At 36.7% G+C, this 72,089-nt stretch overlaps 3 protein-coding genes and 1 non-coding gene across 4 annotated transcripts; 2 read left to right on the top strand and 2 right to left on the bottom strand.

Annotated features, from left to right (window-relative positions):
- Window positions 1-17,069: 17,069 nt before the first annotated feature.
- LOC147786249 (uncharacterized) lies at window positions 17,070-17,786 on the bottom strand. Its single transcript, XM_087120891.1, has one exon. It carries the CDS (start codon window positions 17,784-17,786, stop codon window positions 17,070-17,072), a length of 717 nt encoding a protein of 238 aa, XP_086977017.1.
- An 8,113-nt stretch (window positions 17,787-25,899) lies between these two features.
- TRNAV-UAC (transfer RNA valine (anticodon UAC)) lies at window positions 25,900-25,972 on the bottom strand. Its single transcript has one exon. It is a non-coding gene; the product is annotated as a tRNA-Val (tRNA).
- An 18,822-nt stretch (window positions 25,973-44,794) lies between these two features.
- LOC147786247 (S-protein homolog 1-like) lies at window positions 44,795-45,244 on the top strand. Its single transcript, XM_087120890.1, has one exon. It carries the CDS (start codon window positions 44,795-44,797, stop codon window positions 45,242-45,244), a length of 450 nt encoding a protein of 149 aa, XP_086977016.1.
- Window positions 45,245-49,008: 3,764 nt separating this feature from the next.
- On the top strand, window positions 49,009-49,458 carry LOC147786246 (S-protein homolog 1-like). The gene has a single exon (XM_087120888.1). It carries the CDS (start codon window positions 49,009-49,011, stop codon window positions 49,456-49,458), a length of 450 nt encoding a protein of 149 aa, XP_086977014.1.
- Window positions 49,459-72,089: the final 22,631 nt, after the last annotated feature.

Genomic DNA, 72,089 nt, shown 5'->3' with positions numbered 1-72,089 from the left:
TGCAGTAATTTTTAAAAGTTTATGCTTATACTTTAATATAAATATATATTTTTATACTTCTACGTTTGAATTTCCACCTATCATACTATGATAGAAAGTATGGAGACTTGATCAATAACTGTGTTCACGTGCATCGAGATACTTCTTCATTATGGTGAGTACGGACACGTAGACCATGATACTGATTATGACCATCATGTTCGTCATAATGCTACGACGACTGCTATTCTCTCTAGGTGTCAAGCAATAGCGCATTAGCGAGTGCTAGCCCGACCAGCAGGCCTAGGAGGCGTACGAGCCCATCTTGTGGATTCACGTTCGCACGTGTGGGCCATGTGTACAGAAGTATTATACATGATGTTTTTAATGATAGGTCCCACCATGTTGTATGTGACTCCATTTCATAACCCCGATTTCAGAACCATGGAACTTGTGTTACGATAAGTTGTATTTTATTTATTTTGTAGTCCTTAAGTTTGATTAGGGCATCATTTTAATGCTTTTTTGTTTTATACAAATTTCATGTTGTTTATTTTTAGTTGTTTTGTTTTAAGGTTTTATTATGTATGTTTAAGTCTATGACATCGTGTGTTATGAATTATTTAAATGAATGTTTTCGCAAAAAAATGTCAGGTCAGGTCATTCACATCGTAGCGACTCTATTTTAGTAGAAAAATAGGGTCATTACAATTGGTATCAAAGCCCTACGTTACAGATTCTGTTGTCTAGCATACGAGGTAGTGTTAGTACGTTCCATGGTCCCACTGCAGATAGTCCGTCGCCGTCAAGTACGTCATACGTAAATTAATAAAAAAAGATATTGAATGTTATTGTCAAGTGTGATATTGTTGAATCAGTCGTGTGTTTTTAATGATATAGTGTATGACATATTTTTTGTACCGAGAGATCCTCACTTAAGAATAATTACGGGTTGATTATAGATCATGTCACCTAGAGGACGTGGAAGGGGGTGTAGGGGAAGTAGATGACCCCCTCTTAGAGGATGGGGTAGAGGTAGAGGGAGTCCACCTCGTGAAGGATCAGTAACTCAAACCGACACAACAATGCCACCCCTAGTGGCACCGACGTCTAGAATGGACCCTAAGACTACCATGATTTGGGAATCATTCTAGGTTGGGATGCAAATGGTGGTGACCATCCAGTAGATCAACAGTACGCAGTCATTGTGAGAAGCGCTGTATGCAGGATTTCAAGGGATAGATCCTCGTACCTTTAATGGTGCCTCACGAGACCCAACAAAAACACAATTGTGGCAATCATCAATTAAGACAATCTTCTTATTAATGAACTGTCTGGATGATCAAAAGGTGACATGTGCATCATTTATGTTGAAAAATGATGCGGAGTTATGGTCGGGGTATAATCGGGAGATTCTCAGCCAAGAATGGAAGTGTGATACAATAAATATATTTTTTACTTTTATGTTTAATATAGTTAATATGTTAAATATTAATGTGAACACACGAGATTATTATTATTATTTTGTCTATTTATATTTAATATATCTAATATATTCAATAAACACTTTAAACTAAATATATTTTTTTCTATTTGTATTTAATATATTAAATATTTATTTGAACACTTTAAATTAGATCTATTTTCTTCTTTATATTTGATATATCTAATATACTAAATTCTAAATTTTAATTTTTCTTTTAACTAAAGTGAACCTTTTAGTGTTATGAGGAGTTATCAAAAAGATTCAAGGACCAAAAATTAAATAATTAAACTCTTTAATTAAATTTTTTTTATTGTTAACTATAGGTCACTCAACTATATATTTAGAGTTGCACTTTTATGCACGGTAGGAGAAGTTGTGTCAATTGATATAATCATTACAAACAAGTCAATCATTGCACTTCATACATTCCAAGCGGCATAGTCTCAATACCTACAGTCGAGGGTTCATACGTTGAAAGCTACGAAGTCTAAGTTAGGAACATGCTATACCTATAGAGCTTGTATAGTATTTTTCTTGGTTCTCAGTTTTCAACATTATGTAAATTCTAAAGTTTGTAATTTCTAGAAACATAAGTCGTATCATGCATTCGTAGGCTCTAACTTTGTTTAGGTTTCAAAAATTGTTCTAATTAAACTTGTATTAAGAAATTTGATTTAGGATATAAGATTAGTTATGAAATATATTTTATAGAGTGGTCATTATTTAGGATTTTTCCTCCCTTTTAGAAATTGGTTGTCAGTCCCCGGTGGAATGTACTAATTTTTATTTATAGTATATCCTATAGAACACATTAGTTCATTTAGTCTTGTGGATCAATGTCACTAGCCTTCTCAGCATCATTTAGCCTGTCCGATGGATTTCTTTAGTGTTCGTGTTTATTTATGACATGAAACTACTCGAAGCATGGGTCTACTTATTGATACGTTCTGAAAAGCCCCCTTAAATCCATTTGATTTCTTTTTTACCGACAAAAACTCGTGCTTGAAAATAAATATAGTTATTGTGAATAAAAAATGAAACAATGAGATTATGGATTTCTTTTATTTCTACGATTTAGTTGGTTACTTGTATCCTATTTAAACATGAACATTAATGAAAATTGGACTTTCGATCTCAGTTATGTTTCTCATTCTTTGCATGGTATCAAAGCATCTAATTTTCAACAACTTGAAATCTTGAAAATATCTTTATGCCCTTATGAATAGGCATTGTAAGAAGTAGTAAGTCATTTACCTCTGAAAATGCTCCAATACCTTTTAGACTTAGTATGTCATCAATCATAATAACTAAAAAAATAAAAAAATAAAAGGGCCTACTACAAAGTTTCATAGCTTTTAGAGGTCATTTACATCATGAACCGAAGGTAAGTTGCCTTAAGGGCATTATGGTCATTTTATTCCGTTATTTGGTTTAACTACTCAACTTTGTGCAATGACTATCAAATTGCATATATAATCTTAACATACCATAGTATGATTAGAATTAAAACTTTGGCCGAAATTCATTTCGTGGGTTATTTTGATGTTACTTAAATCTCAAGAAATTTGATCGGTTTAGGGTCTTAACTCATGGTTCTTGATATTTTTCCTTCATATATATTTAATTCATACTTGATTTAATGTTTATATAAAAATTCAAGCAATTCCTACAAGTATTTCTTAAGAAAAGTCTAAGATGGTTACTTACCTCGTAGTTGACCTCTGGAACCTCCGTTCTCGAGAAATTGGTATCCTAATTGCTTCAAATTTTCTTTGACACAATCCTTGGGGTGTCTAGTTTCTATAACCATAAAGTTTTCATGACAACTGGTCTAGAAGAGGATTAAAATTAAGAAAAATATAGGGAGGGTCACGGTTCGATTTGACATGGCGGGTTCAACTTAATTCGCCATGTCATCATCCTCTTCCTCTTTTAAGAAGAAGACGCGCATGTCCAATAGCGCCGCCGTTTTAAAACGCCTCTCACCTGCTCCAATCATGACATTGCTCCGCTTGATTTCTTCATGAAACTTAAAGATTGTGTTACAAGGAAGAGCTTGGGATTGACTTCATACCTTCTCGTGGATTGTAGCCTAAGTTATTTGCCTCTAAAGTTCATCGGAAAACTAATACTTACCTCTAGTTAAATGAGTTGGTTTGAACGAACATCTTTGAGTGTGTGCATCAATCTCGCCAGCTCTAATCATGGTATTGCTCCCCTTGATTTCTTCATGAAACTTAAAAATGGTGTTACAAGGAAGAGCTTGAGATTGACTTCATACCTTCTCGTGAATTGTAGCCTAAGTTATTGTGTTTTCCAGATAAGAAGTTGTTTTAAGCGTTTTTCAAAGTTTACACTATAAATGATGTTCATATAAGAGTTATATTTCCACATTATAGATGAACATGAGACGTTAGTAGCGATACTAAGTATGTGGAAATTTAGGGTCGTTACAGTTAATATCAAAGCTCTAGGTTTTAGATTCTGTAGACTAGCCTACGATGTAGGCTTGGCACATTCCATGGTCCCATCAGGTACGTCTTGCATAAGATAAGAAAAGAGAAACATTTTCGAACTCGCATGCATTTTTCTAGTGATATTACTGAAATTGTTGTGATATTTCATGTATTTATTATAGAGTATGATGTGATTTGTTGTATGTTGAGTGATTTTGTTTGCAATATAATGTGACTTTAGTATATGTATTTTTAATAATATATATGCATAGTGATGAACCTTAGACTTAAGAAATGCTATCTTGGTTTCTTGAACCATGCTGCCTAGACCACGCAAAAGAGTAAGACAAGGAAGGGGACGATGTCCTATTAGAGGTAGAGGAGGAGGTGAGGCTGAAGAGAGTTAACCTCAAGAAGGATCACATATGGGGTTTGAATTAGAACCCTTATTGCATGAAATGTCTGTAAGCACCCCTTTGGGGGTAAACTTAGTAGCTAGGGATAGAGTAAAGAATGACCAAGTAATCATAGGGAACCAAACTCTAAGTGTTGACCTGATGGTAGTAAACATGATGGACTTCGACGTCATACTAGGCATGGATTAGCTAGCCGAAAACCATGCTAGTCCTAAGAACTCAAGACGTCATCGAACACGAGCTAGGAACTGAGCCTATTTCCAAAGCACCCTATCACATGGTGGTAACAGAGTTGAAGGAACTCAAGACGTATTTACAAGACTTACTGAATAAAGGGTTCATTCGACCTAGCGTATCCCCTTACAGTGCATCAGTGTTGTTTGTTAAGAAGAAAGATGGATCGATGCGTCGATGCATCGATTACAGAGAGCTAAATAAGAGAACCATAAAGAACAAATACCCTCTGCCTAGAATGGAAGACTTATTCGATCAACTCAGAGAGGCAACAATATTTTCTAAGATAAATCTGCGGTCAGGTTACCATTAAATAAAGATTAAAGAAAAAGACATACCAAAGATAGCATTTAGGACAAGGTACGATCACTATGAGTTCGTAGTGATGTCATTTGGCCTCATCAATGCTCCAACTGTGTTAATAATGTTAATGAACCTAGGGTTCAAGGACTGTCTGGACACTTTTGTGATCGTGCTCATTGATGACATCCTAGTGTACTCAAAAACAGACTTGGAACACATCTGAAAAGTCCTAGCCATCCTAAGAGAGAACAAGTTATACGCAAAGTTCTCAAAGTGTGAATATTGGTTACGACAAGTCTTTTTCCTAGGACAAGTGGTGACAAAGGATAGAGTATCCATAGATCCCACTCAAGTCGAAGCAGTCACAAAGTGGGAACGCCCAACTATGATAACATCAGTACGGAGTTTCTTAGGACTAGCAGGATACTATCGATGGTTTGTGCAGGACTTCGCTAGGATAGTCTCACCTTTGACACAGTTAACGAGAAAAGGGGTATCATTTATATAAAATGATGCTTGTGAGGCAAGCTTCCAGAACCTAAAAGAGAGATTGGTAACAGCCCAGATACTCACAGTACCTGAAAGCACAAAAGGGTACGTAATCTATAGTGACGCGTCCAAGAAGGGACTAGGATGTGTGTTAATGCAACATGTAAGGTTGTTGCATACTCGTCCCGTCAACTAAAAGAATACGAAAAGAATTACCCTACCCACGACCTAGAATTGGCCGCTGTAGTGTTCGTACTAAGGATTTGGTGACACTTCTTGTATGGAGAGAAAACCAAAGTTTTACCAACCAGAAGAGTTTAAAATATTTCTTCACATAGAAAGAGTTAAATATGAGGCAGAGAAGGTGACTAGAATTGGTGAAGGACTACGATGTAGATATCTAGTACCACCCTGGAAAAGCAAACGTGGTCGCAGACGCTTTGAGTAGAAAGATGGTCTACTCGTCCGCCCTCATTACAAGGGAAGTAAGGGTACAAAGAGAATTTGAGCAAGCCAGCATAGCTATAGCGACAGAGGGAATCATAGCATAGTTGGCAACACTCACAGTGCAACCTACAGTTAGTCAGAGAATTATTATCTCCCAATGAGAGGATCCTAACGTACAGAAAGTCCTAGGCCAGCTAGACAAAAGTCCAATACACGGATTCTCAAAGTCCTCAGATGAAGGACTATTGTATCAGGGACGCTTATTTGTCCTGGCAATAGAGGAGTTAAGGAAAGAGATACTGACAGAAGCTCACAACTTGCCATTTGCCATGCACCCAGGAAGTACTAAGATGTACCAAGATTTAAACAACATTTTTTGTGGAAGAGCATGAAGAGGGACGTGACGAAGTTTATGAGCAAGTGCTTAGTTTTTCAACAAGTAAAAACTCCTAGACAAAAGACAGCGAGGATGTTATAGCCCTTAAGTATACCAGAGTGGAAGTGGGAAAACATAGAAATGGACTTCATAGTAGGATTACCCAAAACTCTTAAAGGCTATACAACGATCTGGGTAATTATCGATAGGTTGACCAAGTGGGCACACTTCTTACCTGGGAAAGGCAAATATATAGTTGATAACTAGGCACAACTGTATGTGAAGAAATAGTAAGACCTCATGGAGTTCTGGAGTCTATAGTGTCGAATCGAGATCCACACTTTACCTCAGCATTTTGGCTCGGACTTCAAAAAGCATTGGGTACTCAACTCGACTTTGGCACCTCCTTCCACCCCCAAACAGATGTTCAAACTGAGCACCAAAACTTAGAGGACATTCTATGTTCTTGCATATTAGACGTTAAGGGAAGTTGCGCTTTCAAGCCACTATTTGAATGACACCGTTCGAGACCCTTTATGAAAAACGGTGCAGGTCCCCGCTATGTTGGGATGAGGTATGTGAGAGAAAGCTAGTAGGACCTGAGCTAGTCCTTGTCGCCAATGAGACTATCCAAAAAATTTGAGCAAGAATGCGTACCGCTCAACGTAGAAAAATAAAAGTTATGTCAATGTAAGACGTAGAAACTTAGAGTTTGAGGTAGGGGACCCAGTATTCCTAAAGGTAGCACCCATGAGAGGCTTCTTAAGGTTTAGCCGTAAGGGCAAATAAGTCCTAGATGCATTGGACCTGTCAAAATTGTCGAGCAAATTGGTATGTAGAGTATAAGTTAGCCCTACCTCCCTACCTCTCAGAAGTACACGAGGTAATTCACGTGTAGATGTAGAGTAAATACATGACGGGCCCTATACACATAATAGACTACGAGCCCCTCCAACTCAATGAAGATTTGAGGTACAAGAAAAACCAATAGAATTTTAACCCAAGAAGTGAAAGTGCTACCCAACCAGGGACATTACGTTCGTTTTGGTGTTGTGTCGGAGCCACCATACCTAGTGGACACGGTGGGTGTAGGAGGATGAAATAAGAGAATAATACCCCGAGTTAGTACAAGAGTTTGAAAATTTTTAGGACGAAAGTTCTTTTTAAGGGTAGATAATGTAACAAATCGAAATTATAAAAAATAAAACTTAGTCTCCGGTAATTCCACGACCCGCGTGGAATCGTGTTCCCCAACCACTAAAAATGCCTCCCTCAACCTTCAACCATCGCCACACGAACGTCAACAACCTCCCCGAACCGCTCAGAAGAACTACAACCAAAGAAGAGACGAAAAGAAATTCGAGAGAAGGAGAAAATTAAAGAAAAGCTCTAGCTGGGAAACCCGTGACGTCGAAACCCTTAGCCTCGCATTTTAACCAAACAGATCAACCATGAAAGATCTCACCGACCTTAGTATATTACCCAAAGAGGATTCACAATGTGCATCGTCGAACTCGGAGAGGGAATTTGAAAAATCGAACTTTTGGAAGAATTTTTGATCTACCTCCACAAACGTCAAACAACCATGAAACTTTGTGAGAAAGAGAAGAAGAAGATGATGATAGAGAGATGAAGAAGATGGCATCAGAAACCGTCGCAGAGAGGAGAGAGAATGGGACATCGGAGAATCGCGCTGAGTTGGGTAAGGAAGACAAATCGTATTGATTCAGGTCAGACGCGAATCGAATACCCGAGACCCAAACCCATTGTAGCCTAATCGTTTAGCCTGTGACCCGTCTCTAGCCTACTTGTAGAACCCAAAGCTCAAATTCCTCCTCGGACCAGTAGCCAAATGTCAATCTAGCCCGCAACGCATGACCCGTGCTTGCCTCTACAAACCCGAGGCCCAAGTTCCCTCGACCCAACCAAACCAGCCGGCAGCCTAACTCACTCGCAGCCCAATCTGTGAACAGAAACCCAGTCAGCAGCCTAGCTGTAAACGCGACTTTGAGCCAACCCAAACCGAACCTCAACCCGAGACGCCTGCATCGACATGGGCTACTCTAGAGCTACCACGTGTCCAGTTGCTATGAAAGCAACCCTTCGGCTTTAGCGGTTTGGACGCTCCGACGACGCTTCGGTGGCTCCACTGCTGTTTTAGCCTAGTTTCCACTGTTTCAATCGTCCTAGATCCATTTTCGGCCCCAGTTAAGGTAATCGAGGTCGTTTTAGAGTCGTATTTCAAATTCATTGAATTATTAGTAATTTAATTGTGAAATACTAATGGAAGGTGGTGAACGGTGTGATAGGAAACAAACTCTGGCACCGTAGGAAGCAGCTATCAAGGAACGAGAGCTTATGTTTAGCTAATTAGAGAGTACTTGAGCCAAGGCCAACCAAGTAAGTGGCCTTACTATAGGATACGCTAAAAATTGTATGAGTTATGATGATGTATGAACTGTGTTGTACGATGTCGTATGTTAGTATATGATGATGTATGAGTTGTATCGTATGATGTCATATAACAGTATATAATGATGTATGAGTTGTATCATATGATGTCATATATTAGTGTATGATGATGTATGAGTTATGATGATGTACGGGATATGATGATGTATGAGTTATGATGCTTTATGATGTGCGTAGTATATATATATTTCGATGAATGACGTACTTGATAATGCTTGATGCACTTTATGACAATATGATGAGCATGATAATTGTGTGACGTTTACCGTAATATGATGATATTTTCCATATTGAGCATGCTATATAATGATGAATGCCATGTTTCATCATGTCGTTAGATCGACATACGACACAACCTTAAGAGCATGAAAATGATATTAATATAAATATCCACGAGTATGTGTTACCTAGAGTAACAAAGAGAGGCAATGATATTTTCTAAGATAAATCTGCGGTCAGGTTACCGTTAAATAAAAATTAAGGAAAAAAACGTACCAAAGACACCATTTAGGACAAGGTACAATCACTATGAGTTCGTAGTGATGTCATTTGGCCTCACCAATGCTCCAACTGTGTTAATAATGTTAATGAACTGAGGGTTCAAGGACTGTCTTGACACTTTCGTGATCGTGCTCATTGATGACATCCTAGTGTACTCGAAAACAGACCAGGAACACTTCTGAAAAGTCCTAGCGGCCCTAAGAGAGAACAAGTTATACGCGATGTTCTCAAAGTGTGAATATTGGTTACGACAAGTCTTTTTCCTAGGACACGTGGTGAAAAAGGACGGAGTATCTGTAGATCCCACTAAGGTCGAAGCGGTCACAAAGTGGGAACGCCCAACTACGATAACATCCATACGGAGTTTCTTTGGACTTGCGAATACTATCGATGGTTTGTGCAAAACTCCACTAGGATAGCCTCGCCTTTGAAACAGTTAACGAGAAAAGGGGTTTCATTCATATGGAATGATGCTTCTGAGGCAAGCTTCCAGAACCAAAAAGAGAGATTGGTAACAGTCCTGGTACTCACAGTACCTGAAAGCTCTGAATGGTACGTAATCTATAGTGATGCATCCATGAAGGGACTAGGATGTGTGTTAATGCAACATGTAAGGTTGTTGCATACCGTCCCGTCAACTAAAAGAATACAAAAAAAGTTACCCTACCCACGACCTAGAGTTGGCCGTTGTAGTGTTCGCACTAAAAATTTGGCGACACTTCTTGTATGGAGAGAAAACTCAATGTTTTACCAACCACAAGAGTTTAAAATATTTCTTCAGCTATTAAGAGTTAAATATGAGGCAGAGAAGGTGACTAGAATTGGTGGGACTACGATGTAGATATCCAGTACCACCCTGGAAAAACAAACGTGGTCACAGACAATAGAGTAGAAAGACGGCCTACTCTTCGGCCTTCATTACAAGGAAAGTAAGGGTACAAATAGAATTTGAGCAAGCCAGCACAGCTGTAGCGAGCGAGGGAATCATAGCACAGCTGGCCAGACTCATAGTGCAACCTACTCTTAAGCAGAGAATTATTACCTCCCAACGAGAGGATCCTAACGTACAGAAAGTCCTAGGCTAGCTAGACGAAAGTCCAGTGGACGAATTCTCAAAGTCCTTAGATGAAGTACTATTGTATTAGGGACGCCTATGTATCCTAGCAATAGAGGAGTTAAGGAAAGAGATACTGACGGAAGCTCACACCTTGCCATTTTCCATGCACCCAGGAGGTACTAAGATGTACCAAGATTTAAAACAACATTTCTTGTGGAAGAGCATGAAGAGGGACGTGACCAAGTTTGTGAGCAAATGCTTAGTTTTTCAACAAGTGAAAGCTCTTAGACGAAAGACAGTGGGGATGTTACAACCCTTAAGTATACCAAAATTGAAGTGGGAAAACATAGCAATGGACTTCATAGTAGGATTACCCGAAACCCTTAAAGGCTATACAACGATCTGGGTAATTGTCGAAAGGTTGACCAAGTGGGCACACTTCTTACCTGACAAAGGCACATATATAGTTGATAATTAGGCACAACTGTATGTGAAGAAATAGTAAGACTTCATGGAGTTCTACTGCCTATAGTGTCGAATCGAGATCCACGTTTTACGTCAGCGTTTTGGAGCAGACTTCAAAAAGCATTGGGTACTCGGCTCGACTTTGGCACCTCCTTCCACCCCCAAACAGATGGAAAAACTGAGCACCAAATCTTAGGGGACATTCTACGTTCTTGCGTATTAGACTTTAAGGGAAGTTGCGCTTTCAAGCCACTATTTGAATGTCACCGTTCGAGACCCTTGATGGGAAATGGTGCAGGTCTCCGCAATGTTGGGATGAGGTAGGTGAGAGAAAGCTAGTAGGACCCAAGCTAGACCTAGTCGCCAATGCGACTATCCAAAAAATTTGATCGAGAATGTGTACCGCTCAAAGTAGACAAAAAAAAAAGTTATGCCGATGTAAGACGTAGAGACTTAGAGTTTGAGGTAGAGGACCAAGTATTCCTAAAGGTAGCACCCATGAGAGGCTTCTTGAGGTTCAGACGTAAGGGCAAGTAAGTCCTAGATGCATTGGACCTGTCAAAATTGTCGAGTGAATTGGTATTTCGTGTATAAGTTAGCCCTACCTCCCTACCTCTCAGAAGTACACGAGGTAATTCACGTGTAGTTGTAGAGTAAATACATGACGGGCCCTATACACATAATAGACTACGAGCCCCTCCCACTCAATGAAAATTTGAGTTACGAGGAAAACCAATAGAATTTTAACCCAAGAAGTGAATGTGCTACCAAACCAGAGACATTACGTTCATTTTGGTGTTGTGTCAGAGCAACCATATAAAGGGGGACACAGTGGGTGGAGGAGGATGAAATAAGAGAATAATACCCCGAGTTAGTACAAGAGTTTGAAAATTTCGAGGACGAAAGTTCTTTTTAGGGGTAAATAATGTAACGAATCTAAAATATAAAAAAAAAAAAACTTAGTCGCTGGTAATTCCGTGACCCGTACGAAATTGTGTTCCCCGACCCCTCACAACGCCTCCTTCAACCTTCAACCATCACCACGTGAACGTCAACAACCTCCCCAATGTTGAAATTGAAATTGGTCTGATACCAATTTGTTGAAATTGAAATCGCTCTAATACCAATTTGTAGAAAAATAAAGCCGCTCCGATACCAACTTGAGAAAAAATGCTCGCTTTGAATTTAACTCATTTAGATAACTCTCACGAAACTTTAAAAGGGGTATCAAAAGGGGAGAGAGAGAAGGAGACAAAGAAGTTCTCGAAATGTTATTACACAATAACTCAGACAATAAATTGCTTTCTGCTTTTTTCTCTATCTTGTTCTTTTATTCTCTACACATTTTACACTATACATAAGACCCCTTTTATAGTTTTTCTAAGGCTAAGTTAGCAGTATGTTCCTCACTTTTCTGTCTCCCATAACCCTTTTCCCTCTCAAATTTAGTGTCATCACTCTTCTCTCTCCCATAAGCCTTTCCCCTCTCAAATTTCAAATTTCGTAATAGTATTTTTCACAAAATAACAAACAAAAAATCATAATTTTTTCTTCTTCTCTCTCCTGCATTTAAGTTTATTTTTCAACACCTAAACCACTTAGAACAACTACAACCAAAGAAGAGACGAAAAAAATTCGAGAGAAGGAGAAAACTGAAGAAAAGCTCCAGCAGGAAAACTCGTGATGTCGAAACCCTCAGCCCCGCATTTTAACCAAACAGATCAACCATGATAGACCTCTCCGACCTTAGTATATTCCCCAAAGAGGATTCACAATGTGTATCGTCGTCCTCGAAGATGGAATTCGAAAAATCAAACTTTTGGAAGAATTTCTTATCTACCTCCACAAGCGTCCAACAACCACGAAACTTTTTGAGAGAGAGAAGATGAAGATGATGAAAGAGAGATGAAGAAGGTGGCACGAAACCGTCACAACAAGGAGAGAGAAAAGGACACTGGAGAATCGCTCTGAGTTGGGTAAGGAAGACGAATCTAATGGATTCGGGTCAAACGCGAATCGAATACCCGAGACCTAAACCCATTGTAGCCTAATAATTTTGCCTGTGACCTGTCGCCAGCCTACTTGTAGAACCCGAAGCCCAAATCCCTCCTCGGACCAGTAGCCAACTATCAATCCAGCCCGCAACCCGCGACCCGTGCCTGCCTCTACAAACTTGAGGCCCAAGTTCCCTCGACCCAACCAAACTAGCCCGCAGCCTAACTCACTCGCGGCCCAGTCTATAAACAGAAACCCAGTCAGCAGCCCAGTCCATAAACAGAAACACAATTAGCAGCCTAACCGTAAACGCGACCGTGAACCAACCCAAACCGAACCTCGACCCAGACGCCTGCATCGACGTGAAAAATGACTATATTTATAGCCAGTACAATGCTTAACAAAAGAGAAAAATAAAATCCTAACGGAAAGCAGAATATCAGAATATCATGCCAAAACGATGCGGCAGAAGACCATATTAGTGACCTCATGTTTAGGATTACTAAAACATAAAAATAGCAACTAACACTTTTACAACAAACTCACTCGAAGTTCGCTTGTACTTTTAACTCTCTAGTGATGAGGACCGACGAGTGTGCCGTTTTATGATTTAGGGCATCTTCGACTATGTTTGCCTTTTCAGGGTGGTACTGGATATTTATATCGTAGTCCTTTACTTATTCCAACTACCTTCGTTGTCTCACGTTCAATTCTTTTTGGGTGTAAGAAGTATTTCAGGCTATTGTGGTCGGTGTAAATTTGGGTCTCTTCTCCATACAGGTAGTGTCACCATATCTATATTGCGAATACTACTGCGGCCGATTCTAGGTTGTACGTATCCCTCTGAGCTTTCTAGAACCATGAGCATTGGAGCTGACACTAGTCTTTATTTTAGGTCTTGGCACTAGCCTCACGTGCATCATTGCATATAAAAGGTATGCCCTTCCTTGTAAAATGTGTAAGAGGCGAGGCTATTCTAGCGAAGTCTTGGACAAATCTTCGATAGTAGCTTGCTAACCCTAGGAAGCTTCATACCTCTGTAACTGTAGTTGGGTGTTCCCATTTAGTGATGACTTCTATCGTAGTGGATGAAAGAAAAAAAGTAACAGAATGGGAGAAGAAGCGAAGACACAAATTAATTTTCTTCTTTTTGTGGTGTGTTTAGAACTTGCACCATTTTCCTTATATAATAAAAATTTTACCCATTTCTACTATAAATGAGCAAGCACTTCACCATTCCATCCACTACTCCCAATATCTCCAGCCTTTTTTCATGGAGAAATAAGCAACAGAAATAAAATAAATACTAACCACTATTTTTGTTTTTGTTTTTTTTTTTTAACCAAAAAAAACTTATAAAGCAAAAAAAAAAAAAAAAAAAAAAAAAAAAAAAAAACAAGTTTGTAACCAACAACCACTCCTCTAAACTTGTTTAACTATGTTGAAACGACTTTCTTCAAGCCAATCTTCTCTCTTTTCTCCAGGAATCGTTGTCTTGCTAACGGCTTTGTCAGAATATTTGCCAACTGTTCATCTGTGTTCACATATTCCAGTTCAATAGCTTCAGTTTGTACACATTGGCGAATAAAGTGAAACCTGGTATCAATGTGCTTACTTCGATCATGGTAAACAGAATTTTTCGCCAACGCTATAGCTGACTTGTTGTCAACATTAAGCTTGGGTTTTACTTGCAGTTGACTGATGTTACTCAAAATCCTGCCCAACCATACTCCTTGACATGTTCCAGCAGTTGCGGCTATATACTCAGCCTCGCATGATGACAAAGCCACCACCTTCTGCCTCTGTAATACCCGGATTTACTCCCAAATAGTACAACACTCCAGTTGTACTCTTCCTATCATCAATATCCCCAGCCATATCACTGTCGCTAAATCCTACCAGCTCTACATTCGATAGCTTCTTATAAACACAGCCAAAACTTAGAGTACCTTTCACATACCTCAATATTTGTTTTACTGTTGTGAGATGTGAAGTTGTTGGTGCCTCCATGTATCTACTCATCACACAAACTGAGTAGGCTATGTCGGGTCGGGTATTAACCAGATAGCGTAAGCTTCCAATAACACTTTTGTAAAGTGTTTTATCAACCGCAGGTTCTCCATTCCCATTTTTGCTCATCTTCATTCTTGGTTCCATGGGAATCAAACAAGGATTGCACTCCCCCATTCCTAGCTTCTCTAGGATTTTTCTTGCATATATGGCCTGACATAAAGTGATTGATTCACTACTTTGTCGTATCTCAATACCCAAGTAATAGTTCAAAAGTCTAAGATCGCTCATCTCAAATTTCTGGTGCATCTCTTCCTTGAACTGAGCTATAACTTGTTTGTTTGAGCCGACTATGATTAAGTCATCCACATATGTGCCGATTATCATTGCTTCAACTCCATTAATATTCTTGTAGAGAGCATATTCCTGTGGACATCTAACAAAACCAAGTGACTGCAAACATTGATCAAGTTTAAAATTTCAGGCCCTCGGAGCCTGTTTTAATCCATACAAAGCTTTACGTAGTTTTAACACCATGTTTGGATTTTCCTTGTCAACGAACCCTTCTGGTTGAGCAACATACACCTCCTCTTCGAACTCGCCATTCAGAAAAGCTGTCTTTACATCCATATGATGTACTTCCCAGTTCTTAAAGGCTGCATAGGCAAGAATTAATCTCACTGTTTCTAACCTGGCCACGAGTGCGAATACTTCACTGTAATCTACACCAAACTGCTGTCCATATCTCTTTCCCACGAGTCTCTCCTTATGTTTCATGATTTCTTCATCTGGATTTTTCTTTAATTTGAAAATCCATTTGATGCCGATTTCTTTATGATTCTTCGGAAAATCTGTGAGTTCCCACGTTCTGTTCTTTTCAGTGGAGAGAATTTGAGACATCATGGCATTCCTCTAGTTTTTATTCTTAGCAGCTTTCTTATATGAAGTTGGTTCCTCTATAGAAAGAAAACAAAGGTCCATTGCTTCCTCCTCTGCTTCGTTCAGTTCTCTATAAATATCTTCTAGAGACCTAAATTTTTTCGGCGTCGATGAGCTTGACAATGATGCATTTGAGGTATTGTCTGGCGTTGATAAATTTGAGGATGAATTTTTCCTTTGTCTTTCATCTTGATCAACTTCGATATGTTCAATATTCCTTTCCTATGTTCTACTCTATTTTTCTGAAATTTGAACGATGAAAGTTCCTCTTTATTCATCATCACCGTTTGTGATTTCTTCCCAACACCACTTTTTCTCCTCTTCGAACACCACATTCCTACTCACCATAATTCTATTCTTTTGTGGATCCAATAGTCTGTAAGCTTTGGTTCCATCTTCATATCCCAACATAATTGTCTTCGCACTCCTATCAGCAAGTTTAGGAAGGTGTGAATATGTATTCTTGGCATGAGCAAGACACCCGAAGATTTTAAAGCGATGAACCTGTGGTATCTTGTCAAACCAAGCTTGATACGGTGTACCATCTGCAACTCCTTTTGTTGGTGATCTGTTCAGAATATACACGGCAGTTTTGATAGCTTCTCCCCAAAATTTTGCAGGCATCTCTTTGCTCTTTAAGATACATCTGGCCATCTCTACCACCGTTCGATTACGCCTTTATACTACGCCATTTTGCTATGGTGAAAATGGTGCAGTAAGAAGTCTTTTCATGCTTTCATTCTCGCAATAGTCTTTAAAAGCAGTAGATACGAACTCTCCTCCACGGTTCGTTCTAAAGCTCTTAATCTTCTTGCCTTTCTCTACCTCCACAATGATCTTGAACTTTTTAAATACCACCACTGTTTCATTCTTATTTTTCAACATAAACACCCTCATAAATCGTGAAAAATCATCCACTAGTAACATAAAATATTTGTTACCTCCATAAGTCATTGGCGAAATAGATCCACATAGATCTCCATGGACAAGATCCAATGACTCCTTCGCATGATATGTTGTTGTTCAGGGAAAAGGAGTCCTATGCTGCTTTCCAATTAAACACCCATCACAAAATTGATTGACCTGGGTGATTTTCGGCAACCCTTCAACCATTCTTTTGTCATTTATTTCTTTAAAGAGTGAAAATTCAGGTGTCCATACCTCGCGTGCCAGAGCCAACAACTGTTACTGATATTTGTCATTAAACACACCTGATCCGCAAGCTTCAGCTTTGCTACATACAATCTGTTGGATTGTCGGGTCACCATAATAATCAGGCTCCTAGCCCTGTCATATATCTTCATCACATTGTCCTCTATAACAATTTTATTTCCACTCTCATCCAGGTACCCAAACTTATAATATTGCTTTTCAGTTTAGGTATGTAATAGACTTGCGATAAGATCAAGTGCTCATCGGTTTTGCATTTGAAGAGCACTATTCCTCAACCACAAATGTCTATTACAGAGTTATCACCGAAGCGTACCTTTCCAACAACAGATGTGTCGAGCTCATGAAACACCCTTCTTTCTCCTGACATGTGGTTGCTTGCTCTAGTATCTAGGAACCAGGAATTTTCAGCTCCAATATTGGCTGATGGCGGCACTATAGTTTCATTCAACATCACAAAATCAGGGTCTTTGTCATGTGTGGTTTTAATTTCACACGCCTCTATCATCAGTAATGAAGACTCCTCATCATTTTGCATCTCTATCAAGTTGAGTTGTTCGTCTTTTGTGGAACACTCTGATGCGAAGTATCCCATTTGCTGACACCTGTAACGTTTAATTTTACTTTTGTCAAATTTCTTCTTTTGAGTTTGCGACTCTCCTTCATCTTCTCGATGCCAGTCACTTCTCCCACGACCTCTCCATCTTCCATGACCCCGTCCCCTGCCTCCTTTGGAACTACCTTGATCCTTCCATTCTTTCTTTGAGGATTTTGCATTCTCTCGTTCCTTCCATTCTGCATGAGTGAGGAGAACGGTTTCATCCTTTTCTCCAAACCCTTGCAACCTTTCTTCATGTACCTTGAGTGATCCAATAATCTCATCAACGGATTTCGTTTTGAGATCACTGAACTCCTCAATCGTTGAAGTGATTTGAAGAAACATTGCAGAGGCGGATCGTAGAAGTTTCTTAACTACTTGGATATCATCCATAGTATTGCCGAGGCCTCTCAATTTGTTGACAATAATGGTGAGTTTTCCTGAATACTCATCAATACTTTTTTAATCACCCATCCTCAACGCTTCAAACTCTCGTCAAAGAGTCTGCATTCTAACTTCTTTCACTCTTTCCGCACCTAGATTCATATTTTTCAACATGATCTAGGCTTCCTTGGTAGTTTTCTTGGCACCCAACTGTAGCAACGTATCTTCTCCAATACTTTGATAAATAGCTGCTAAAGCCATCTTATCTTTGCGGTTATCTACTGTTTCAGGTGACTCAATTGCCTCCCAAACACCTTGTGCCCTCATAAATACCTTCATCTTAATTGCTCAAGCTGCATAATTGCATTTTGTCAACATCGGGTATTTGAGTGTGACAGATCCCTCCTTTTCTTGAATTCGTACACTCACTTCATATGCATCACCTTCTATCGCACCGGTGTTTTGGCTCCTGTCACTGGATTCCTGTCTCATTTTTTGATCTCTCTCCCTTCTTGACCGCTCAATCTCTTGGTGAGATAGGATTGAAAATAGGCCTTGATCTTGGCCTTGATCTTGTAGCTCTGATACCAATTGAAAAAAAAAAAGTAACAGAAGGGGAGAAGAAGCGAAGACACACAAATTAATTTTCTTCTATTTGTGGTGTCTTTAGAACTTGCACCATTTTCCTTATATAATAAAATTTTTACCCATTTCTACTGCAAATCAGCAAGCACTCCACCATTCCTTCCACTCCTATTATTCCACTCCCTAAAAACTAGTTCCTTCCACTACTTCCAATATCTCCAGTCTTTTTTCATGGAGAAATAAGCAACAGAAATAAAATAAATACTAACCACTATTTTTTTTTTTAAACCAAAAAAAACTTGTAAAGTAAAATAAAAAAACATTTTATAACCAACAATGGATTCCACTTAAATCCAATCTTTAGACACTACGTGTTCTAAGAATGAGATTTTTTATAGCCAAAATTCACATTTGAAAAACTTGGCGTACAACTTGTTCTACCTTAAGATAGTTAAGACTTTTCGGAGGTGTTCTTAGTGTTCTTGATCCATTTTCAAGTATATTAGAATGTTGTCTATGAACACGAGAACAAACATGTTTAGACATTCCTTGAATACATGGTTTATTAATTTCATGAACATGGTTGGGGTATTGGTGAGACCAAATTACATCACTACAAACTTGTAGTGGCCATATCTTGTTCATAGACTGTTTTCGATACATCTCCTTCCTTAAAATTAATCTGATGATAGCTTTATTGAAGGTCTATCTTGGAAAATACTGTCGCCTCTCGGAGCTAGTAGAATAAATCCTCGATGCTAGGGAGTGGGTAGTTGTTCTTTATTGTTCTCTTGTTTTACTCCCCATAGTTAATACATAGGCGCATCGACCCGTCTTTCTTTTTCACAAACAACATCGGCACACACCAACAAAATAAATTAGGTCAAATGAAACCCTTTTATAGTAAGTCTTGTAGTTGTAATTTTTGTTCCTTTAATTCGGTTGGAGCCATGTGGTATAGTGCTTTAGAGATAGGTCCAGTTCCTGGTTTGAGTTCTATCCCGAAGTCTACAGCTCGTGAAGGAGAAACTCCTAGTAAATCCTCTAGGAAGACACTTGGAAATTCGTTTACTATGGATACCGTAGCCATTGTTTTCTCTTTTCCTTTTATGTCCACTGTGCATGTTAGTATATCCCATCCTCCTTGTTGTACCAAGCGTCGGGCTTTCATCATCGACACTATCTTTGGGGTGACACCTGTACAAGTTCCTTTAAACTTAAAGTTAGGTCTAGTTGGTGGCGAAAAAACCACTTTCTTCTTGTGGCAATCTATACTTGCATAATTCTCGGCTAACCAAAATATTCCTAATATGACATCAAAATCTGTCATACTCACACTTTCAGGTCTATGCTTATGATATGAACAGCTACTATTAATTGTCCATCTTTTATCCTATTCTCAGTAACTAGATCTACTCCTGCTAGGGTACTAACATATAAAACATGCAATAAGGGTTCCACCGTGAATCCTGCTTGACTAACAAAAGGCATGGATATAAACGAATGCATAGAATTAGAATCAAATATCATTAATGCGTAGTGACTTAGTATAGATAACGTACCTGTCAAGCGAGTTTGCACACTCCTTTGCTTGCAAGCGAGTTTGCACAGTTCGCTCTCCACTTCCTAAACCTCTAGGTGGTTCTTTTGGACTCTTGGTACCCTTCCCAATATAGTATTTGGTCGTTTGATGTTCACGACCACATCGGAGCATACATTTACCTCAATGTTGTTTTCTGCATTAGTGGCATTGAAGCTTCTCATGTTCCTGACCCCTCTCTTTATCCCTGGTGTCTGTGTAAATGTTGGGCAGGACCCCTATCAGCGTATTAGGGCCTTCGCGTTGATGGTCGATAGTCTGTCCCTCTAGGCTCATATGATCGCTTCCTTCCGATAGTGACCGCTGGTTCTCGATGTCTTTCCTCTTGAGACTTTTTCAGGGATTTTTGCCGTTCTTAGTGCCTCCTCATACATCTTTGGGTTTATGGCTTCCACCATGTGGTAGACCTACAAGGCTAGGACCCAAAAAAAAAAAATTATATGTCATCTTTTGTTCAGTATCAACCAATGATGGCGTAAACCTTTTTAATCTCATAAGTTCTCTGTCATATTTGTCCACTGAGTGTCCACCCTGAGTCAGATTGATGAATTTCTGCTGTTTCTTAAGACACACCGCTTTGGGATAATACTTCTTTAGGAAAGCCTCCTTAAATTGATCTTACGCTATGATTCCCCCTCTTGGATTAATATTATCCTTATTGTCCGTCCACCATACTTACGCGTTCTTTTGCAGCATAAATGACGCACGAGGTACCTTCTGGTTGTTCAGACATTCCATTGACATAAATATGATTTCCATAGACGAAATCCACATCTAAACTTCTGTTGGATCTCTCATAGTACTAGTGAATGGGTGCGAATCATACCGCTTGAAGTCTCGTAGCCAGTTCGCTCCTCTAGTAGATTGCAAGTATTGGATTGTTGGGTGATCATTATGGCATGCATCATGACCTAAAACGACTCCCGCATCAAACTAGTAGTGGGGTCTATTCCAGTCACTGGTGCTGCTAAAGGTGGTGCAGCTTGTGGCGGTATAACTTGAGGCAATGCAGCTGCATCCTTCCTAGTTACTAATCCTTCTTGAGGTGAGCTCTCTTTAGCCTCACCTCTTCCTCTACATCTAATAGGGGGTCCTCCCCTTCCTCTTCTTCCTCTTCCACATCCTCTAGGTGACATGGTTCTAAAAACCAAGATAATTCTATTTAAGTCTATCATTTACTAACAATACAATATCATAGTACCCATAAAAAATTCATACAACATTGCAAGCATATAATAGCGATATTAAATCAAGCATCATGCTGCAATAAGTAAAGCTCGTCAATTTTCATGCTACATAACATTTAAAAAATAGAGCAAATCACAATAAATATCATCATAACATTTTCCTCTTTTAATCTTATGCATTGTGTATATAATGGTGACAGAGCATCAATGATTGAACCATGGAACACGTCAAGTCTACAAGATATACGTCGTATGCTAGTCTAGGGTGTGTGAACTGCCTGGGATCAAGCTCGCACGTGTAGGTTGTGTGTAGGGAAGTACTACACATCCAATGTTGTCTAAACTGGAGGACACCCCATGATCGTTAAACGATAGGTTCTAAAATACTCGAGTCATGTGCTATTTCTAATTTAGGTAAAAGCAAGGCACCCCTGTACCGTTGATGATGACATTGCAATCAGAGACCATGCCACGTGCATAGGATAGTAATATTTTCTTTTCTTATTCTTTGGCTAGTATAGTAGAAATCTAGGGTTGTTACAGTTGGTATTAGAGTTCTAGGTTATAGATTCTGTAGACTAGCCTACGAGATAGGCTTGACATGTTCCATGGTCCCACATCTTATGCCCCCCAATCATCATCAGGTATGTCATGCATAAGATAAGAAAAGGAAATGTTGTTGATTTTGTTGGGTTTTATGTCCTAAAACTCATAGTTTGTAAACAAAAAAACATATTCTATTTTCAATAAAGTTATTATTGTTGTTTATTCACTAAAGATTGTTATTGAATAAAGTGAACTTTATGATTATTAATCTAAATCCAATAAACTAAGAACACTCTAGCTATAGTATGATTACTTGAACTATATGTAGAGACATAAGAGTGGATCAAGTTCAAGTATATAGTCAAAATGATCTATAGTATAAGGATAAGGCTGAGTACCTTATTCTGGGGACACTATGGATGCGGCCCACTTTTGTATATGATATAAACAATGTGATCACTAAATTGTACATGTGGAGACATGTGAGTGGGGGCGTCCTATGCAATGAGTATTGCATAAGATCGGACCATGAAAAAAACCACTCTCACTTTATAATGTCGTTTACTGTTGAGACTGATTTTCTTTTTATTCGATAACCTAGGTAACTCGGTTTTAATCCTGAGCTAACCATGAACTGCTGCTTATTTGGAATTATCGTTAGATTTGCACGGGTGAGAGTGGCTCTAGTTCGCCGACTCAATAGGCTTCCCATTTCAGGGGTAAGACTGGGTGAATGGCTAGGGACGTGGGGTGCAAGACGGAATTCACTCCTACCCACTTTTAGGGATAGAAGAGAGGTAGTTCCCTTAAGCACTGACCCAGGTCTTGAACAAGGGGCCCCACCCTCTCATTAGCCTAAGAGGGATTCGGTTTACTGGTTGGACCACAAACCAATTGTTCATTAGAAGATCAGTGAGACATAAGGAACAAGAAGTAACTTTAGGGGTAAAACGGTAAATTGACCCAGCTCTAGTTACGAACAACCTGTGAAGGATCGACTTACCAATCATGGTTATATCAAATAGACAGAAATATATCTATAGTGAGGGGAGTGCAACTACTAGGCTATAGTGGACTGTCCTAGTAGTTAACGAATGTTGGTTAACAAGGTTAATGAGTTTAACCGGTTAATCTTGGATCGTTGGAGCCAATGATCTATAGGTCCATTAGGTCCCTCTGCTAGCTCATATCGGACATAGAACAGTGTGACGAGTGAGTTCGAAGTGTTCGAATTCAAATTAGGGAATATGCGCTACATATATACGATATATTTAACCGCATTTTTGTTTTATTTACGAATTAAACAAAAAGAGAGAATCTGAGATATTTAAATAAGATTTAAATATCTTAATTAATTATGTGTTGGAATTGATTGGGATTGACATTTGAGTTAATATTAAATATTAATTAAATAGTTTAATGGAAAAATGAAGAAAGTCAAAATGTTGACTTCATTTAATGGAAAAATCCATGTTAGTGACAAACATAACTCTTTAAATAGAGTGATCATGGTACATGGAAGATCTTCTTCTTCTTGGTGAAAAACCTTGAGAAAAACCTCTCACAAACACTCTCTTCACATATACAAAATCCCTCCCAAGTTTAGTCATTCACCGGATTCCACAATCCCGTTCTAAGGCTAGAGGATAGTGGAGAAGACACTAGTGGTGGTTTGAAACCGGTTCGTGAGGAAAAAGAAGTTTGAACTACAAAAGGTTAGTATCTAAACTCATTAAGTTTTAATACTTATGAACATGCTAGTTATTTACTATAATTGATGTTCTAAAAGTGCCTAAGATCCAAATTGCTTCCGCATGTGTTATATTAACACCATCAGATTTCATATGTTGTTACTGCTTGGTCATTATCAACTATAACTTCCAATTAAATTTTGACACCATTGACTGTATTATTCTTGACTTAGTTATATGTTTATTTTAATACAGAATTGGTATGATTTACCCCGCATGGAATATGAATGTTCATTAATATATTGATAGTGTTCAGATTAGTAAGGTTTGTACCCTAAATAGATTCAAATGAAAACGACCAAGAAAACTTGATAGACGATAACATCTTATAGTCTGCTAGAGATATTAAAAGTGGTAGTGTCGAAAGGAAATTTCATCACTACGAAGTAGGTAAATATGAAATTTAAATATCGGTGTGAACAAAAAAAAAAAAAAAAAAAAAAGAGCTAACACAGTAAAAGTTGAAACATTGTATACCTAAACTGATTTATGAATGACTTTAATGTGAGCTAAGCTCAGGAAGTCGTGAGATGTAGAAAACCTCCCTGCCTAACACTAATTGAAAATTTTTAAAGTTACAATCGAGCCACATTGTGGATGAGATATTATGATCATGGTCAAAGTTTTATAAATATTTATAAACATGGATTGGAGTTTGAGATTTTTAAGATATCTTAAATTTAGGAATGATTTAAGATTGATTTGGGAGGAGTCACAATATTAAAAAAATATAAAATATAAAAAAGCCCACGTTGGTTATGTTGCCTTTTCATATAACGAATGAAAAAATTTTTAAATGAGACCTTGAAGACATATGGACAAAAAAGTGCATTATTGGACCTTTAGCTAGGCTTAAAAGAAATTGACTAGGAGGACAATGTAATGAAGGAAACTGATTAAACTATTGATCTTGTTGACAGAAGAAAGCCGTCATTGAGGTTGAGGTAAGTATTTAAGTTCTCCAACATTAATGTCCACATGAATGTTGATTTCAATGCGCCTAAACCACAATCATACTAAATGGATTCTATTTTTCATGAAATTTTAGGAGAAGACTCAATATGATATGATAAGGTTATGTATGAAATTTGATAATAATTAGATTATGATAAAAGGCTAAACCAAGGGTAGGTGTAAAATGACTAAAATTCCCCTATAATTATATATAGCTGGCTTAGGAGTAAAGTGACCCCTAAATGACATTTAATTGAATGAGACTTATGTTACATGGCCATTAAAATATGTTGAGGATTTAAACCAAGATTTTGCAGTGGTAAATAACCAAAATATCCCTATAAGAATTCTAAGATGTTTTCAAGATCTTAAATACTCAAAATACTACGAAAATTTATGAGACTCGTTTACAATATAAGGGTAAGTATGAAAGATTTTAAGGAGATTATAACAACTTAGGGATATGAGCTAAGAGAAAAAGTATGTAACTACCCTCAAGACACTTGATAAGAAATCAAGGTTTTTATGAGTACCAAGTGACAAGATACTTATAAAGATTTATGCATGTAGAAAAATATTTATGACGCATATGGATTAAGGTGTACTTGTTAAGAAATTTTCTTTAGTTGTACTTCAAGACTTAACAAAAAACTCTTGAACGAGAACCCGAGATATTTTAAAGACCTCCCGATGAGTAGTGCAATATGGTCTTACGACAATGACTACATCGTAGGAAACGTATGAACACCTAGGTGTAGGTACTTAAACTATGTCACAAGGAACCCGTGAATCCTTGGACATAGGTATGTAAATTGTATCGCACCAAACACATGAAGCTTTGGATGCAAGTATTAAGACTATGTCATGGGGAATGCATGAAGCCTCGTGCAGTTATTTATTAAATATAAGGAATAAATTAAGGTAACAAAAGTCAAGAGATAGGAGTTCAAGAAAGTTCTCTTAAGGATAGGAGTTGAAGAAAGATAATGTTTCAAAGATTTTCTTTAAGTTTCAATGTGGTAGTTAAGAGTGACTGTGAGGTCTTTTAACTCATTAATGCCCACAACTTGTATAATTTAATGAACTAGATCTTCGAGAACGTTCTTAAACTAGTTTGTAATGCTCTAAATAAATTCTAAAGGGAGTAACATGTCATGCTCTAAATAAATTCTAAAGGGAGTAACATGTCAAACTCTTAAAAAGTTCTTAGTGAGCGTGGTAGTTAAGAGTGACTGTGAGGTCTTTTAACTCATTAATGCCCACAACTTGTATAATTTAATGAACTAGATCTTCGAGAACGTTCTTAAACTAGTTTGTAATGCTCTAAATAAATTCTAAAGGGAGTAACATGTCATGCTCTAAATAAATTCTAAAGGGAGTAACATGTCAAACTCTTAAAAAGTTCTTAGTGAGCGTTACACAAATTTCTCAGAGTATGAGTCTTGGATGAACAAAAATGTTTCCCATCCGAAAACTACACCATTGCAAGCAAAGAAGCATGTTGTTGCCCAGGATTGAACTGGAGACCTTTAGTGTGTAAGACTAACGTGATAACCACTACACCACAACAACAAGTTGTCCATGATGTCCATGATCCAAAAAATAGTTAATAATTATAAATTTTAATGTTTAAACAAAATATCCTTAGAACCTCCCAAGGTTTCATCAATATTATTCAAAAAAAAAAAAAAAAAATCTTGAAATATATCTTTTACTTTTCAAATAAATAAATAAAAATAAAAAATAAGTTTATTGTTAGTGAGATGAAACCGTTAATATCTTGTTTGAAAATACAATTCAACTTTTAAACGTTTAGTTAATACTCATAATTTTAAAAAGAAAAAAAAATTCAAAAATACTCTTAAATCACTTTTCTCTTCAATTTTGTCTGGAACTCTCTCATTTATGAACATTTCCCAATATGAATATAATACAATTCAATTCAAATAGACAATTTATTTTCAATCTTATTCTTGAGTATTTTTAAAATGGTGTTAACAAATTCATTCATATACATAAGAATACTTTTGAACTTTTTTAAAAAGATAATCAAGGGCATCATATGGTGGTGACCGAATGTAACCTGTGGTCATGTCTTTTTTGAAGAGCCACCTTCGTCCTACCACAGTTTGACTAGTCTACTCCATTTCGAGTGAACAAAGATATCATAGGCTTTGCAGTGTACCCAAAATGGTTTAGCTTTGAGTTAGAAAGTCACCGTTGGAAAACAGAGAGATTTACGTGAAGATAGATATGGTCATTACAATGGTTTAGCTTTGAGTTAGAAGCCAAATATTAATCATTTATACAATTCTAGTAAATTGGCTAACAGAGAGATTTACGCGAAGATAGATATGGTCATTACAATGGTTTAGCTTTGAGTTATAAAGTCACCGTTGGCAAAAAGAGAGATTTACGTGAAGATAGATATGGTCATTACAATGGTTTAGCTTTGACTTAGAAGCTAAATATTAATCAATTATATAATTCTAGTAAATTATGTCAAACAAAAGAAAACACGAAAGATTTGAAAATAGAGATCCACTATAAATTTGGAATACATGTGAACAAAATTAAAAGGCTATAGAGTAAATACAAATAATAAAAAAAAAAAAGAAAGATTTGAGTATTAAAAAACTTAAACTAAATATAGAAAGAAAAGTAAATACAAACACAAAATAACTCTGTCAATTTTTTTATACAAAATCATAGAAAACAAGATTTTTAATAAAAGTAAATGGACCAATCTAAATTAGAGAGGTAATTTGATAGGGTTCAAACTTATGTCATGGGTTCAAATAGGTTTACTTGGATTTCAAGGGACAGAATCGAACATTCATTAAGGATATATTCGTGACAACAACTTAAGCTAACCCGGTAACTGACCTTACTATTGATATGGTTATATTTGATGTTGACACATGCTCGTGGTTCTACACATGTCATATATACTAATATGTGTGAATTATTTGTGAATCGATAGAAGTAAGATTTGTTCATGAAACGTGAAGGTGAGGTTACATCTAGAAGTACTATGGATATGAGAGGTTGATAAAAGAATATAGTTAGGTTATGGGTAGAAAGAGATAGAATTATGATAGATTGATAGAACGATAACGTCAGGGTACGTTCATGTAACGACATGACTGTGATAGGTATAAGAATGTTAAGGCTATGTTAAGTTAGGGAATGATATGACCACGAAGTTTTTACGATATGATATGATTATGATACGATATGTGAATGATGGATGTATATATATTGTGATATGATATAAAGACAATATGTTATGGTAAGATATGTGATAAATTGACATGCTTATGATATGAATATTGTGATGCGATATGTTATGGCATGATACGTATATGATGAAAATTATTATGCCTGGAAGCATGAAATGTTATGATTATGATACACTTATGTAATTTGAATGATATGATATGATTGACATGCAAAACAACGAACTAGCATGAAATACGACCCCAGCATATGCATGAAAGATATGATAAGTGATATGAAAAATGATATGGGATGTACGGAACGCTAGTGGGGTTGTATTAAATGATAATGAAAATGAAAAAATGTTGGGACTTCATGCATTATTGTGTGTTCATGCATTGGGGGATACCCCTTACCTTCACAATAGTACGGACAAATACGTTACGAGGCAGAAATACGATCATTATGGTTATCATAATGTTGCGATGACTACGCAGGAAAACGATCATTATGTTTATCATAATGCTGCGACGGTCAGGCAGGGGTACGATCATTATGGTTAACCTAATGTTGTTGTGACGTTTACTAGTTCTAACGGGTGTCTGGCCTAAGGATCTCCCGGAGTATGCTCGCCTAACAAGGAAGGGTGCCCAGCGGTGTGCGAACTGACTTGTGAGTCCATACTCGCACGTATGGGCTATGTGTAGAGTATATGATACACATCCAAATTACCCGTTAGGACAGTACCGTAGGAAAATGGATTTAAATGATAGGTTCCGTCATTGCATTTGCATGTTTTTGCATTTCACCCCTAATAGTGGGGTCATTTACTGAGTATTTCTTAAAATACTCAAGCCACGTGCTACCTTTATTTTAGATTAAGGCAAGGCATTCCTGTACGGCTGACGACGGCATCGCAACTCGAAACTATTGCACATGCATAGAGTAGTCGTATTTATTTTCTTAGACTTAGACTAGGATATGATGTTTTTAATTTAAACGTTCATTTATTTTATTTAGCCTTTTGTTGTGTTGTTTTTAAAGTTTTTTTCGAAACACGTAAGTCCATGGCTGTGTTTTAAGTTGAAGGTTATGATTCATGAAAGTTTAAATGGTAGTATTTCCGCATTCAATATTTATGATATGTATACAGTCGCGACCTTAAATTAAATAAAAAATTTCGAGTCGTTATAAATGAACTGTCCCGAAGATCAAAAGGTGACTTGTGCATCGTTTATACTAAAAAATGATGCGGAGTTATAGTCGGGGGATAACCGGGGGATTCTTAGCCAAGATGGAAGTGTGATACAATAAACCTACTTTTAGCTTTTATGTTTAATATAGTTGATGTATTAAATATTAATGTGAACGGTTCAGATTAAGTTTTTTTTTTTTTTTTTTTTTTGTCTTTTTATATTTAATATATCTAATATATTAAATAAACACTTTAAATCAAATATATTTTTCTCTATTTGTATTTATTTAACATATTAAATATTTATTCCAACCCTTCAAATTAGATCTATTTTCTTAGATTAAATTTTAATTTGTATCCTTCAAAATTTTCTTTTAACTAAATTAAAGTCTTAATTAATCAATTTTGATTCGTTAACTATATATTTAGAGTTGCACTTTTATGGATGGTAGAACAAGTTGTGTCAATTGATATAATCATTACAAACAAGTCAATCATTCACAATTTTTCCGTAATTACAGCTGGGTCAAAAGTTCTTTATACCCCTTAATTATATCTTTCCCCTTAAGTATCACTTATTCTCTAATGAACCATTTGTTAATGATTCAATCATAAACTAAGTCCCTCTCGAGCCAGTAAGAGGGGTGGGCCTCATTGTTCAAATCTCAAAATCAACACTAAAGGAAACTACTCATCTACTTACATATATGAGAATGGGTGAAAGTCATCTCGTGAAATTATGTTCCCATCTCCCGTTTGGTCAAGTACTGAAAATTGCAGGCATAATGATTAGGTTACGAAAGTCATTCTCATCCATACAAATAAAAGGATAACCTTCATAGACAAGAGTTCATAACTCACTAAGAATTAAAATCAAGTCGCATATGATCATCTGTGAAATATTAATCTTCTCAATTAATGAATTTATAAATACAGATTAAATATTTCGTGATTCAGTTTTATATAAACTAATTGTATTAGTGACGCCTTTAAAGAATGGGCTAGGATGTGTGTTAATGCAACACGGTAAAGTTGTTGCATACGCGTCCCGTCAACTAAATGATTACGAAGATAATTACCCTAACCACGACCTGGAGTTGGCTGCTGTAGTGTTCACGCTGAAATTTGGTGACACTAACTGTATGGAGAGAAAATTCAAAGTTTAACCGACCACAAGATTTTAAATATTTCTTCACCCAGAAAGAGTCAAATATGAGACAGAGAAGGTGGTTAGAATTGGTGAAGGACTACGATGTAGATATCCGGTACCACCCTAGAAAAGCAAATGTGGTCGCAGACGCTTTGAGTAGAAATGCGGCCCACTCTTCGGCCCTCATTACGAGGGAAGTAAGGGTACAAAGAAAATTCATGGGAGCCAACATAGTTGTAGCGACCGAGAAAATCATGGCACAACTGGCTCGACTTACAGTGCAACCTATACTTAGGCAAAGAATGGTTACCTCCCAACGAGAGGATCCAAACCTACAGAATGTCTTAAGCTAGCTAGCTGAGAGTCTAGTAAATGGGTTCTCGAAGACCACAGATGAAGGGCTATTGTATCAGGGACGCCTATATGTCTTGACAATAGAGGAGCTTAGGAAAGAAATACTAACGAAGCTCACAACTCGCCATTTGCCATGCACCTAGGAGGTACTAAGATGTACCAAGATTTAAAACAACACTTCTGGTGGAAGAGCATGAAGAGGGACGTGACCGAGTTTGTGAGCAAGTGTTTAGTTTTTCAACAAGTGAAAGATCCTCAATAAAATGCGGCGGGGTTGTTGCAGCCCCTAAGCATATTAGAGTGGAAGTGGGAAAACATAGCAATGGACTTCATAGTAGGATTACCCAAAACGCTTAAAGGCTATACAATGATCGGGTAGTTGTCGATAGGTTGACCAAGTCGGCACACTTCCTACCTGGGAAAGCTACATATACAGTTGACAATTGGGCATAGCTGTATGTGAAAGAAATAGTAAGACTACATGGAGTCCAAGTATCTATAGTGTCAGATCGGGACCCACGCTTTATGTCGGCGTTCTAGCTCGGACTTCAAAAAGCGCTGGGTACCCGCCTTGACTTTAGTACCGCCTTTCAGCCCCAAATAGATGGACAAATGGAGCGTTTAAACCAAATTCTAGAGGACATGCTACGCGCTTGTGTACTAGATTTTAAGGGAAGTTGGGATTCTAAACTCCACCTGATGGAATTCTCGTATAACAACAGTTTCCAAGCAACTATTGGAATGGCACCGTTTGAGGCCCTGTACGGGAAACGGTGTAGGTCCCCACTATGTTCGGACGAAGTAGGAGAGAGAGAATTAGTAGGACCCGAGCTGGTTCGATTCACCAATGAGGCTGTCCAGAAAATTCAAGTGAGGATGCGTACCGCTCAAAGTAGACAGAAAAGTTACGCCGATGTAAGGCGTAAAAGCCTGGAGTTTGAGATAGGGGACCCAGTATTCCTCAAGGTGGCAACTATGAAAGGTGTGTTAAGATTCGGACATAAGGGCAAGTTAAGTCCTAAATTCATTGGACCATTCGAGATCTAAGAGTGAGTTGGTCCAGTAGTGTATAAGTTAGCCCTACCTCCAGCCCTCTCAGGAGTACATGATGTATTTCACGTGTCGATGCTGAGGAAGTACATTACGGACCCTATCCACATAATAGACTACGAACCACTCCAACTCAATGAAGATCTAAGCTACGAGGAAAAACGAGTAAGAATCTTAGCTAGAGAAGTAAAAACCTTACGCAACAGGAGCATTGTGTTCGTTAAGGTACTGTGGCGGAATCACCACAGTAAGGAAGCCACGTGGGAGTGTGAGGACTAAATAAGAGAAAAATACCCCGAGTTGGTACAAGAGTTTGAGACTTTCGAGGACAAAATTTCTTTTTAGGGGTAGATAATGTAACGACCCAAGATAGAAAAAAAAACAAAAAAAAAAAAACTCAGTCGCTAGAAAACTCGCAAGTTTTCTGGTGACCGCCGAGTTTCCCAAACCCCACGCGAAACGACGGCCACACCACGCCCAGTCTTCAGCCCACGACTCCCAGCACCTATCAGAATACCTTCAAAGGGAGAAAAGAAATAAAATACGAGAGAGAGAGATTTCGGATAAATGTCGGCGAGTATCCAGTTTCTCCGACGAACCCTCAAACCACCCTCAAACTGACACCAAACGACCTGTTACCACCATGAGAAGGATCCCTAATGAAAGCACAATAACTCAAGGTGAATTTTGTGCTTTTTCGTAAGCGCCGTCATCGATAACCGAGGTCAAAAGGTTGGGTTTTCCTAATCGTTCTTAGATCTGTGGTTTTAGGAAATTTTAGGCCGCAAAACTCCCAGAAAAGAAAGAAGGACGACAAATAAAGAGGAAAAGGAAGAAAGAGGACCGAAATCGGCAACAGAAACACCACGGAAAGGAGAGAGAAAACTCGCCAGAAAATTGGCCAAAGTCGGGTAAGGAAGACGAGATCCATAGATCCGAGTCAACCCGAACCCAAGACTCGAGAGAGCCAGCCCATTCTTTCCCTCGACCTCTACCTTCAGCCCAGCCCAACTACAGCGGCCCATACCTCAAACCAGCCCAGTAGCTATGGTTTAGTTGAACCAACCCGAGACCAGACCCACGGTCCAATCGAGCCAGCCTACAACCCAAACACTTGCAACCCAGCCCAGTAAGCCGAGGCCCAACGATTAGTCTTGGCCCAGTATCCTTTTGCAGCCCACGACCTGGACCACTACTTGAACCGTGCTGCGACCCGCGCTACGATGCAACGCTACCGTACGACGTAGCTCGCTCTGTTGCTGCCAAGTGTCACATAGCGGCGCAGGCGGTCCCTCGCCTCGTCTCGGTGCAACGGCTTGGGCTCCTCTAGTGACGCTCCGGCGGCTCCCAGCGGCTGTTCAGCTCGGCTCACCTATTTTCAGCTCGATTTCCACTGTTTCGACCCTCCCGAATCTGTTTTTGGGTTCGATTAAGGTATCTGAGGCCGTTTTAGCGCCATATTTCACATTTATTGAATTATAGGTAAATTAATTGTGAAATACTAACGGAAAGTGGTGAACGGTGTGATAGGAAACAAACCCCGGCAACGTAGGAAGCAGCTCTCACGGAACGGGAGCTTACATTTAGCTATTTAGGGAGTACTTCGGCCAAGGCCAACCAAGTAAGTGGCCTTACTATAGGATAGGCTAAACATTGTATGAGTTATGATGATGTATGAGTTATGATGATGTGTGGGTTACGATACTTGTTGATGTGTGCAGTACATACATATTTTGATGAATGACGAACTTGATATGTTTGATGCACTTTGTGGCAATATGATGAGTATGATGATTGCATGATGTTTACCTTAATATGATGATGTTTTCCATATTGAGCATGCTATATGATGATGCGTGTCATATTGCATCATGTCGTTAGATCGACATAGGACACAACCTTAAGAGCGTGAAAATGATATTAATATAAATATCCACGAGTATGTGTTACCTAGAGTAACAAAGGATGAGACTAGAGGGTTGTATCAGAAGAGACATTATGATGGATTTAGAGGGACCTCATGCATATTGTATGTAAATAAGCATAGGGCTACTTCCCCTAGAGATGATGAGTGCGGACGCGCACCATATGATGAGCGCGAATGCGCACAGGTGCAAACGCACACAGATGAGAATGTTCATGAGGCGCATGACACTATGGGGTTCCACTGACCTCCAGACGTCGCTACATATTAGCTTGACCAGAGGGTCCAGGGGGTGTGCTAGCGCCCTTGGGATTCACACTCGAACGTGTGAGTCGTGTGTTGGGAAGTACTACACATCCAATTCGTCCGAGACTGGACGCTACCCCTAAGAGGATTAGAGATAGGTCCCTAAATCATGATTGCATGTGTTTGCATTTGTGTGGCCCCTATAGTGGGGCCACTTACTGAGTATTCTTTGAAATACTTAGGCCGTGTGCCACATCATTTTTCAGGTAAAGGGCAAGGCGCACTTGTACGGAGGACAGCGGCATCGCGAGCAGAGACTATGGCACATGCATAGGGTAGACTCATATTTAAATTCTTAGTTTTGAGTTATAATAGGTTGTTTTGCATTGCATTGTTTTAAATTATTTTGTATTTGTTTTCATTATCTCTAAATTTTCGTATTTTGTATTTAAACAGGTAAGACCATGGCTGTGTTTTCCAGAGGAGTTATTTTAAACGTTTTTAAAAGTTTACATTATAAATGATGTTCATGTAAGAGTTATATTTCCGCATTATAGATGAGCATGAGACGTTAGTGGCGACTCTAAATATGTGAAATTTAGGGTTGTTACATGAACAAGGGGCCCTACCCTCTCATTGGCCTAAGAGGGATTCGGTTTGGTGGTTGGACCACAAACCAATTGTTCATCAGAGGATCAGTGGGACTTAAGGAACAAGAAGTAACTTTAGGGGTAAAAACGGTAAATTGACCCAGCTCTAGTTACGAACAACCTGTGAAGGATCGACTTACTAATCATGGTTATATCAAATGGACAGAAATATATCTATAGTGAGGGGAGTGCAACTACTAGTCTATAGTGGAGTGTCCTCGTAGTTAACGAATGTTGGTTAAAAGGTTAATGAGTTTAGCTAGTTGATCTCGGATCGTTGGAGCCCATGAACTCAAACAGTACCAAAGAACTGGAGTTTGATCCGGGTGCTCAAAATCCTACCCGACCTATTCACTAACCAACGATACGCGACCCGTGACTGTATATGCGCACGTAGAAAACTTCTTTGGTGCTAGAAAAGCACGTGAGAGCGTGTATAGACTTTCTTTTTGTCCTCTAATCCTACTCGAGAAGGCACACGACAAATCTGTAAGTAACAACATGAAAACCTACAAAGCAGTACTTTTACAATTCGCTTGCTTATGAATGCATGCTAGTAAAATTAATCCTAGGTAGCTATTCTTGATTAACAACGACCTAGCAAACTTACTAAGAATGAAAACAGACTTGCTAGTTGTTGAAATTTCTTGTCTTACCCAGTATACTGTCTTGATATACTTTAGTACTGGTGTAAGTAATCATGCTATGACAGCGGATGAGATGTTTATTTATCAGCAATCTGGCTGCTGGATGGATGTTATCGTCCCATTGAGCATGTGTGACTCCTGGTGAATTATTGTGTGATCTCTCCCTTTAAAGAATAAGCAACAGAATCGAGTTAAGTCTAGGGTAAGCACGGAGATTGGTGGGTCGAGACTTAGGATTGAACACCTTTAAAGGTCTGAGACCAATGGAATCTCGAAGGGCGATCAGAGGGTGAGACAATATTATAACAAAATAGTGTGCGCACATAAGTAATTTACAACACGACAAAATTTAAAACACAAAATAAGAAACGAACTCAAAGAATTTTAAAACAAAAGAGTTGAGGACGACGGGTGAGTTTATTCTATGGCACCTGCCCAAGAGTCCACTCCCGACTTCGACCAGCTCCTTACCTGAAAAAAATGGAGAATAAGGAATGAGTACAAAGACTTAATATGTAGCCTGCTTGTAGGCTCTCAATCCATTCGTTGATATGCTAGGATACCACACTCTTTCTTGTCTTGTTCTTGTTTCTTATTGTAAGTACTTAGGCCCACTTGTTGTTAACTTGGGGTTCTTATCGTGATTTATTCGAAGGACATTGGTCCTTGGATTCTAAAACCTTGGTCATCCTTTAAGGGCCTTAGTACCATGGTTCTTGGTTCTTGGTTCTTGTACTTAGAACTAGGGTCTTGATCCATGTTCTAGACCTAGATCTTTCTCTTGTTCTTGGTACTTTCTAGGTATTTATTCTGTTATTGATTTATTCTCCAAGACACTCCCCCTAGGATTTACGGCACTAGCCATACACCTGGCAATCCTATGTCCAAGGCTTGTTACTCAGTGGTAGATCGACTACACTGCATTGTGGACACATCGTGTTTTAGGACATTAATCACGATGCAAGGTAGTAGTTACCCTGCACGTAAGATCCGTCCTATGAGAGGCCGTTGATCATGTGAGTAACTTGTTTAGGTGGCATGTACCGAGGGGTAGCACCCCCTCACCATAGGGTTACTTCATGGCCTGTGGGACGGGTTCACCAGTTAATACTCCCATGGATGCAAGCAGACCAACACTCACCATGTTCTTCCCCACCGTGTACCATTGCGAAGGCTAAGTTTTCAGCCCAGGCCTTTGTATCAAGAGTGTGGAAACTCGGGACAAAAGTAAACAATTGGTTCCCTGCTAGGTTAAGGATGTGATGAGAGACTACAAGTAGATTGCTTGATCGTGACGAGAGGGTACTCTAGAGTTTAGAAGTAATAGAGGGATTATGGACCTAGGGAATCATGTATCTCATTCCCGCTTCCCTCGTTAGATGAATTTGGCATATATAAATACACATTTTGATTTCCCTCTTATTTTATAAACATTGACTGGCAAAATTTTTCCTATGATGGTGTTAATATAACACATGCGGAAGAAATTTGGATCTTAGGCACTCTAAGTACATCAATTATAGTAAATTAGCTGGCATGTTCAAAAGCATTAAAACTCAATGAGTTTGAATACTAACCTTCTGTCGCTCAAATTTCCTTCTTTTTTTTTTTTCACGAACCGGTTTCGAACCACCACTAGTGTCTTCTCCACTATCCTCCGGCCTTAGAACGAGATTATGGAATCCGGTGAGTGACTAAACTTGGGAGGGATTTAGTAAATATGAAGAGAGTGTTTATGAGAGGTTTTCCTCACGGTTTTTCCCAAAGTAAGACATTCCATGTACCATGATCACTCAATTTATAGAGTCATGTTTGCATGTTCATGCAAGTTTGAGTTAACCAAATTTTGACACTCAAATTCCACTCAAATATGTGGGGTTTATTTCGCAAGCATGCAAGTTTGGTTAAACCAAATTTTGACACCTCAAAATACCACTAACATGATTTTCCATTAAATGAAGTCAACATTTTTACTTTCTTCATTTTAATTCAACAATTAATTTCAAATTAAAGTAATATTAAATGATTAATTAAACTATTTAATTAATATTTAATATTAATTCAAATGTCAATCCCAATCAACACATATTTGAATAAAACATTTAAATCTTATTTAAATATCTCAAATTCTCTCTTTTTGTTTAATTTGTAAATAAAACAAAAATGCAGTTAAATATATCGTATATATGTAGCGCATATTCCCTAATTCGAATTCGAACACTTCGACCTCACTTGTCACACTATTCTATGGTTTAGTCCGATATGAGCTAGTAGAGGGACCTAATGGACCTATAGATCATGGGCTCCAACGATCCAAGATTAACCAGTTAAACTTCTTAACCTTGTTAACCAACATTCGTTAACTACTAGGACACTCCACTATAGCCTAGTAGTTGCACTCCCCTCACTATAGATATATTTCTGTCCATTTGATATAACCATGATTGGTAAGTCGATCCTTCACAGGTTGTTCGTTACTAGAGCTGGGTCAATTTACCGTTTTACCCCTGAAGTTACTTCTTGTTCCTTATGTCTCACTGATCCTCTAATGAACAATTGGTTTGTGGTCCAACCAGTGAACCGAATCACTCTCAGGCCAATGAGAGGGTGGGGGCCCTTTGTTCAACAACTGGAGTCAGTACTTAAAGGAACTACCTCTCTTCTATCCCTAAAAGTGGGTAAGAGTGAATTCCTTCTTACACCCTATGTCCCCAGCTATTCGCCCAGTCTTACCCCTGAAATGGGAGGCAATAAGCATTTGTAAATGGTATCAGAGCCTTCTATTCATGAGGGAAGAGGAGTTACTCGATCTTTAAGAGCGATATCACAGAAACCAGGAGGAAGATATGAAAATTCAGAAGAATTTGAAGTATGTGATAGCTGAGCGAATAGCCCTTGTGTTCCAGGTGGTAAGACGCGGGAAGTGCAGTAAGTCCGTTGGCAAGCTTGGGTGCTTAGTCATATGAAAAATTCTGAAGAAAATCTTATCTACAACGTGACAACTTTACCAAAGACAAAACAAAGATTGACAACTTGTCAGCCACACAGTAAAGGCTCACATGCCAATTACTAATGTCGGTAAATTATTAGTCTTTTAAATTATTAGTTTACTTTATGTCTTATAGGAAAACAGATCTTGCAGGGGTACTGTCCTCTTAGATTCGATCTTATCTCTTAGTTGACGTTTTTCAAATTTACGAACAAACTCGAAGTCTATAAAGGGACTTCATCAATGTAAAGAGGGCATCGATCGGCCGATAGCTCTCTCTTGAATATCAATTGAACAATTTAGAGAAAAATCATCCTACTCTTTTCTTATCTATCTTATGAACGAATTTCTTAGAAAGCTCAGAAAATCAAGCCATCTCAAATGCTCTACCGATGAAGAAGAAAGTTCAAATGAACATCGAAGGGGAGAAAATCTCACAATCTCAAATACTATCAATCAAGAATACCAGATTGCTAGAATCGAAGATCAACTCAAAAATTGGACTATTCCAAAGGTAGATCCTAAAACTATCTACCAAATTTCAACCTTCAATTTTACTCAAAGATCATGCATCAAATTCTCAGAGAAGAACATCCCAATTCATAGCAATAGGGAATCTCTGAATCTTTTTTCAAGATCTCTTATACTCCAACATCGTGAAGAGTTTAACTATCTCCATGTCGGTCTTGTCCAAGTCGCGGTAAAACCATTGTTCAGACTTGGATTAGATATCCCAGTCCTTATCTCCTTACGAGATAAGAGACATGAAGATTTCTCAAATTCTTTATTGGGAATGGTTCAATCCAATTTAGAGAATGGACCAGTCTATTTCAATTGTTATCCAAACTTTACTCTGTCTCTCCAGGACCCACACATATTATCAGCTCTCATGCTAGATTTACAGTCAAAAAATTTAAACATCAAGGCTGAAACCCATTCTTCAGTCGTTATATTCAGGGTTTATTATAAGCTCATGAATACAAACATTTCTCCAAGAGCATTAAGATCCTCACCAAAAGGATGGACTATGCTCATAGAAGCAAATATTGGAAAATCATCAGTGACTGTCCCAAAAACACTGTCTTGGGATCAAATAACCAGAAGCACTCTCTGGAAAATAGAAGATGCAAATCTTCCAAAGAGGAAAGAATCTCAAAACCCAGTCCAAATTATCGAACATGACGATGGAAGCGTTGAAATAAAATTCAGCGAAGAACCTTCGTCAGAGTCAAAAGTAAAAGAATTCCTGAGTTCTAGACCAAGTACTTCAGGAATATCAAGATCAATGTATGACCCCTTAAAGGTAAAAGAGGTCAGTTATGATCAAAAAAGAGCGTCAATCCACTATGAAGATGGCTCAAGGTCTCCAACCCATACGGATATGGATACTCAATCCGTCTACGAAAGCCAGCTAAATGTCATTACAGCTGATTTCCAGATAGACAGAGAATTTTTGAAAGCAGATTTTATGTCAACTACCAACTCTTCAAAAAGAAATGCCTTCTTCCAAACCTACAAAGAGGCTGAGCGAAATGAATTAAGAGCTCAGTGGTATTCTCATATGGAAGCCATCAAAGAAAATATACCATTCTTCGAATGGTTTGAAGAAAATATTCTGCAGGTATGCACCTTGACCCAGAGGAGTTGGAAGACTACCAAAAGAGGCGAGGTATATTCGAAACATCCTCCGTTAGAAGAAGTCGAATTCGACAACCACTACGGAGAAAAGGTCAAAGCTAGCCCTTTCAAACATATTCCGGAAGGACTAGAAAAGGGTAATCCGACCCTAAAAGATATCAAGAATATCCAGCATCAAAACAATTATTCAAATAAGATTTTATCCACGATCGCTACTCAACTTGAAAGTATCGAGGGAAAAATCTCAAAGAAATCAGGTACTCAGCAAGAACAGGCAAGCAGCTCTGTACCAAAGGTTGATGAGTCAATACCAATACTCAGACCGGCAAATCTCGAAATATTTACAAAAAGGATTTCAAAAGAAGAGGCTGCAATGGCCAAGATAGAGGAAAAGTTAGACAGGATATTAAATCCCGCCATGACGCCTCAAGATTCATCTGTCAATGTCGTTAACAATGATGACGAGAACCAAGAATTCGAAGACGAGATTGCAAACGAGAGAGAAGAACCTTTCTACAATCGAATTGAAAGGATCTCTAGAAGAAGTCAAAATAATGCCAGTAATCAGAAAAACTGGTATCCTCAACCGTCTTTTCCGGATATCCAGTTTGAAGAAAAGACACTACAAACTCAAGCTCATTACGATGGTTTAGCAATCTATGAATGGAATATCGATTGATTGTCTGACTATCTGATAATGAATGTTGTAAATGAAATGATGATGGCCGCAGGCGCGTATAAATTACAAGGCCATAAATCCGACCATCAGATAGCTCAAGTTTTGGTAACCGGATTTACCGGGCAACTCAAGGATTGGTGGGACAAATATCTCGACGAAACAACCCGCCAACAGATATTAAACCACTATGTCATTAGACCAACTACTCAAATTATCAAAGAAGGTCCATCAACTAGGACCGAGGTACAACATGAAAGGGTAGAGGATGCTGTCAACACCCTCATATATACCCTCATAGAATTCTTCGTCGGCGACCCTCTAAAATACCAGGAGAGATCCGCTGAGATACTCATGAATCTGAAATGTCCTACCTTAGGTGATTTCAGGTGGTACAAAGACATGTACTTCAGCAAAGTTCTTATTAGAACAGATAGTTCGTTGGAATTCTGGAAAGAGAATTTCGTCAATGGACTACCAAAACACTTCTCAAGGAGGATCAAAGATGGTCTTAAGACAAAGTACAATGGAACAATTCCATGGCAAACTTTGTCATACGGATCCATAGCATCCTTCATCATAGAAGAAGGACTCAGACTTTGTAATGAGTCAAAGATTCAAAACAAGCTCAATTCTTCGATATCAAACAGAAAAGAGCTTGGTAGATTTTGCGATCAATATGGATGCAAGGGAATAGAAGCTCCCTCAACCTCCAGACGGAAGAAGGTTAAGACGCATCCAAAACCTTATCATTCATACAGGCCTAGAGAAACATATCGGAGTAAACCCGTGCAGTCTCAGAAGCCAACATACTCAAGAAGGAAGTATATTCCTACAAAAACCCATAGAGGAAAGAAAAAGCAAACTTGCTTCAAATGTCGTGAAGAAGGACACTATGCTAACAAGTGTCCAATCAAAGGAAAGATCAATGAGTTGGATATAGATCAAGAGCTGAAAAATCAGCTATTACGACTGACCCTAACTGACTCAGAGCAATCAAGCGAGGGAGAAATCCTCGAACTCCAAGAAGAATCTGATTCATATTCTAGCACAGAATACGAATCAGAACAAGAAGGAAAAAGAACGTGCGAAGGATGCATAAATGTCCTTACCAAGGATCAAGAAATTCTACTCGAAGTAGTAGAAAAAGTTCAAGACCCAGAAATTCAACAGAAGATTGCTCAACGACTTAGGGATGCGAAGACAATCTCTAGGCCAACTGAAAGGGAAGAAAGAAATCCCTACAGACTCCAATTTGTTCTCCAAAGATTTGAAAAACCGAGGGAACTCACTACTCAAGATTTACAAAGAGAGATTAATAATCTCAAACAAGAGGTACAGGCGCTAAGATCTGAAACCAGGTCAGAATCTTATACGCTTCGTCAAGAAATTCTCAATCTTCAGGAAAGGCTGCCAGCACAAAAGGAAACGACGCAACCGAACCTGGATGAAGAAGATTTTCAAAGTTCCTTCGTTGGAGCCATCACCACTTCTCAATTTCAAAAATGGTACGCTCTCGTTACCTTAAAAATTTATGATTTCAAAATCACACTAAAGGCTCTCATAGATAATGGAGCCGATCAAAATTGCATTCAAGAAGGCTTAATACGTACAAAGTATTTTGAAAAAACTACTGAGGGCCTTAGAGGTGCTAACAACAACAAACTCAAAATTAATTACAAACTATCAAAAGTTCATGTTTGCAATGATGGAATTTGCTTCGTAAATTCCTTCCTTCTAGTAAAAGAACTAATCCTAGGTACTCATTTCATTACTCAATTATATCCTTTTAGAATAACTGAAAAAGGGTTAGAATCAAAAGCCTTAGGAAAGAAGATAAAATTTAACTTTCTTTCCCCATAAGGATTAGCGAAATAAATAACCTTGAAAAGAATACAATTATTCAATCAATAAATGTATTAAATTATAAAGAAAAACAAATTTCTTTTTTGAAATAAGAAATTTCATTCAAAAGAATAGAAGAACAAATTCAAAACAAAACTGTCCAGTTTAAAATCAAAACTTTACAAACTCAATTAGAAAAAGAAGTTTGTTCAAATATCCCAAATGCATTTTGGAATAGGAAACAACATATTGTTGATCTTCCTTATATCAAAGCTTTCGAGGAGAAAAATATTCCTACAAAAGTCCGACCTATTCAAATGAATAAAGAATTACTAACGTTCTGCAAAGCAGAAATTAATGATCTTTTGTTTTGAAATCTTCATGTCTCTTATCTCGTAAGGAGATAAGGACTGGGATATCTAATCCAAGTCTGAACAATGGTTTTACCGCGACTTGGACAAGACCGACATGGAGATAGTTAAACTCTTCACGATGTTGGAGTATAAGAGATCTTGACGGGGAAGTATCCCGATACACATGACATACATACATGCACGAGGTCCCATGATTTTTATTCACTACATATAGTTCAAGTAATCATACTATAGCCAGAGTGTTCTTAGTTTATTGGATTTAGATTAGTGATCGTAAAGTTCACTTTATTCAATAACAATCTTTACTTGATAAACAACAATAATAACTTTATTGAAAATAGAATATGTTTTTGTTTACAAACTATATGTTTTAGGGCATAAAACCCAACATCCTAGAGATTCAGGGTGTGACATGATGCAAATTGGAGACGCCACAAGCATATGTCTCTTTTGAAAGCTTTTGGCCTGAAACGCAGCACTTATGGCTTCGTGATAGGTGCAAACGTGGAACTGTAGGAACTTGTCTTTGGACGGCTAAAGATGATGGAATTTACTTGAGAAACTTTCTTGCTAATGTTGATGAATTGATTCACAAGTGGAACTATAAAAGTTAGAGAAGCTTTATTATCTCCTTTTGGTGGAATTATCCTTCCGGAACCAATGAAAAATAATGGAATAACACAAAAATGTTATTTTTTTTTTTTTGTATGAAATTTATTTCGTAACGAAGTGTATTGTTGTTCTCCAAAATTTTAAATTATGAAGAAAAACAAAATATTATATTTGTATATGAATACAAGTTTTCAAAGTTGTAATATAGTTTTTATATTAAAACTAAAAAAAAATGATGATTTTTACTGACCAATCTGAGAGAGAGTTTAGAACAATAAAATCTAAAATAGGTATTAAAAGCTCATGTTTCTGCCATCTTCACATCGATCTTAGAATAGGATGGTAGGCACAATCCTTGAATTTCCATATATCTTATTAAAAGTTTCACATATTACATTGTAGTTCCACAATCTTTCTTGATGTCCGATTTTCAAGAATTTGGATCTCGGACCAAAACTAAAAATATGAAAAAGCAAACCAAAAAAATGAAAAGTAACATAAAATAAAACATGAAAATTCGATAAAATATAAATTTAAAGGAAGATAAACAACACCAAAATTAAATACAAAATAATATTTAATTACAAGAGGGTCCTCTTAAATTTCTTTATAAATGCGAAAATGGTGTTGGGATATACGAACGCAACTAGTGAGGCAAACACCTTATATCGTGTAAAGTTATATTATTCGGTTAGTAATGCAATCACACACAATATATGACTGTGACCTATCGTTTAAACCATAGCATGACCTTAGGCTTTTTTCAATTCTTGGCAGAGTTGGATGCATGGTACTTTTCTACACACGGCCCACGTACGCATACATGGACCCTTCAGACGGATTGGTATACGTGCCCCTTAGGCCGGACTTTGTCGGGCACAACACAATACACGTGACTGGACCCTCATAAAAGAAAAGGTCTTCATGATAACATGTCGAACATATATATCGAAGGTATGCATCCGTACTAACTTAACATAACGGGGAAGTATCCCGATACACATGACATACATACATACATGCACGAGGTCCCATGATTTTTATTCACTACATATAGTTCAAGTAATCATACTATAGCCAGAGTGTTCTTAGTTTATTGGATTTAGATTAGTGGTCGTAAAGTTCACTTTATTCAATAACAATCTTCACTTGATAAACAACAATAATAACTTTATTGAAAATAGAATATGTTTTTGTTTACAAACTATACGTTTTAGGGCATAAAACCCAACATCCTAGAGATTCAGGGTGTGACATGATGAAATCAAAACCCCATAACGGTTCTCCCAACAGGCATTGAGTAATTCTTGCGAAAGAAGTCTTGCGCAATTCCTGTTTGAAACTATAGTTCTAGAATTTTTTGAACTTATCTGTTCTACCTCACCCTAAAATTTCTAAGGTCCTCGTAAAAAGTTTGAAAGTTCAACTTAAAAAAATAAATCGGGAATTTAATACCTTGTTGGACTTGGGTGCTATACCATATGTAATCTATGAATTGCTTTCTCTATTTTATGTTTTCTACCGGGAAGTATTCATATTTTGTTGTCCATTTTATGAGAGTGTTTTAAAAATCAATGAAATATTTATTATTCTTGGGCTAATAACTATTATCTATTCAAGGAATTTTGTTATTGAAAATCTAATAAATCTCTCAAATTATCCCAAAATTAACCTTAAATTGTGTTGCAACCGAGATTAGTTAAATGATTGAGTTTTTTTGCAACCATAGCATGCATTTACATAGTTTCTTGCATGTACTATAAGTACGTATATTTATTCACATGTCCAACACAAATTGGTAGTTAAGCTAAAGGTTGATTAGGAAATGATAAAGAATATTGTCGTTTTCTTTCTTTTCACGGTGGCTTTAGTTGGGGCTCAGGTTCCAAGGGTCGCGTTACCACCACCAGGACCTTCTAGATATTACATACATGTGGTTAACGGGCTAAGCAAACTTGGGTTGCTTGTGCATTGTCAGTCTAAAGACGATGACTTGGGGTATCATCGTTTGCTTAATCATGGAGATGATTACCAGTGGAACTTCAAGGTTAGCTTTTGGGGATCAACCCTCTATTGGTGCAAATTGGAGACGCCACAAGCATATGTCTCATTTGAAAGCTTTTGGCCTGAAACGCAGCACTTATGGCTCCGTGATAGGTGCAAACGTGGAACTGTAGGAACTTGTCTTTGGACGGCTAAAGATGATGGAATTTACTTGAGAAACTTTCTTGCTAATGTTGATGAATTGATTCACAAGTGGAACTATAAAAGTTAGAGAAGCTTTATTATCTCCTTTTGGTGGAATTATCCTTCCGGAACCAATGAAAAATAATGGAATAACACAAAAATGTTGTTTTTTTTTGTATGAAATTTATTTTGTAACGAAGTGTATTGTTGTTCTCCAAAATTTTAAATTATGAAGAAAAACAAAATATTATATTTGTATATGAATACTGTTGGGTTTTATGTCCTAAAACTCATAGTTTGTAAACAAAGATATATTCTATTTTCAATAAAGTTATTATTGATGTTTATTCAGTAATAAATTGTTATTGAATAAAGTGAACTTTACGATCATTAATCTAAATCCAATAAACTAAGAACACTCTTGCTATAGTATGATTACTTGAACTATATGTAGAGACATAAGAGTGGATCAAGTTCAAGTATATAGTCAAAATGATCTATAGTATAAGGATAAGACTGAGTACCTTATTCTGGGGACACTATGGATGCGGCCCACTTTTGTATATGATATAAACAATGTGATCACTAAATTGTGCATGTGGAGACATGTGAGTGGGGGCGTCCTATGCAATGAGTATTGCATAAGATCGGACCATGAAGAAAACCACTCTCACTTTATAAAGTCGTTTACTGTTGAGACTGATTTTCTTTACATTCGATAACCTAGGTAACTCGGTTTTAATCCTGAGCTAACCATGAACTCCTGTTTATTCGGAATTATCCTTAGATTTGCATGGGTGAGAGTGGCTCTAGTTCGCCGACTCAACAGGCCTCCCATTTCAGGGGTAAGACTGGGTGAATGGCTGGGGACATGGGGTGCAAGACGGAATTCACTCCTACCCACTTTTAGGGATAGAAGAAAGGTAGTTCCCTTAAGCACTGACTCCATGTCTTGAACAAGGGGCCCCACCCTCTCATTGGCCTGAGAGGGATTCGGTTTACTGGTTGGACCACAAACCAATTGTTCATTAGAGGATCAGTGAGACATAAGGAACAAGAAATGACTTCAGGGGTAAAACGGTAAATTGACCCAGCTCTAGTTACGAACAACCTGTGAAGGATCGACTTACTAATCATGGTTATATCAGATGGACAGAAATATATCTATAGTGAGGGGAGTGCAACTACTAGGCTATAGTGGAGTGTCCTAGTAGTTAACGAATGTTGGTTAACCAGGTCAATGAGTTTAATCGGTTAATCTTCGATCGTTGGAGCCCATGATCTATAGGTCCGTTAGGTCCCTCTGCTAGCTCATATCGGACTAAACCATAGAACAGTGTGACGAGTGAGTTCGAAGTGTTCGAATTCAAATTAGGGAATATGCGTTACATATATACGATATATTTAACCGCAATTTTGTTTTATTTACGAATTAAACGAAAAGAGAGAATCTGAGATATTTAAATAAGATTTAAATATCTTAAATCAATTATGTGTCGGAATTGATTGGGATTGACATTTGAATTAATATTAAATATTAATTAAATAGTTTAATTAATCATTTAATGTTACTTTAATTTGAAATTAATTATTCAAATTAATTGTTGAATTAAAATGAAGAAAGTCAAAATGTTGACTTTCATCTAATGGAAAAATCCATGTTAGTGGAATTTTGAGGTGTCAAAATTTGGTTTAACCAACTTGCATGTTTGCCAAATAAACCCCACAAGTTTGAGTGGAATTTTGAGTGTCAAAATTTGGTTAACTCAAACGTGCATGCTTGCCACATAATCCCAAACATTTGAGTGGAATTTTAAGTGTCAAAATTTGGTGATCTCAAGTTTGCATGAACATGCAAACTTGACTCTTTAAATAGAGTGATCATGATACTTGGAAGGGATTCTTCTTCATCTTGATGAAAAAACCTTGAAACAAACACTCTCTTTCACATATACAAAATCCCTCCCAAGTTTAGTCACTCACCGGATTCCACAATCCCGTTCTAAGGCTGGAGGATAGTGGAGAAGACACTAGTGGTGGTTCGAAACCGGTTCGTGAGGCAAAAGGAGTTTGAACTACAAAAGGTTAGTATTTAAACCCATTAAGTTTTAATACTTATGAACATGCTAGTTATTTACAATAATTGATGTTCTAAAAGTGCCTAAGATCCAAATTGCTTCCGCATGTGTTATATTAACACCATCAAATACAAGTTTTCAAAGTTGTAATATAGTTTTTATATTAAAACTAAAAAAAATGATGATTTTTACGGACCAATCTGAGAGAGAGTTTAGAACAATAAAATCTAAAATAGGTATTAAAAGCTCATGTTTCTGCCATCTTCACATCCATCTTAGAATAGGATGGTAGGCACAATCCTTGAATTTCCATATATCTTATTAAAAGTTTCACATATTACATTGTAGTTCCACAATCTTTCTTGATGTCCGATTTTCAAGAATTTGGATCTCGGACCAAAACTAAAAATATGAAAAAGCAAACAAAAAAAATGAAAAGTAACATAAAATAAAACATGAAAATTCGATAAAATATAAATTTAAAGGAAGATAAACAACACCAAAATTAAATACAAAATAATATTTAATTACAAGAGGGTCCTCTTAAATTTCTTTATAAATGCGAAAATGGTGTTGGGATATACGAACACAACTAGTGAGGCAAACACCTTATATCGTGTAAAGTTATATTATTCGGTTAGTAATGCAATCACACACAATATATGACTGTGACCTATCGTTTAAACCATAGCATGACCTTAGGCTTTTTTCAATTCTTGGCAGAGTTGGATGCATGGTACTTTTCTACACACGGCCCACGTACGCATACATGGACCCTTCAGACGGATTGGTATACGTGCCCCTTAGGCCGGACTTTGTCGGGCACAACACAATACACGTGACTGGACCCTCATAAAAGAAAAGGTCTTCATGATAACATGTCGAACATATATATCGAAGGTATGCATCCGTACTAACTTAACATAACGGGGAAGTATCCCGATACACATGACATACATACATACATGCACGAGGTCCCATGATTTTTATTCACTACATATAGTTCAAGTAATCATACTATAGCCAGAGTGTTCTTAGTTTATTGGATTTAGATTAGTGGTCGTAAAGTTCACTTTATTCAATAACAATCTTCACTTGATAAACAACAATAATAACTTTATTGAAAATAGAATATGTTTTTGTTTACAAACTATACGTTTTAGGGCATAAAACCCAACATCCTAGAGATTCAGGGTGTGACATGATGAAATCAAAACCCCATAACGGTTCTCCCAACAGGCATTGAGTAATTCTTGCGAAAGAAGTCTTGCGCAATTCCTGTTTGAAACTATAGTTCTAGAATTTTTTGAACTTATCTGTTCTACCTCACCCTAAAATTTCTAAGGTCCTCGTAAAAAGTTTGAAAGTTCAACTTAAAAAAATAAATCGGGAATTTAATACCTTGTTGGACTTGGGTGCTATACCATATGTAATCTATGAATTGCTTTCTCTATTTTATGTTTTCTACCGGGAAGTATTCATATTTTGTTGTCCATTTTATGAGAGTGTTTTAAAAATCAATGAAATATTTATTATTCTTGGGCTAATAACTATTATCTATTCAAGGAATTTTGTTATTGAAAATCTAATAAATCTCTCAAATTATCCCAAAATTAACCTTAAATTGTGTTGCATAACGGAGATTAGTTAAATGATTGAGTTTTTTTTGCAACCATAGCATGCATTTACATAGTTTCTTGCATGTACTATAAGTACGTATATTTATTCACATGTCCAACACAAATTGGTAGTTAAGCTAAAGGTTGATTAGGAAATGATAAAGAATATTGTCGTTTTCTTTCTTTTCACGGTGGCTTTAGTTGGGGCTCAGGTTCCAAGGGTCGCGTTACAACCACCAGGACCTTCTAGATATTACATTCATGTGGTTAACGGGCTAAGCAAACTTGGGTTGCTTGTGCATTGTCAGTCTAAAGACGATGACTTGGGGTATCATCGTTTGCTTAATCATGGAGATGATTACCAGTGGAACTTCAAGGTTAGCTTTTGGGGATCAACCCTCTATTGGTGCAAATTGGAGACGCCACAAGCATATGTCTCATTTGAAAGCTTTTGGCCTGAAACGCAGCACTTATGGCTCCGTGATAGGTGCAAACGTGGAACTGTAGGAACTTGTCTTTGGACGGCTAAAGATGATGGAATTTACTTGAGAAACTTTCTTGCTAATGTTGATGAATTGATTCACAAGTGGAACTATAAAAGTTAGAGAAGCTTTATTATCTCCTTTTGGTGGAATTATCCTTCCGGAACCAATGAAAAATAATGGAATAACACAAAAATGTTGTTTTTTTTTTTTTTTTTGTATGAAATTTATTTCGTAACGAAGTGTATTGTTGTTCTCCAAAATTTTAAATTATGAAGAAAAACAAAATATTATATTTGTATATGAATACAAGTTTTCAAAGTTGTAATATAGTTTTTATATTAAAACTAAAAAAAAAATGATGTTTTTTACGGACCAATCTGAGAGAGAGTTTAGAACAATAAAATCTAAAATAGGTATTAAAAGCTCATGTTTCTGTCATCTTCACATCGATCTTAGAATAGGATGGTAGGCACAATCCCTTAATTTCCATATATCTTATTAAAAGTTTCACATATTACATTGTAGTTCCACAATCTTTCTTGATGTCCGATTTTCAAGAATTTTGATCTCGGACCAAAACTAAAAATATGAAAAAGAAAACAAAAAAAATGAAAAGTAACATAAAATAAAACAAGAAAATTCGATAAAATATAAATTTAAAGGAAGATAAACAACACCAAAATTAAATACAAAATAATATTTAATTACAAGAGGGTCCTCTTAAATTTCTTTATAAATGCGAAAATGGTGTTGGGATATACGAACACAACTAGTGAGGCAAACACCTTATATCGTGTAAAGTTATATTATTCGGTTAGTAATGCAATCACACACAATATATGACTGTGACCTATCGTTTAAAACATAGCATGACCTTAGTTTTTTTTCAATTCTTGGCAGAGTTGGATGCATGGTACTTTTCTACACACGGTCCACGTACGCATACATGGACCCTTCAGACGGATTGGTATACGTGCCCCTTAGGCCGGACTTTGTCGGGCACAACACAATACATGTGACTGGACCCTCATAAAAGAAAAGGTCTTCATGATAACATGTCGAACATATATATCGAAGGTATGCATCCGTACTAACTTAACATAACGGGGAAGTATCCCGATACACATGACATACATACATGCACGAGGTCCCATGATTTTTATTCACTACATATAGTTCAAGTAATCATACTATAGCCAGAGTGTTCTTAGTTTATTGGATTTAGATTAGTGATCGTAATGTTCACTTTATTCAATAACAATCTTTACTTGATAAACAACAATAATAACTTTATTGAAAATAGAATATGTTTTTATTACAAACTATACGTTTTAGGGCATGGTACTTTTCTTCAATTCTCTAACAATCTTTGTGAAGCTAACTCGTTTATGTTTGCTCATAATGCAGTTCTCACAAGGACTCATAACAATCTCCGCATCAAATACACCTTGTTCATAGCCGACGATTTTTCGTACATATTCGACAGCGTCTTCAACAGACCTGACGTTGTCTTCTCCTTAATAATGTTGAACGCCATGTTTCTCGATAGCGTCAACCGGATCAGCCCCAAGGCTTGTCGATCCTTGAGCTTCCACTGTTCCGTGGTTATGGTATCCGGCTTCACCCCCAACAGAGGTTCGTGAAGATCTTTCTGGTACAGACAATCTTCAATCTGCATTTTCCAGAAACCGAAATCGGATCCATCGAACTTCTCAATTCCAATCTTTGAACTTTCCATCTTCACAGATCGTGGCGAGTTTCGCCTGACTCTGACTTCCGCCTGCCTCTGATACCAGTTGTTAGGATCGATATCAGTCGTTAGCTCTGATACCAGTTGTTAGGATCGATATCAGTCGTTAGCTCTGATACCAATTGTTAGGATCACACAACAACGCACACGCTCGATCTAGATGAACACAAAGAATGTGATAGAGAAAATTGCAAGGAGAACTCTGGCTAAAAGGATTCTTCTTTTTTATCGATGACTTCAGGTATGTACAACAAGAGAGAGTACAGAGAATAGAAAAGTACATTTTCAAAGCTCTACCGGACCAGATATATATATATGGTATAGTTTACTATATATAGCTTTATCAGATTTAGCCATCTACTATATATAGCTATTTACCATATATAGTTTTACCGGATATAACTTTACCATATATAGCTTTACCATATATAGCTTTACTATATATAGCTTTACCAAATATAGCTTTACTTGATATAACCGTTGACCAAGCTATAAATAAGTATTAGGCTCCATAACATAACACTTTTAACCAATCTCTCAATCCTATTGAGATTAATGTGGCCTAGTCTTAAGTACCAAAGATAGGTATTAGAAGAAATCTTTTGTCGTTTATTTTGAGTTTCAGCTGTTTTAAACATCTCGGTATTTAAAATAGCTTTTGTTTCGCTCGGTTTTAACATATATAAGTTGTTTTCTAGTTTTGCAGAACAAATATGAATACCTCTTTTGCAAATGAACACTTCATTGATTTCAAAAGATACTTTATACAATTGTTCTAATAAACAAGAGATAGATATTAGATTTCTTTTCATTTTAGGAACAAAAAGTACATTATCTAATATAATGAATCTATCTCCAAAAAACAACTTTAAATTTCCTACTAATCTTGCTGAGACAACCTCTCCTGTTCCAACCCTGAGTCTTATCTCGCTGTCTGCAAGCATTCTCCAGGAGCTAGTTTCCTGGTAAAAAGAACAAATTTGATTAGTCGCCCCTGAATCTAGTATCCAAGTTGAGTTTTCATACTCTACTAAACATATTTATACAACGAGTAAATCATATTTACCTTGTTGTGTCTTTTCGTCTTTCTTCTCTGCAAGGTATTTTGGGCAGTTTCTCTTCCAGTGCTCGTTTTCGTTAAATGGAAACATTTTCCTTTATCTGCTTTTTGAACCATGTGTTTGCGGTTAGTAGGAATCTTATTTTTCCCTTTACCCTTTACCCGTCTTCTTCATCAAAACACTTTCAGAAGTTGAAGGTCCAGACTTATTTTTGAGGATGATCCTCGTAATAATTTCATGGAAATAGCAACATTTGCTTCTCCTGTTTGTCCCTTGTTCGTTAAGAGGGACTGATAAGTCTGTAGCTCATTGAGAAGAGCAGTCAAGTTATATTATATTTTGTTCATTACCACATTGGTGCGGAACTGGAAGAACCTCTTCGAAAGAGACATCATGATAAAACTGACTTGACTCTTCTCATCAATGACAACTTCATTTTCTTTTGCCACATTGAAATGGACCATCATGTCCAGGACATGTTCTCTAACTGAGGTCCCTTCTTTCATACGGCAGTTGTAAATGTATTTTATGGTTTCATGTCTAAGGGAGAAGGACGGTTGTCCAAACATCCCTTTTAGAGATTCCATAATCTCTTTAGCAGTACCCATAACATCGTGTTTCTTAGCCAAAACATCAGATATGCTGGCTAGAATGTACACTCAGGCTTTGTCATTTGCCTTTATCCATCTGTCGTACGCATCCTGAACTGTTCGGTTTGTATTTAAGATGGGGTTTGGAGGACACTCCTCAGTTAAAACAAACCTTAAATCATCAATGACCAATATTGTGTTTAGGTTTGATTTCCAAGTTGCATAATTGTCGCCGTTTAATTTCTCAGAAGCGAGTAATTGTACTATTGAGTTTGTCATGCTGTGATATAAAGAAAATTCTATTAGTGATTTGACTTAATCCTGTTTAATCAAATCAGTTTTAGCAAATGTAATAATGTATCCAAATCATTATTAATTTGCAACGATACTTTAGTGAGTTAGAGCAACTGCTACCGAGGGGCAGTCAATCACTCATTCACTAAACCAAGACATTAGTGACTTAAACACTAATCCCAGAATAACTCTTGTTCCTATAGTGTTCTTAATTATCGTTGTTTTGTTCAAGAATATACCAACTATTAGTATTTCTTCGTAAGTGTGACCCGCCATTTTCAGACCTCATAGATCGGTCCCAACAATGCTATCGAATGAAAAAGCCAAAGTTGGAAATGGACCTAAGAAATCCTATCCATTTCTTGAGTTTGCGTTGTTTCGACTCCCATGTTACGACCCTCTGAATGGGTAGTTGCTCTAGGGCAACATCCAGGTGGAACATGGGAATCTCACGGTGCAGCCTAGTGGTGGAGACCATAGGACGTATTTGATATACTTCCTTCTCCCACTTACTGTAATACTTTCTCTATTCACCTTGTTATTGACTCATGCATATACCTTTCGAATGGAGGACTCTCCCAGGGCAACACGAGGCCGAGCATGAATCTCACTGTGTGAATTTTACAGAGAGCATGAAAAGAAAACGATGTATCTTATACACCTTTTTCCTCCCACTAAGTATTTTAGATGGTTGGGTATACTCATTACTTAAGTATATTCCGGCTAATTAAATATAACTTAAGTCTATGTGATTTTTCTAAATCTTACATCACTTAAGCATGCTCATAAAACTGGGCTAACTAAGCTCAAGTACTGGTCCGATCTCCGGGTAGTAGGTGTTTCGTAAACTGTCAACTTAAGTACCTCCAGCCTTAGACAAGATCGTGCCAGGTGAGCTTTCTCGTAACCGCAATTTTGTAAGACATCAACCTATTTTAACTATTAAAATTGATCGTGCTCGGTTCTTAACCCTAAGTGAGCATGCACTTATCTTTATTATAGATTTTAACGTCTATCTTGTTTTATGACGTTGAAAATAACCTATAACATGCATCTAACATGCTTTATATAACAATTATATAATCATCCATTCCATGCAATAATATAACAATTTATATCTATCACTCATGGAACCCTAAACATGCATACTATACATTATAACACTTATAACATACTTGGAATGCATGAAACATGCTTAGCCTATGGTGGGATTTTAAATCTATATGACATACTTTATGCATATAAATTTTCTATTAAATTAAAACATACATTCATAATGCATAATTAATTAAACACACTAAAGTGGATTGGTTTTGGCATTTTAAAACAAGCAATTAACTAAATTATTCATTAATAATTAAAATAACTTGAACCGCTCCCCAGGTCCACGAACTAGGTGAACCAACCCTTAAAAACGTTGAACCGGACCCCAAAGGTAGCAAAAACACCCAAACCGCCTCTTCCATCTTCTTCTTCGGTTCAGCTTGCTATCTTTTCCATTTTCGATCAATTACAACCTAAAATGAACTCTAATGACTCCATAAAAATTACAGACCTTTCTTCATTCATTAAAGCCCATACACATTAGGCTTATTACAATAATTGTATCAAATGGAAGCATAAAAAAAATGCCAAAACCAAAACCATCCACTTTAGCAACCACAAAATTTCATTCATGAAATGGTACCCACCATGATCAAATTAATGTAAATAAAGTGCATAAAACCTTCTCTGATACCAATTGATGGTGTTAACAGAACACATGCGGAAGCAATTTGGATCTTAGGCACTCTAAGTACATCAATTATAGTAAATTAGCTAGCATGTTTCAAAAGCATGAGTTTGAATACTAACTTTTTGTCGCTCAAGTTTCTTAACGAACCGGTTTCAAACCACCACTAGTGTCTTCTCCACTATCCTCCGGCCTTGAAACGGGATTGTGGAATCCGGTGAGTGACTAAACTTGGGAGGAATTTTGTATATATGAAGAGAGTGTTTGTGAGAGGTTTTTCTCAAGGTTTTTCACCAAGAAGAAGAAGACCTTCCATGTATCATGATCACTCTATTTAAAGAGTCATGTTTGCATGTTCATGCAAATTTGAGATCACCAAATTTTGACACTCAAAATTCCACTCAAATGTTTGGGATTATGTGGCAAGCATGCATGTTTGAGATAACCAAATTTTGACACTCAAATTTCCACTCAAACTTGTGGGGTTTATTTGGCAAGCATTCAAGTTTGGTTAAACAAAATTTTGACACCTCAAAATTCCACTAACATGGATTTTTCGATTAAATGAAATCAACATTTTGACTTTCTTCATTTTAATTCAACAATTAATTTGAATAATGAATTTCAAATTAAAGTAACATTAAATGATTAATTAAACTATTTAATTAATATTTAATATTAATTCAAATGCCAATCTCAATCAATTCCGACACATAATTGATTAAGATATTTAAATCTTATTTAAATATCTCAGATTCTCTCTTTTTGTTTAATTCGTAAATAAAACAAAAATGCGGTTAAATATATCCTATATATGTAGCGCATATTCCTTAATTTGAATTCGAACACTTCGAACTCACTCATCACACTGTTCTATGGTTCAGTCCGATATGAGCTAGCAGAGGGACCTAATGGACCTATAGATCATGGGCTCCAACGATCCAAGATTAACCGGTTAAACTCATTAACCTTGTTAACCAACATTCGTTAACTACTAAGACACTCGACTATAGCCTAGTAGTTGACTCCCCTCACTATAGATATATTTTTGTCCATTTGATATAACCATGATTGGTAAGTCAATCATTCACAGGTTGTTCGTAACTAGACCTAGGTCAACTTACCGTTTTACCCCTAAAGTTACTTCTTGTTCCTTATGTCTCACTGATCCTCTAATGAACAATTGGTTTGTGGTCCAACCATTAAACCGAATCCCTCTCAGGCCAATGAGAGGGTTGGGCCCCTTGTTCAAGACCTGGAGTCAGTGCTTAAGGGAACTACCTCTCTTCTATCCCTAAAAGTGGGTAGGAGTGAATTCCATCTTGCACCCCACGTCCCCAGCTATTCACCCAGTCTTACCCCTGAAATGGGAGGCCTATTAAGTCGGCGAACTAGAGCCACTCTCACCCATGCAAATCTAAGGATAATTCCGAATAAACAGGAGTTCATGGTTAGCTCAGGATTAAGACCGAGTTACCTAGGTTATCAAATGAAAAGAAAATCAGTCTCAACAGTAAACGACTTTATAAAGTTTGAGTGATTTTCTTCATGGTCCGATCTTATGCAATACTCATTGCATAGGACGCCCCCACTCACATGTCTCCACATGTACAATTTGGTGATCACATTGTTTATATCATATACAAAACTTGATCCACTCTTATGTCTCTACATATAGTTCAAGTAATCATAATATAGCCAGAGTGTTCTTAGTTTATTGGATTTAGATTAATGATCGTAAAGTTCACTTTATTCAATACCAATCTTTACTGAATAAACAACAATAATAACTTTATTGAAAATAGAATATGTTTTTGTTTACAAACTATGAGTTATTGGACATAAAACCCAACAAACTGGTCTACAAGAGGATTAAAATTAAAAAAAATACAGGGAGGGTGACGGTTTGGTTTGACATGGCGGGTTCGACTTAACTTGCCACGTCATCATCCTCTTCCTCTTTTAAGAAGAAGACGCGCATGTCCAATAGCGCTGCCGTTTTAAAACGCCTCTCACCTGCTCCTATCATGACATTGCTCCCCTTGATTTCTTCATTCAACTTAAAGATGGTGTTACAAGGATGAGCTTGGGATTGACTTCATACATTCTCTTGGATTGTAGCCTAAGTTATTTGCCTCTAAAGTTCGTCGGAAAACTAATACTTACCTCTAGTTAAATTAGTTGGTTTGAACGAACATCTTTATATGTGTGGCATTAATCTCGCCAGCTCCAAAAAGTGGCATTGCTCCCCTTGATTTCTTCATGAAACTTAAAAATGGTGTTACAAGGAAGAGCTTGAGATTGACTTCATACCTTCTCGTGAATTGTAGCCTAAGTTATTTGCCTCCAAAGTTCGTTGGAAAACTAATACTTCACTCTAGTTAAATGAATTGGTTTGAAGGAACGTCTTTAAGTGTGTGGCATTAATATTTATAAATTCTTCTCAATCTACAGCTCACCCAAAAAAGGAGATAATTGACTTGTTGGGCAACTCGATCTACGACGTTTTAGCTCTAGATTTCTCTCCTATCTCTCTTCCCTCCTCTTTAGATGGAAGACCATGACTGTGTTTTCCAGATAAGAAGTTGTTTTAAGCGTTTTTCAAAGTTTATGCTATAAATGATGTTCATGTAAGAGTTATATTTCCACATTATAGATGAACATGAGACGTTAGTAGCGACTCTAAGTATGTGGAAATTTAGGGTCGTTATAGTTGATATCAAAGCTATAGGTTTTAGATTCTGTAGACTAGCCTACGATGTAGGCTTGGCACATTCCATGGTCCCAACGTCGATGTCCTATCACCTTCAGGTACGTCTTGCATAAGATAAGAAAAGAGAAACATTTTCGAACTCCCATGCATTTTTCTAGTGATATTACTGAAATTGTTGTGATATTTCATGTATTTATTATAGAGTATGATGTGATTTGTTGTATGTTGAGTGATTTTGTTTGCAATATGATGTGACTTTAGAATATGTATTTTTAATAATATATATGCATAGTGATGAACCTTAGACTTAAGAAATGCTATCTTGGTTTCTTGAACCATGCTGCTTAGACCACGCGAAAGAGTAAGACAAGGAAGGGGACGATGTCCTATTAGAGGTAGAGGACGAGGTGAGGCTGAAGAGAGTTCACCTCAAGAAGGATCACAGATGGGGTTTGAATTAGAACCCTTATTGCATGAAATGTCTGTAAGCACCCCTTTGGGGGCAGACTTAGTAGCTAGGGATAGAGTAAAAATGACCAAGTAATCATAGGGAACCAAACTCTATGCGTTAACCTGATGGTAGTAAACATGATGGACTTCAACGTCATACTAGGCATGGATTAGCTAGCCGAAATCATGCTAGTATAGACTATTGTAAAAAAGAAGTAACATATTTGCCATTGGCGGGACCTACCTTTAAATTTAAAGGCATGAGTACCGGGATTACCCCTAGGTAGTCTTGATGATGAAAGCAAATAGGTTAGTCCAACAAGGCGGATGGGCTATATTAGCATGTGTTGTAGACGAAAGAGGAAAAGAAAAGACCCTAGAAAACATGTCAATAGTTAACAAGTTCCCAGATGTATTTCCGAATGATCTACCTGGAATATCCCCTTCCTGAGTGGTTGACTTCGTCATCGAACACGAGCTAGGAACTGGGCCTATTTCCAAAGCACCCTATCACATGGTGCTAACAGAGTTGAAGGAACTCAATGCGTATTTACAAGACTTACTGAATAAAGGGTTCATTCGACCTAGCGTATCCCCTTAGAGTGCACCAGTGTTTTTTGTTAAGAAGAAAGATGGATCGATTACAGAGAGCTAAATAAGAGAACCATTAAGAACAAATACCCTCTGCCTCGAATGGAAGACTTATTCGATCAACTCAGAGAGGCAACGATATTTTCTAAGATAAATTTGCGGTCAGGTTACCATTAAATAAAGATTAAAGAAAAAGACAATACCAAAGACAGCATTTAGGACAAGGTACGATCACTATGAGTTCGTAGTGATGTCATTTGGCCTCACCAATGCTCCAACTATATTAATAATGTTAATGAACCGAGGGTTCAAGGACTGTCTAGACACTTTCGTGATCGTGGTCATTGATGACATCCTAGTGTACTCAAAAACAGACTTGAAACACTAGGAACACTTCTGAAATGTCCTAGCCACCTTAAGAGAGAACAAGTTATACGTGAAGTTCTCAAAGTGTGAATATTGGTTACGACAAGTCTTTTTCCTAGGACAAGTGGTGACAAAGGACGGAGTATCCATAGATCCCACTAAGGTCGAAGCGGTCGCAAAGTGGGAATGCCCAACTACGATAACATTAGTACGGAGTTTCTTAGGACTAGCAGGATACTATTGATGGTTTGGGCAGGACTTCACTAGGATAGTCTCGCCTTTAACATAGTTAACGAGAAAAGGGGTATCATTTATATGGAATGATGCTCATGAGGCAAGCTTCCAGAACCTAAAAGAGAGATTGGTAACAGCCAGATACTCACAGTACCTGAAAGCTCAAAAGGGTACGTAATCTATAGTGACGCGTCCAAGAAGGGACTAGGATGTGTGTTAATGTAACATGTAAGGTTGTTGCATACTCCTCCCGTCAACTAAAAGAATACAAAAAGAATTACCCTACCCACGGCCTAGAATTGGCCGCTGTAGTGTTCGTACTAAAAATTTGTAGAACCCAAAGCCCAAATCCCTCCTCGGACCAGTAGCCAAATGTCAATCCAACTCGCAACCCGCGTCCCGTGCTTGCCTCTACAAACCCGAGGTCCAAGTTCCCTCGACCCAACCAAACCAGCCCGCAGCCTAACTCACTCGTGGCCCAATCTGTAAACAGAAACCCAATCAGCAGCTGATAAGGCAACCCTAATCCTCAACTCAACGATCCAAGCTTATGTTGAAGCAAGAACCCTTAAATCAAAGTAATTAACACCTCCTTATACGAAATTTGGATCAACCAAGAGATAAGGCTAGAATTAGATTACCTCTTACGATCGAAGATCTAGAAGCAAGATTTGGAAACCATGTTCTAAATCGAGTCACTCCACAATCTAACTTGATCAAGGCTTGATTGAATGGCTCGGGTGCAATTCTACTACAAGAATTGCTTGAAACTTAGAAATGGAAAATATGATGCTCGGATTTCTAAGGGAAACGTCTCAATTTGAGATCTGAATTACATTCATCCACGAATCTTATTTTTACATAACATATTGTGGGTATTTATAGTCTCCCAACAAAAGATGTTTGTGGACGGGATTTATTCGAGATGTTTGTGGACGGGATTTATTCCCGATCCCCTTTAATCTCCACAAAGAATAAGTCAAATTGACCATTTGACTTTTACATAATTTATCAAATTAAACATAGTTTTTTCTAACAAACGTTGATGTGCTTGAGTGGCTAATGCGGCAGACGTGTAATCAATTGAGCTCTTTGTGCTTAGGTTCAAATTTTATTGTTGACATAGTTTTTTGAATCTTTTGGAACACCGTGATTCTTATCATCAGCCTAGCCGTAAACGCGACCGCGAGCCAACCCAAATCGACATGGGCTGCTATGGTGCTGCCACGTGTCCATTTGCTATGAAAGCAACCCTTCGGCTTGAGCGGTTTGGATGCTCCGACGACGCTTCGGTGGCTCCACTGCTCTTTGTGCTTAGGTTCGAATTTTATTGTTGACATAGTTTTTTTAATCTTTTGGAACACCGTGATTCTTATCATCAGCTTAGCCGTAAACGCGACTGTGAGCCAACCCAAATCGACATGGGCTGCTATGGTGCTGCCACGTGTCCATTTGCTATGAAAGCAACCCTTCGGCTTGAGCGGTTTGGATGCTCCGACGACGCTTCGGTGGCTCCACTACTGTTTTAGCCTAGTTTCCACTGTTTCGACCATCCTAGATCCATTTTCGGCCCCAGTTAAGGTAATCGAGGTCGTTTTAGAGCCGTATTTCACATTTATTGAATTATTAGTTATTTAATTGTGAAATACTAATGGAAGGTGGTGAACGGTGTGATAGGAAACAAACTCTGGCACCGTAGGAAGTAGCTCTCAAGGAACGAGAGCTTATGTTTAGCTAATTAGGGAGTACTTTAGCCAAGGCTAAGTGGCCTTACTATAGGATATGCTAAAAATTGTATGAGTTATGATGATGTATGAACTGTGTTGTACGATGTCGTATGTTAGTATATGATGATGTATAAGTTATGATGATGTATGAGTTGTATCGTATGATGCCATATACTAGTATATAATGAATGATGTATGATTTGTATCATATGATGTCATATATTAGTGTATGATGATGTATGAGTTATGATGATGTACGAGATATGATGATGTACGAGATATGATGATGTATGAGTTATGATGCTTTATGATGTGCGTAGTATATATATATTTCGATGAATGATGTACTTGATATGCTTGATGCACTTTATGACAATATGATGAGCATGATGATTGTGTGATGTTTACCTTAATATGATGATATTTTCCATATTGAGCATGCTATATGATGATGAGTGCCATATTTCATCATGTCGTTAGATCGACATACGACACAACCCTTTAAGAGCATGAAAATGATATTAATATAAATATCCACGAGTATGTGTTACCTAGAGTAACAAAGAGATGCGACTAGAGGGTTGTGTTAGAAGAGATATTATGATGAATTTAGAGGGACCTCATGCATGTTGTATGTTTATAAGCATAGGGCTACTTCCCCTAGAGATGATGAGTGTGGACGCACACAATATGATGATGAGTGCGAATGTGCACAGATGAGGGTGTTCCTGAGGCATATGACATTAGCTTGACCAGAGGGTTTAGGGGATGTGCGAGCGCCTTGTGGATTCACACTCGCACGTGTGAATCGTGTGTAGGGAAGTACTTCACATCCAATTTTTCCAAGACTGAAGGTCACCCCTATGATGTTAGAGATAGGTCCTTAAATCATGATTGCATGTGTTTGCGTTTGCATGACCTCCTATAGTGGGGCCACTTACTAAGTATTCTTCGAAATACTAAGGTCGTGTGCCACATTATTTTTTAGGTAAAGGCAAGGCGCACTTGTATGGAGGACGGCGGCATCGCGAGCAAAGATTGTGGCATATGCATAGGGTAGATTCATATTTAAATTTCAAGGTTTAGGTTAGAATAGTTTGTTATACATTTCATTGTTTTAAATTACTTCGTATTTCTTTTATTTTCTCTAAATTCTAAATGTCAGTATTTCGTATTTAAACATGTAAGACCAGGGTTGTATTTTCGAGAGAAGAAGTTGTTTTAATCATTTTTTCAAGTTTACATTATAAATGATGTTCATGTAAGAGTTATATTTCCACATTATAGATGAGCATGAGACGTTAGTAGCGACTCTGAGTATGTGGAAATTTAAGGTCGTTACACTTTGAGAATTACTATGAGCTAACAAGGGGACCTTATGGACTTACATATTATAAGCTCCAATGATATAAAACTAATTAATTAAACTTTTTAATTAATCAATTTCCCTTCATTAACTATAGATCACTCCACTATAGACCTATTGCACTCTTATGCACTGTAGGACAAGTTATGTCGATTGATATAAATATTACAAGCAAGTCGATCCTTCACGAGTTGTTCATAATTACGGTTGGGTCAAAAGTCTATTTTACCCCTGTAACTACATCTTTCACCTTACATACTACTGATTCTCTAATGAACAATTTGTTTATGATCCTTCACGAGTTATTTTATGCATGAAAATGATTTTTCTAACAAAGGTTAGATGTTTCAGTCAGAGGTCTTGAACATAGTTAAAATACGCAATGTTATGACCATAGAGATGGTAAAAAATGTATCAACGTATACTGACGATTAAATAGATTCAAATGAAAACGACCAAGAAAACTTGATAGACGACAGCATCTTATAGTCTGCTACAGATATTAAAAGTGGTATTGTCGAAAGGAAATTTTGTCACTATGAAGTATGTAAATATGAAATATAAGTATGGTGTGAACAAAAAAAAAAAAAAAAAAAAAAAAAAAAAAAAAAAAAAGCTAACACAATAAAAGTTGAAACATTGTATACCTAAACTGATTTATGAATGACATAAACTGATTTATGAATGACATAAATGACTTTAATGTGAGCTAAGCTCAGGAAGTCGTGAGATGTAGAAAACCTCCGTGCCTAACACTAATTGAAAATTTTTAAAGTTACAATCGAGCCACATTGTGGATGAGATATTATGATCATGGTCAAAGTTTTATAAATATTTATAAACATGGATGGGAGTTTGAGATTTTTAAGATATCTTAAATTTAGGAATGATTTAAGATTGATTTGGGAGGAGTCACAATATTAAAAAAAATAAAAAATATAAAAAAGCCCCCTTTGGTTGTGTTGCCTTTTCATATAACAAATGAAAAAATGTTAAAATGAGACCTTGAAGATGTATGGACAAAAAAGTGCATCATTGGACCTTTAGCTAGGCTTAAAAAAAATTTGACTTGGAGGACAATGTAATGAAGGAAACTGATTAAACTATTGATCTTGTTGTCCGAAGAAAGCAAGTCATCTAGAAGAAAGTGAGAAAATTGAAATTGAGGTTGAGGTAAGTATTTAAGTTCTCCATCATTATTGTCCACATGAATGTTGATTTCAATGCGCCTAAACCACAATCATACTAAATGGATTCTATTTTTCATGAAATTTTAGGAGAAGACTCAATATGATATGATAAGGTTATGTATGAAATTTGATGATAATTAGATTATGATAAAAGGCTAAACCCAGGGTAGGTGTAAAATGACTAAAATTCCCCTATAATTATATATAGCTGGCTTATGAGCAAAGTGACCCCTAAATGACATTTAATTGAATGAGGAGACTTATGTTACAAGGCCATTGAAATATGTTGATGATTTAAACCAAGTTTTGCGATGGTAAATGACCAAAATATCCCTATAAGAATTCTAGGATATTTTCAAAACCTTAAATACTCAAAAAAAAAAAAAAAAATTATGAGACTCATTTACAATATAAGGGTAAGTATGAAAGATTTTAAGGAGATTATAACAACTTAGGGATATGAGCTAAGAGAGAAAGTATGTAACTACCCCTCAAGACACTTGATAAGAAATCAAGGTTTTTATGATTACCAAGTGACAAGATACTTATGAAAGATTTATGCATATAGAAAAATATTTATGACTCATATGGATTAGGGTGTACTTGTTAAGAATTTTTCCTTAGTTGTACTTCAAGACTTAACAAAAAACTCTTGAACGAGAACCCGAGATATTTTAAAGACCTCCCGATGAGTAGTGCAATATGGTCTTACGACAATGACTACGTCGTTGGAAACGCATGAACACCTGGGTGTAGGTACTTAAACTATGTCACAAGGAACCCGTGAATCCTTGGACATAGGTATACAAATTGTATCGCACCGAACACATGAAGCCTTGGATGTAAGTATTAAGACTATGTCACGGGGAATGCATGAAGCCTCATGCATTTATTTATTAAATATAAGGAACAGATTAAGATAACAAAAGACAAAAGATACACTTCAAGAAACAAAAGTTCTCTCAAGTATAGGAGTTGAAGAAAGATAATGTTTCAAAGATTTTCTTTAAGTTTCAATATGGTAGTTATGAGTGACTGTGAGGTCTTTTAACTCATTAATGCCCAAAACTTGTATAATTTAATGAACTAGATCTTCGAGAAGGTTCTTAAACTAGTTTGTAATGGTCTAAATAAATTCTAAATGGAGTAACAGGACAAACTCTTAAGCGAACTTAAAGTTCTATATAACACACGGCATCAATGTCATAGAATTTGGTATAGCGAACCATTTTAAACGAAGAGTAATTTTCCCAAGTTACTAATGAGGTCGTGCAAAAACTAACAGTGATTCCTTCCTTCAAAAGGAATAAAAAAAGATTTTGTACAATTGACGACAACATTGCAAGCAAAGAAGCATGCTGGGGACCTTTAGTGTGTAAGGGGACCTTTAGTGTGTAAGACTAACGTGATAACCACTACACCACAACAACTAAATGTCCATGATGTCCATGATAAAAAAAAATAGTTAATAATTAAAAAATTTAATGTTTAAACAAAATATCCTTAGAACCTCGCAAGGTTTCATCAATAGTTAATAATTAAAAAATAGTTAGTGAGATGAAACCGTTAATATCTTGTTTGAAAAATACAATTTAACTTTCAAACCAAAAAAAAAGAAAAACTTCAAAAATAAGTTTTGGTTAATACTCATAATTTTAAAAAGAAAAAAAAAATAAAAAATACTCTTCAATTTTGTCTTGAACTCTCATTTATGAACATTTCCCAATATGAATATAATACAATTCAATATTTAAATAGACAATTTATTTTCAATCTTATTCTTAAGTATTTTTAAAATGGGTTAACAAATTAGTTCATATACATAAGAATACTTTTGAACTTTTTAAAAAAGATAATCAAGGATATCATATGGTGGTGACCCAATGTAACCCGTGGTCATGTCTTCTTTGAAGAGCCACCTTCGTCCTACCACGGTTTGACTCGTCTACTCCATTTCGAGTCAACAAAGATATCATAGGCTTTGCATCGTACCCAAAATATAATGGCAAGACCAAGTTATCGTTTTATCTATTCATATCCTATATTTAAAATATTATGCATAAAATCATTCAACCACGTGAGAAAGAACAATATTACTAGCGAACAAACTGTGGCATCATCGAGACTTGAACCGGAGACCTTTGTATGTTAGACAAACTTGATAACCAACTACACCACAAGACCAAATGATGTGGAAATTTTGTTTTATATTATGATATAATGTTATAAAATTGAGGAGTAAAAAGAATGATAAAATTAGAATTTTAAATCTTTTTTTTTAATTCTAGAATTAATTGAATTAAGGCTTTCATGGTTATTTTGAGCCATAGGTCCTGCTTTTTAATGGTAACAACTTACAAAAAATAATAATTATAACAATAATAAAGAAATAAATAAATAATTAACCCATCCCTTCGTTCACTGATATCTTAGGACTCCTTCCTCAAATATCACTCTTCAACCCCTACTCTAACTATCATTTATGTCAGAGAGAATAAAAAAATAGATCATAAAAAATTCACATACAAAGCTAGAGAAAGAATAAAAAAATAGCTCTTATTCCAACTATCAGTTATGCTAGAGAGAGAATAAAATGGCTCTGATACATGTTAGATGAACACACTCTCCACAATGGTATGATATTATCCACTCTGAGCATAAGCTTTGCTTCGGGATTTCCCAAAAGGCCTCATACGAATGAAGATAGTATTATTTGATTATAAACCGATGATCATTCCCTAAATTAGTTGTGGGACTCTCATCCAAAAGAATTAAACTGCTAAACAGAATTAAACGAAAAAAAAAAATAAGATTTAGAAGTATTGAAGATTTAGAATAAAATAATTAAAAATTAAAACTAAATATAAAAAAAATGGAGATTTAGTAAAAAGAGCTCCAAATGAAACAAAAGAATTAAAAACTAAAATTAAATACGGGAAGAAAAGAAAATATAAACCAAGACCAATAGAAAAAAAGAGGGAAGATTCAATAAATAGAATTTAAAACTAAATATAAAAAGAAAAATGGAGATAGGGTGAAAAGAACTAAACCATAAAGCATAAAGCAAAAGAAATAAGTGAGGACAAGTACATAATAATGTAACATAAAATAACTTTATTAATTTCTTTTATATATCAGTAACTTCCATATATATATAAAAATAAATATAATATAATATAAAATACTCCCGGACATTTATTCATGCAAATATTCTAATGTTCACATGAAATCTAACCTAATCATTATAAATTAAAGGAATAATTTTGTAAAAGTTCGAATTTAAAACTGATGTCATGGGCTCACATAGGTTGACTTGGATTTCAAAGGATAGAATCGAACTTTAAATTAGTGACAATAACTTAAGCTAATCAGGTAAGTGGCCTTACTATTAGCATGATTATATTTGATGCTGACACGTGCCCTGTGGTTTTGCATGTGTCATAAACTTCATATGTGTGAATTGTTTATGAATCGATATGACTATGATATGTTATGTATACGTTATGATGCGTGAATGATACGATAACTCGTACATCATCAGGTGTTCAATGATATCTGTGAGATAGGATACGAGAAGGATGCGATAAACGTAATGGAATGATATGACTAAGATATGATTGACATAGCATATGGTTAGGTTATGTATAAAAAAGGATATGATTATCATAGAATGATAGAACGATATGGATGTGTGAATTGTTTATGAGTCGATATGACTATGATACGTTATGTATACGTTATGATACGTGAATGATATGATAACTCGTACATCATCATGTGTTCAATGATATCTGTGAGATAGGATACGAGAAGGATGCGATAAACGTAATGGAACGATATGACTAAGATATCATTGACATAGCATATGGTTAGGTTATGTATAGAAAAGGATATGATTATGATAGAATGATAGAACGATATGGTTAGGATACGTTCCTATAACGGTATGACTCGAATTCGTAAATAAAACGATATGGTTAGGATGCGTTCCTATAACGGTAAGACTAGGATACATTCATGGAACGACGTGAACTAAGATATGCATATAGAAATGATATGACTAGCATAAAATACGATCTCGACGTATGCATGAAAGTATGATAAACGATATGAGAAATGATATGAAAAACGATATGATATGTTCGCTAGCGGGATTGTATTAAACAATAATAAAAATGAAAAAACTGTTGTGACCTTGTACCCCTAACGGGTGTCCGGCACTGAGAGCTACTAGAGAATGCTCGCCCTATAAGAAAAGGAGGCTCGGGTCCTAGTAGGATATGATAGGTCCCGTAATTGCAAGTAAGGGGTGTGTGGATGAGTCACGTAAGTGACTATGACTCGTATAATGTTGTTGACCCTAAAAGTTTTATGTTGACTACAAAGGGGGTCAAACCCACAACCTTCTAATCCAAAGTTAGACACACTAATCCACTGCCCTATGCAGTCATTTTTTAAAGTTTATGCAAATACATTAATATAAATATAATATTTTTATACTTTTATGTTTGAATTCCTACTTAGCATACTGTGATGGAAAGTATGGGGACCTGATGCATAATGTGTGTTCATGTGTATCGAGATACTGCCCCATTATGATGAGCACGGACGCGTACTTCATGAGACTGATTGTTATCATCTTGTTCGCCATAATGCTACGACAATCGCTATTCCCTATGGGTGTCCAGCAACAACTCTCAGCGAGTGCTAGCCAGACAAGTAGGCGTAGGGAGCGTGCGAGCCTGCCTAGTGGGCCCATGTTCGTAGGTGTGGCCCATGTGTAAAGAAGTATTACACATCTAATTTAGCCTGAACTAGAAAGCCTTCAAGAGAATGAAATGAACTCTTGTACAGTTGATGACTACATTTCATGTGACTTCATTTCATAACGCCAATAGTCGGGCCACTTATTGAGTACAGGGGTTCCTACACACGGCCCACAAGTCACATTAAAGACCATGGAACTTGTGTTACGATAAGTTGCATTTTATTTATTTTGTAGTCCTTAAGTTAGATTAGGACATTGTTTTATTCTTTTTTTTGTTTTATATAAATTTCACGTTGTTTATTTTTCGTTATTTTTTTTAAGGTTTTATTGTGAATGTTTAAGTCCATGGCATCGTGTTTATTTAAATGAATTTTTCACACAAAAAAGGTCATGTCATGCATATCAAATAGAAAAAAAAAATGTTATTGTTGAGTGTTCTATTGTTGACTGAGTCATTTGTCTATCATGAGTAATTATGTGTTGACTATAGATCATGTCACCTAGAGGATGTGGAAGAGGGCGTACGGAAAAAAGACGACCCCTGTTAAAGGACGGGGTAGGGGTAGAGGGAGTCCACCTCCAGCGACGCACCGGCTACTTGAATGGACCCCATGACGACCCTGATTTTCGAATCATTCTACGCTGTGATGCAAACGATGGTGACCACCCAACAGACCAACAGTACGCAATCCCCGCGAGAAGCGAGGTATGCGAGATTTCAAGCGATAGATTCTCACACCTTTAATGGTGCCTTAGGTGACCCAACAAAGGTACAATTGTCAAAATGGTCCATTGAGACAATTTTCCTATCAATGATATAATAGTCTAAAAAAATCATAAACAAATAAACAACTAAAAATAATTATAAAATAAGATTATGTTATGAAAAAATAATAATAAATAAACAAAAAGAAGAAGAAACAACCCTCCCCGACTTCTCTTCACTAACCTCTTATGTCTTTCCTAAGTAATCTCTTTCCTCAGTTATCTCTCCTCAACCCATCCCTTGCCGAGAAAGTCACCGTTGGAAAAAAGAACAGAAAAACAACAATTGTTAGATTTACTGATGAAAAAATGAGAACCGCTCTTACCTAGTTGAGATTCACCTATAGAGAGATTTACATGAAGATAGATATGTTCATTAAGGTATATATTAAATCTTCATTTCTCTTATCCTATTTCTTTTTTTTGAAATCACCCTACTGTAGTTAGATCTTCATTAAATCATTACAATGGTTTAGGTTTGAGTTAGAAACTAAACGTTAATCATGTCAAACAAAAGGAAACACGGAGATAAGGAAAGATTTAAAAATAGGGATCCATTCGAAATTTGGAACACATGTGAACATAATTAAAAGGCAATAGAGTAAATACAAATAAAGAAAAAAAAGAAGGAAGATTTCATAAAACTAAATATAGAAAGAAAAGTAAATATAGACCCAAAATAACTCTATCAATTGTTTTATACAAAATCATAGAAAACAAGCTTTTTAATAAAAATATAATGATTAGGTACCTAACATTTACTTTTAGCAATAAACCAATCTAAACCAGAGAAATAATTTTATAGGGTTCAAACTTGAAACTGATGTCATGGGCTCACGTAGGTTGACTTGGATTTCAAGGGACAGAATCGAACTTTCATTAAGGATATATTCGTGACAACAACTTAAGCTAACCAGGTAAGTGACCTTACTATTGACATGGTTATATTTTATGTTGACACATGCCCGTGGTTTTGCAGGTGTCATATATACTGATATGTGTGAATTATTTGTGAATCGTAGAAGTAAGATTTGTTCATGAAACGTGAAGGTTAGGTTTCATCTTGAAGTACTATGGATATGAGAGGTTGATAAAAGAATATAGTTAGGTTATGGGTAGAAAGAGATAGGATCATGATAGATTGATAGAACGATAACGTTAGGGTACGTTGATGTAACGACATGACTGTGATAGGTATAAGAATGTTGAGGCTATGATAAGTTAGGGAACGATATGACCACGAAGTGTTTACGATATGATATGATTATGATATGACATGTGAATGATGGATGTATATATATTGTGATATAATATAAAGACGATATGAAATATGTTATGGTAAGATATGTGATAAATTGACATGTTTATGATATGAATATATTGTGATGCGATATGTTATGGCATGATACGTATCTGATGAAAATTATTATGCTTGGAAGCATGAAATGTTATGATTATGATACACTTATGTAATTTGAATGATATGATATGATTGACATGCAAAACGACGAACTAGCATGAAATACAACCCCAGCGTATGCATGAAAGATATGATAAGTGATATGAAAAATGATATGGGATGTACGGAACGCTAGTGGGGTTGTATTAAATGATAATGAAAATGAAAAAATATTGGGACTTCATGCATTATTGTGTGCTCATGCATTGGGGGATACCCCTTACCCTTCACGATAGTACCGACGAATACGTTAGGAGGCAGGAATACGATCATTATGGTTATCATAATGCTGCGATGACCAAGCAGGAAAACGATCATTATGTTTATCATAATGCTGCGACGGTTAGGCAGGGGTACGATCATTATGGTTAACCTAATGTTGTGGTGACGGTTACTAGTTCTAACGGGTGTCTGGCCTAAGGAGCTTCCGGAGTATGCTCGTCTAACAAGGAAGGTGGCCCAGCGGTGTGCGAACTGACTGGTGAGTCCATACTTGCACGTATGGGCTATGTGTAGAGTATATGATAGACATCCAAATTACCCGTTAGGACAGTACCGTAGGAAAATGGATTTAAATGTAGGTCCCGTCATTGCATTCACATGTTCTTGCATTTAACCCCCAATAGTGAGGTCACTTACTGAGTATTTCTTAAAATACTCAAGCCACGTGCTACCTTTATTTCAGATTAAGGCAACGCATTCCTGTACGGCTGGCGACAGCATCGCAACTCGAGACTATAGCACATGCATAGAGTAGTCGTATTTATTTTTTTTTTTGACTTAGACTAGGATAGGATGTTTTTTAATTTAAACATTCATTTATTTTATTTAGCCTTTTGTTGTGTTATTTTTAAAGGTGTTTTCGAAACACGTAAGTCCATGACTGTGTTTTAAGCTGAAGGTTATGATTCATGAAAGTTTAAATCAAGTATTTCCGCACTCAACATTTATGATATGTATACAGTCGCGACCTTAAATTAATTAGAAAATTTCGAGTCGTTATAAATGAACTGTCTGGATGATCAAAAGGTGACTTGTGCATCGTTTATACTAAAAAATGATGCGGAGTTATAGTCGGGGGATAACCGGGGGATTCTCAGCCAAGATGGAAGTGTGATACAATAAACATACTTTTAGCTTTTATGTTTAATCTAGTTAATGTATTAAATATTAATATGAACGGTTCAGATTAAGTTTTTTTTTTTTATTTTTTTTTTATCTTTTTATATTTAATATATCTAATATATTAAATAAACACTTCAAATTAAATATATTTTTTTCCATTTGTATTTATTTAACATATTAAATATTTATTCCAACCCTTCAAATTAGATCTATTTTCTTAGATTAAATTTTAATTTGTACCCTTCAAATTTTTCTTTTAACTAAATTAAGGTCTTAATTAATCAATTTTCATTCGTAAACTATATATTTAGAGTTGCACTTTTATGCACGGTAGAACAAGTTGTGTCAATTGATATAATCATTACAAGCAAGTCAATCATTCACAATTTTTTCGTAATTACAGCTGGGTCAAAAGTTCGTTATACCCCTTAATTATATTTTTCACCTTAATACCACTGATTCTCTAATGAACCATTTGTTTATGATTCAATCATAAACTAAGTCCCTCTAGAGCCCGTAAGAGGGGTGGGCCCCATTGTTCAAATCTCAAAATCAACACTAAAGGAAACT

This window comes from Cucurbita pepo, unplaced genomic scaffold (assembly GCF_057944985.1).
Source record: "Cucurbita pepo subsp. pepo isolate OVF unplaced genomic scaffold, ASM5794498v1 scafford_4, whole genome shotgun sequence".
Taxonomy (NCBI): Eukaryota; Viridiplantae; Streptophyta; class Magnoliopsida; order Cucurbitales; family Cucurbitaceae; genus Cucurbita; species Cucurbita pepo.
The sequence above is the reverse complement of the archived record's forward strand: the minus strand, read 5'-3'. Positions and strand labels throughout refer to the sequence as shown.

Bases quoted from the DNA above. Each gene is read 5' to 3' on its own strand.
- LOC147786246 (XM_087120888.1), top strand. From the start codon at position 49,009: ATGATAAAGAATATTGTCGTTTTCTTTCTTTTCACGGTGGCTTTAGTT.
- LOC147786247 (XM_087120890.1), top strand. From the start codon at position 44,795: ATGATAAAGAATATTGTCGTTTTCTTTCTTTTCACGGTGGCTTTAGTT.
- LOC147786249 (XM_087120891.1), bottom strand. From the start codon at position 17,786: ATGGATGATATCCAAGTAGTTAAGAAACTTCTACGATCCGCCTCTGCA.